Source organism: Alosa sapidissima, chromosome 18, assembly GCF_018492685.1.
Source record: "Alosa sapidissima isolate fAloSap1 chromosome 18, fAloSap1.pri, whole genome shotgun sequence".
NCBI lineage: Eukaryota > Metazoa > Chordata > Actinopteri > Clupeiformes > Clupeidae > Alosa > Alosa sapidissima.
The window spans coordinates 2,202,709-2,274,797 of record NC_055974.1 but is presented as its reverse complement, the minus strand read 5'-3'; the positions used below and the strand labels follow the sequence as shown (position 1 = coordinate 2,274,797).

General features: G+C 42.7%; 1 protein-coding gene across 2 annotated transcripts; it reads left to right on the top strand.

The window, feature by feature from the left end:
* The first annotated feature begins 27,548 nt into the window (after positions 1 to 27,548).
* sstr1b (somatostatin receptor 1b) lies at positions 27,549 to 52,602 on the top strand. Of its 2 annotated transcripts, none has more exons than XM_042069545.1 (2): positions 27,549 to 27,976; positions 49,511 to 52,602. In XM_042069545.1, the coding sequence occupies exon 2, from the start codon at positions 50,281 to 50,283 to the stop codon at positions 51,391 to 51,393; it is 1,113 nt and encodes a 370-aa protein (XP_041925479.1). In that variant the 5' UTR covers positions 27,549 to 27,976; positions 49,511 to 50,280; the 3' UTR covers positions 51,394 to 52,602. The 2 variants fall into 2 exon arrangements, with proteins under 2 accessions (XP_041925479.1, XP_041925478.1); XM_042069544.1 differs by having other exon boundaries at positions 49,375 to 52,602.
* Positions 52,603 to 72,089: the final 19,487 nt, after the last annotated feature.

Below are 72,089 nucleotides of genomic sequence, written 5' to 3'. Positions count from 1 at the left end.
CTCATGAATGGTTACAGTGTGGAGAGCAGTGATGTCTAATCTCTGTTGGATTACAGTAATATTGGGCTTCCTGTAACAAACCTAGCCAAAGTTAGGTTGTTTTGAGGACATGTTGTCCTCTATTGGGGTTGTTTGTGCTTCTTGTTGTTTGCCTTCTCTTGTCTTTTCTCTCTGGGATAGTTCTGAGGGAGAGCTGCTGACGCTTCCTTTTGACACGTTGTGACAGGGAGGAGGGGTGTGAATGGAACCAACAGGGTTTGGCAAGACAAAAATAAAACCAGGAATGTTATACAAAAAAAACAAGAAACAGAGAAACTAGAAATGTAAGAACATCACAGTATGTGTGGGGATTGTGTTATTCAAAAGTGTGTGTGTGTGTGTGTGTGTGTGTGTGTGTGTGCGTGTGTGAGTTTATGTGGGGGTGTGCTGTTTATGTGTGTGTGTGAGATTGTGGATGCCATCCTATTTATCTTGTCATTTCTTTCTTTCCAACCATTTCGACACTGACAGTGACACTGTTTTCTTTTGTTGCAACACAAAAATACAGTCTAAAAACTCATTAGCCCCATGTGAAAAACTATCCCACCTGCATTGCCTCTGTTAAATTACATGCTCTGCTCATAAATGCACAAGGCTCTCTGTGTGTGTGTGTGTGTGTGTGTGTGTGTGTGTGTGTGTGTGTGTGTGTGTGTGTGTGTGTGTGTGTGTGTGTGTGTGTGCGTGCGTGCGTGCGTGCGCGCGTGCGTGCGCGCATGTGTGACGTTTGCCACTGTCAAAGGGAAATGAATAGTAAAGGGTCTTGCGGACGATGCTTAATGTAGCTGTTATCGGGCCATGAATCACTTTTGTTTTGATATTTTTATAGCACACCAGGTGGTCTCCATCCATTGACATTTGTAGTTAAATGACAAGAAAGGCATCCTGGCATGCCTTTTTAATAATCTGTTAGCATGGAGTTGACTTCTGATTTTTTTTAGACTTGGTGACCCCTAAATGCAACTTGTATCTGCTTCTCTCCATTAGACTGTAGTAAACAGTAGTGGGTTTTTTTTTGTCTGTGCTGAGCCCTCTCCATTACTCCCTCTTCACCTACGACTGCACACCTGTACATGGCTCTAACACCATTGTCAAGTTTACAGATGACACTACGGTGATTGGTCTCATCAGCAACAACGATGAGACAGCCTACAGGGAGGAGGTCCAGCAGTCTAACATTGTGGTGCACCGAACACCAAGGACATCAAAGAGCTCATTGTGCTCATTGAGCTCATTGAAGTCTAAAGCTAGCACACACACCCCGATTCTCATCAACAAGACTGAGGTGAAGTGTGTCACCATCTTCAAGTTTCTAGGTGTCCACATCTCTGAGGACCTCTCTTGGACCCTCAACACCTCTACCCTGATCAAGAAGGCTCACCAACGTCTCTTCTTTCTGAGGAGACTAAAGAAGGTCCATCTGTCCCCTCAGATCCTGGTGAACTTCTACCGCTGCACCATTGAGAGCATCCTCACCAACTGTGTCACAGTATGTTGGTATGGCAACTGCTCTGCCTCCAACCGTAAAACACTTCAGAGGGTGGTGAAAACTGCCCAACGCATCACCAGTTTCTCACTCCCCTCCATCGAGGCCATCCAGGGCAAACTTGCGTAAGGCGTGCAGTATCATCAAAGACTGTTATCTTTGATGTTATTGCATGATATTTTGCCCCTTAACAGCCCCCTCCCCCCGGACAATTGCACTACTGTATCCCACCCATAGTGTTATATTTATATTTATATTTATATTTATAAATGTACATACTGTAATTGCACTTATACATATTCTACTGCTCTTTACACTGTTCATACTACATACACTTATTTGTACTACTCTTATAATGTTACTGCTACTGCAGTGCACATATCTGTACATGTTGTTCATACATTGTTCATACTGCATATCTATTCTGCTCTTTACATTGCACAATGTATAGTAAATTTATATTACTGTAAACCATTCCACCTTCTTAACTGTATACTATTGTCTACAATGCACTATATATCTTATACTGTTTATGCACCACCTGCCTTTACTTTGTATATCACATCACATCACATCACATGTACTTGTACTCTGCACTATGACAATAAAGTTGAATCTAATCTAATCTAATCTGTTTTACCATTGTCCTCAGATATGGGTCCTCAGGCAAGTTTGTAACAGTTCCATTTGTTTGGAACATTTTAGTCTATATCTGTTACCGCCAATTTCTACACTCACCACGGTTAACCACAGGCTTTGACTTTGACTTTGACTTTAATAAACGTCCCCCATATTTGGGTTGTATACTCTTGTCTTTCCCATTTTGAAAAATTACTGGAGAGTTTGACTTCTGTGTGACTGTTTTTACACCTTAATGAAACAGAAAATCATAAAATTACTGCTTGAAAGCTCTGTTGACCTTAAGGAAGTTGAGAAGTGAAAAGATAAGATTTTCTAGGGATGGCAATAATTGTGGCACGCGTGGTTTAGTGTGCTTTATGAGGAATCTTTTCTAGGTAGGATTCTTACTCAATGTTTCCATTGTGAAACTAAAGTAAAATGGCAAAAGATAATTTTTAGTATCCCTTGCTTTTATTAACCTTCAGCAAGGGTGCAATGAGAGGGCGCTGTATGTGGAAAAATCTGTGCTGCTTTTCTGCTCATAATCTATTTTTAGGATACATGCCTCATCCTATTTCAAAAAGTGTGCCACACGCACCATTAGAAAGACAGAAAACTAGTGTAGCAGGGCGAGGTTTTTGGAAGGACGGCACTAACAGCCAATCACTGTAGCCAGACTACGCCACCCTGGGCCTAGCACCCAGGGAATGAGTTAAGAGAACACATAATTGCACCATTGCACACAGGTTCGTATACACGAGGCAGAGACGTGAATTCCAGTGAAAACATGACCCAAGTTTATTTAACTGAAGCCAGGGAAAAGGAAGGGGGAATAGCTGCAAAAAGACATGAAGACTAGTCTGGGTTAGGAGAGTACAAAAATATTTATTATGTTTTCTTGTTGCACTTTTGTTTATTTAAAATGATCACAACTAAGACAGGATCCATAGGGGAGGCACGAATGGAGTGGAATGAGCAAGGCAGGGGCTTACCTGGGGGAGGCAGACTACTGATAATGTGCCCTAGAGCCCACACACATGCACACGCACAGCAAGAAAGATCAAATCGTAACACCGCAGACCACAGCAAACATTCTGATAATTCACACCAAAATGTGCATCTTCACTGCACCACCACTAGGTGACTGACTAGCCTCCCGCCAGCGAGAACCCTGCCTGCCAAATTAACAAACAGTTCAAAGTTGTTGCCCCCAGACTACTGTATGCAGTAGACAGACACTGTATAACTAAGATAATAAAGTAAAGTAAAACAAAAGGGTACAAGTACAATGCAGGCAGTTGCCAAGTGCAAGCAAAGCTAAACAGAAACAAAACAAAACCAAGACAAGACAAGACAGCAGCACGACCTACGCTGAGGGCAACGCGGATAAGTAAGTAAGTATAAGTATATATACTCTTTTGATCCCGTGAGGAAAATTTGGTCTCTGCATTTATCCCAATCCGTGAATTAGTGAAACACACAGCACACAGTGTACACACAGTGAGCTGAAGCACACACTAATCCCGGCGCAGTGAGCTGCCTGCATCAACAGCGGCGCTCGAGGAGCAGTGAGGGGTTAGGTGCCTTGCTCAAGGGCACTTCAGCCGTGCCTACTGGTCGGGGTTCAAACCAGCAACCCTCCGGTTACAGGTCCGAAGTGCTAACCAGTAGGCCACAGCTGCCCCCTAAGCGGATGGAAGAGGAGAGAGGCTACGTATAGCAGTCAACTACTTCTGCTGTAACTCAGCAGTGTGCTAGCAGGGTGGCACAAGCCTATGGTGTATGGAAGACACTTCCAAATACAACATGACGTCCTTCTGCAGCTCCCCTCTGGCATATTGCGCCGTAGGCAACACGCATGCCACGGGCCATGCCTGAGGTCATTACACAAGCGCTCCCAGAGAGGGTTGAAACGAAGGGTTAGTAATCAAGGATGTTATTGAAGCACTAAGAACATTGGCTGACCTTTACTGTTAACCTTCCATAATGAATCCATTTGATCAGCAAGGAAGACCATGCACACCCTTCTTCATGCAGAAAGAGTTACCTCAAGCTGTTTACATACCACCACATGCAACTGCTAAGAGAGCCTAGGAGGAATGGCAAAGTGCAATCAATCTATCTATCAATAACCGGCTGAATGTGTATGCAAAGGGAACTGTGATTGTGGCAGGACACTTAAATCAATACAGTGCTGCCCAAACTCCACAAAAATGTCCATTTCCCATCTGGAAGAAAAAAATATCCTTGAGCAGTTTTGCACATTGCAGGAGCTCACAATGTTGCATCCTCACACTAGGCTTATCAAACTAATTCACTTGAAATCATCTCTAAACATCTCTGGTCATTAAAGTAACACCGCGAGGCATAGAAAAAGCCATAGTGATACATACAGACTAGGGGAACAAAATCAAACTAAAAATACACAATGGATGCTGCCTCTTCAGGCCCTGTGGTCTCCAATGGCCACTGTTGCTGTGGCAACAACATTGTTTAACTGATGTTATGAGGCAGGTGAAAGCAAACGGGTCTGAGTGTAATAATGGCGAACACGACGCCACCGAGCCAACAAAGTGTGCCACTCCGCCCACTCGTTGGCACGGCGATTACAGGAAAATAGATTGCTGTGTGGGGTATTTAAATGCAACACACAAAACACAGTTAAACCCACCATTGAGGACTTAAATATAGTCTATTACATGGGTATTGTACAAAATAATCCAGACATTTTAAGTCAATGACATATGACAAAGTGATCATTTAATATTTCCATATATTTATATATAGGCTATAAATGCTATACTTTATACATTATTATAGCATAGTGCTATTTGAATTGTACATCCATATTAATACGGAGCTCTCACACTGAGATTAAACCAGATACATCTGTCCACTGGCAAAAGCATGGCACAATCACCTGCTGTACTGTGGCAAAAGCATGGCACAATCACCTACTGTGGCAAAAGCATGGCACAATCACCTGCTGTACTGTGGCAATATGCATATGTGCCCATGACACAAACGCAAACCACAAAAATGATAGATTGTACTCACTCTCGTCTATATAAAAGCAATTAAATCCCACTGAGTTCCTTGCTGTCACCGTGAGACTGCTTGTTTAGGCTAATGAAGATGGCACCCATCTATTTAAAGGATTGCAGTGAAATTGCCTGCCATAATGCAATCCAGATTGTGACAGCCAAGGCACGGTAAGGAACGTGTGAGAGGGGAATGAGAGACAGTGTTGTTTGTGCGTGTGTGTGTGTATGAGTGCTTGTGTGTGTGTTTGTGTGTGTGTTTGTGTGTCATGTAAGGTAAGTATTCCCGAAGGGAAAAACCTCAGCAGTGCCTTTCGAGGGACAAACACTGCATCTCTAGCATGCTGGAACTAACTTGATGTTAAAAGGCATCAATTCTGTTTGCTTTTTTTATATATTTACCAGAGACTCCAAAGATGTTGACATCAAACACAGTGGCCTAGCCATGGTGTATTTATGATAAGTTAATTATTGAGAGGTGCTACATGTCTTTTAAAATGTGTGCGGGACAATCTTAGCATAATGTACAGCATCTGTGTGTCCCTTTTGATTTAGAAAGATGAACTGAAGAAAAGATGAGAGGGTGTGAGAGTACCTGTCAGAGCAGGTACCAGAGGTGGAAAGTAACAAAATACATTTACTCACGTTACTGTATTGAGTAGTTTTTCTGTGTATTTTGTATTTTTTAAGTAGTTTATAAAATCGGTATTTTAAATTTTACTTGATTACATTTTGAGTGAAGTATTGTACTTCGCTACATCAAAAATCCCATCCATTACTTGAGTAACAAAAAAAGTTAAGACTAACAAAAACAGAAAGGGAGAGAGAAAAAAAAATCTCGCCCTAAACCACTAGCGTATGATAATGATCAGCATGTAGCCTACAACAGGACATGAATCAAGCTGGCGCCATTCAGTCTCTCCAAGTGATGGAGATGGAGCTGGATCACGAGATGCATCAGATTACATGTGTAGCCTAAGTTATGAAAGTGTAGGTTATTTTCCGCTATTTCAATGGGTTGTCTCAGTTTGTTTTAACACTAATGATTGCGAAGATATTCAAGCAAACACCATGGGATTTTGTGTTTTGACGTTTGTGCTCAACTTTCTTTGGTAAGAAGATTATTAGCAGTTGTTTCCCCTCATTTTGATGTCTCTCTTTTTCCTGTTTTGGCCTTTGTTTTTGGTAACCTGACTTGGCTTTCTTGGAGAAAGACATTGCACCAGCAGCACAACAATTAGCGGTCTACTACTAGCGATGCTCAACTAATAAACTAAAGATAGACTATCTTATGAATCGTGCAGGCGGACTAAACCATTTAGCTCTTTAGCAAGGGAGAGTGAGAGACAGTTTTCACTATGTTTTGTATACAAAATCCAGTCAGTTAAACTTCAAACAAGTCAAACAAAATTTCGTCTGACATTCATTTTGACATTTAATTTGGAAGTTAAAATATTCAGGTAAAATAAATATATGGTGGAAATAAGTATTGAACGCTTGATATTTTTTTCAGTAATTAGCCTAAACTTCCAGTGAGTCCAGGGTAGGAATTTCACGGCGGCTACGACGTTGGCCGTGATGCCCCTTTGAAAGTCAGAGGTTTACAGGTCACGGTGGCCTTGGTGCCCCCTTCTTTCAATATTCTGCTTTCCGTCCTACTAATAGCGATTTTTATTTAGCCTGTGGCCTGTCAAAATAATCTTAGCATTCACAGCGCAAATTAATTTAGTCTTTTAGCAGTGGAGAAAGTGACAGGCAAGAAAGAAAGTGCGTCCACTATTCTTCTCAGTTGAACTACTCGCGAAGTAGCCTAGCCTACTCATCATCACACAGACATCACAAGTATCACATAAGAGCTTTTTCTCAGCTTTTAAATGATGTTAGCCGATAATTGCTGTGTTGAACGGTTCGCGAGAAAAGTAAATAATATAATTCAATTTAATCATACATTCTACCGAAGGTTTTGCGTCCATGATCTCCCTACCCATTCATCTCGGTGGAATAGGCTACTTCACGAACCCTTCTTTTAACACGACAAACCATATATCAGAATAAACAGCAGACCTTAGGCCTACCGAACACAAAGGTGTAAAGCAGTCCCCTGTATAGTTAGCCGTTCCAGAGTAATCCAGTTTTGAATTTGCAGTAAATTTCGACATGCATGGATGTCTCCAAATTTGGGCTTGAAGTTTTACAATGTGTTTAAATTGTTCCACATGATTTCATAACAGGCCAAATACAAAATAAATGTTACAAATATCGCCTAGATATTGGTAAATCAGAGGACAGCTGACTAAGAGTTTGTGAAAGTAGCCTTAATGATCACAAAATGCTAAGCATGCATCTAGGCTATTTGAGTTTCTTAAAGCTGAGCTGTGCTTAAATTGTTCAATACATGATTTCATAGCAGGCCAAATATAAAATAAATGTTATATATAGCCTAGATATCTGTAATTATTAGATGATCAGATGATTTACAGTTCTATGTAATATGTCATGTTTCATGTTTTTGTAACGTTTCATACAGTGATGCAGGTCTACTGCAGTGAATAGGCTAAATACAACTTTGATCATTTTTATATGCTATTGTATAGGTAACTTTGGCCTTGGTGCCCTGACATGTGGCCTTTGTGCCCCCCACCAAATATGCCCAACTGAATGCCAAGTGGCCTTGCCCCCAGAATGGTGAAATTCCCAGCCTGAGTGAGTCTATTCGAAATGTTCACCACACATTATATTAACACACATATAAAAAATCCAAACATACACAGAGTTATGTGTAATAAAGTGGAATGAAAAAGTATTGAACGTGCCTACTGAAATTTGTTCAATACTTTGTGGGAAAGCCTTTGTTTGTAATGACAGCTTCAAGACATTTCCTGTATGACAAAACTTATTAGTCGCAGTATCAGGTATGATTTTGGCCCATTGTTCTAAACAGATTCCAGGGGTCCCTCTTGTGAATCCTGATCTTTAGTTACTTCCAGAACTGTTTAATTGAATTGGCTGCCTTCAATTCTTTCTGGAACTTTCTCCGAGTGGTCCCTAGCTCTTGGAATTGACTATCCTTCTGACTCCCTGGTCAGAAATTTTGCGAGGAGATCCTGTGCATGGCCGGTTGATGATGCAGTGATGTTCCTTCCACTTGCAGATAATGGCTCCCATGCTGCTTACTGGAAGATTCTGTTTTGAAATGCATCTGTAACCAGTTTCATTGATATGTTTTGCAACAATAAGGTTGCAAAGGTCTTGGGAGAGCTTTTTGCATATATCCATCATGAAATGTTTCTTGTGTGACACCTTGGTAATGAAAAACATTTTTATAGCCCATCAATATGTAGGCTACTAACCAAGCTTATATTCATTTGCACAGATAGAAAGGATAACTACTCTCTAACTACTTACAGATTCCAGCTCGTTCCTTCCCTTTCCTTGCCTTTATAGTGCTTTTTCTTAGCATGTTCAATACTTTTCCCCTGTGTTATTCCACTTCATTACACATGACTCTACATATGGACTTGTTTGGATTTTTTATGTGTGGATTACCTGAGTTATTACTAATGCCTGGTGAAAATGTTGTGCCCCCCGTATTTCACTTTTCAAGGGCCCTCTCCTCCATTGGGGCCCTATACTTCTCACCCACCCGCCCTCCAGTTCGACGCCCTTTTATCTGCTGAACCTTCTGCTCATTTCCAAATATAAAAAAAACTCTCTGCAACTCAACATTGGCCTGCCTGCCTCAGCTGCCTGTGTGCTGGATTACTGTTCACTGCAAAGCGACCAAGGATGAGTGCAACTAACTAAAAATCAACTACTGCTCAAACTTAAATGAGAAAATGTTCACATAGATCTCCATTTCTCAACGCCACTGAGTACTGTCGGTATGAACAAAACTGAAACAATCGGTTTTACCTAGCTCGAGTTGCTGCAGCTACAGCACTACACACTGGGAGCATGAACATGGCTGCCTTAGCTGCTGGCTGCAGCAACTCGAGCTAGGACCAAAGTCCTTTTAGGCAAGTACCTCCACTCGGTGGCCATATTGCAACGCTTTTTGGGCACTTATCGGGCATCTATTTCGGCAGAAATGCATGTGTGTAAGGCTTCACGACACCAATCTTGCTCCAGCGGCGAGATCACAACAGATGATTGGCACGATGTCTTCACAGCACACCATATGATTGGCTCAATGTATTCACAACACACCACATGATTGGCTCAATGTATTCACATGTCGACGTTTTGCCGCGGAAGGGTTGTGATATGTGTAGACAACTGCCATATTGGCGTTACAAACCCCATGCATTACTATGGAGGATTTTTTGAGTGCTGTATCTCCTCATTAGATCTCCTCATTTAGTCTCTGGTAAAACTGGTTGTTCTGGTACCACCCCCCCCCCCCCCCCCCCCCAAAAAAAAGTAACTAAGTAACTTTTACTTAAAAAGCCTTACGCACATGCATTTTAAATGAACTACTTTTTACTTTTACTTGAGTACATTTTTCAGATTGGTATTTTAACTTGTACTTGAGTAATATTTCATCAAAGTATTGGTATTTTTACTTGAGTACAATATTTTCGTACTTTTTCCACCTCTGGCAGGTACTAGCAGACAGCATCATTTATGACAGAAACACTTACAGTAAGAGTGCATAACATCGTAAAGTGTTGTGGGGACATTTTTTATCCTGATGTTTTCTTTTCTCTGTAGGAGCCAGTGTCTTCCTTTATATACATACCCTGTGCTGCGGCTGTCTCCAACATAGGGCTGGACTTGTGAACTCTGTGAATATCTGGCTTATATAATACATCTTCTGTAATATGTTAACATGTAGGTTACATAATACAAAGACCTGTCACAATGGCAAGACATAGTTCAAAGCTCTCACCTAAACTACAGATACATATATGCATGCAAATTCAGAACATTTCAAGTTATTTTTGTGGCTGAGACTGAGTTCTTAATGCATTTATTCACTTAGTCACTTATGATGTTGCACCTTACTATTGATAGTATATATAAGTATATAAGTATATATACTCTTTTGATCCTGTGAGGGAAATTTGGTCTCTGCATTTATCCCAATCCGTGAATTAGTGAAACACACTCAGCACACAGTGAGGTGAAGCACACACTAATCCCGGCGCAGTGAGCTGCCTGCAACAACAGCGGCGCTCGGGGAGCAGTGAGGGGTTAGGTGCCTTGCTCAAGGGCACTTCAGCCGTGCCTACTGGTCGGGGTTCGAACCGCCAATCCTCCGGTTACAAGTCTGAAGCGCTTACCAGTAGGCCATGGCTGCCCCATGGCTGATAGCACACTGGTGTTAATGATACAGCACTTTACTATTTTATTATAATGTAGAGATACTTGGTGTTGTGTATGGTTGTTGTGTGTGTGTGTGTGTGTGTGTGTGTGTGTGGGGGGGGGGGGGGTAGTCTATGGTGTCAAAATAGGGTCTTTAATATTGAGAGCTTGTGAAAAGATGTTCACATGTGTAATAAAGTTTTGCAGCTGTGCAAAAGGAGTTCTGCATGTGCAAAGACATTTCGTACCTGTAGAAATATTTTGTAGACCTACATGTGTGAAAAAAACATGTACCTGTAGAAATATTATGTACTTGTGTGAAAGAAATGTGTATCTGTAAAAATATTTTGTACACGTGGGGAAAAAATATGTACCTGCACAAATACTTTGTACGTGTGTGAATCTCCTACGCGACGCTACGCGATGCTTTCATGCGCAATGCGTACGGACTTTTGACCCTAATTTTACTGCCTTTCAAAAGAGCCAATCAGCACATTGCTTACTGCCAACCAATCAGCGTTTCCCACCGACCACCCAGATTTTGGTGCTAAACAGATTGGCTTCATATCAGGGCTCTCAAGTTTTGAAGTTTGCAAGGAGTGAGACTTTGTTTCTCACGGGGGAGGGGGCGTGGTATTGTCACAGTGCCACGCCCCCTCCCCCCTGATCGAAGTACATGAAAGTGCTACGTCTGCTTGAACTACTCGCTCCCCATAACCCATCGACCCAGCTTCATGAGAGAGCACAAATTCCATTATTTCAAACACACTGTTTTATTTATTCTAGAACCCTATAGTAAATAATAATAAATAATAATAACATAAATTATAATAATAATTTCACCCAAATGGGCCCTTTGAACAGCAGTGGCTCATTCTGCTCTAAACAAACAGAAAACAACCAAATGAGAAAAAGCACATTTAGCCCCAAAATGGTCTTTTGAACAGTGGTGATTCTGTCCATGTGTGTGTGTGTGTGCGCGTGTTTATGAGTGATGTTGTGTGTTGTAAGTGTTTGTGGCAGATTTTGATGCCTTGATGACTGATACTGGGGGCTCCCATTTAAAGCATTGTGGTTCAATGTCAGCCATTTTCACAGTCATGAGGCCATCCTTAAAAATATTCTTGTTTGCAGTAACAGCCAAAAATTTTTTTTAAAAAATGGGTCGGTAAGTAGGTCAATATTTTTATTTTCAAGATTCAAAGTAAAAAAAAAGTACAATTTTGGTCATGGTGATTACGTAGGTATGAATTTAAACAAATGTGCATATTGTGACGTAACTGACTGGGTCCTCAACCCGTGCCTTCAGGCGCATCACTGCAAACCTCAATCTGATGCAGGTTATGTAGACCAGCCTTTTTCAAACTGTTTTGACCTGAGGCCCAGTCCTGGCAGACTTTGGGGTCATAGGGCTCATCTACACGTACCCAACCCCACTCCCTCCAGATTAAATTGTCATTATCATTATCACAATAATTATTATGTCTATATTGTTATCTATGCACTTTCACTTAAATGTTTTGTGACATGCACATCAGAGGACTGCTTTACTAATGTAAGATATAATTAGTTTAATTGCTTTTGCATGGTTGCATGATGCTTGCATAAGAAAAGAAATACTTCTCAAAACAGCAACAATTATATGGGTGCTATTGTTTTGGGATGTTTCCCTCATGCAAGCATCATACATTGGTAGGAAATGGAGAAAAAAAAAACATGTTTTTTAATGAAGTTTAATTTGAATGCCTGAAGGATTCAGGAAACACAATACCAGCTTTTTTTGGCGAGCAGATAGGCGAAAATCACTGATCTGTTGATCTTTAACAGATAGAAAGAAGGCTACAATAGCTTTTGGCCACGTTATATTCAAATTTGACTATACAATACTCAGTGCTATAGAGTGTATTATACAGTCTCTGCTCTGTTTCTATGGAAGTTCCAAAAATCAACGTTGTTGTCAAGTGTCGTTAAACAATTAAATAGCATTCAACAGGTTGAAGCGGAGCTTTGATACCAAACGTTATCGATTAGTTTCAGTTTCTCTCGCGCAGGCGCCTGCATTGAATGAACGCTCATACCACCACTTTATTGTATGGCTCCATGTTTAATGATATCGATAGCAGAAACGTTTGTCTTTTTTTGTCGGTCCGCGGTATCTTGATCAACTGCGCAGCAAATTATCAGACGAAGCACCGGGCCTAATTTCACTCCACGACTCCGCGGACCAGCAGTCTCCACGTTGCAGACCATACCTCCATGTTGCAGACCCACATCAAAACAAAACTATTTCCTGATTGGTTGAGAAATTCTATTTTCTGATTGGCCGATAGGTTAGTAACTCAACAGCAGCTCTCTGAACTGAATGAGTGCACAGACAGCAACGTTGTATGACACGTTTGTAAAATATAGCCCTTAGAAATTTCTGTGCGGGCAAGTTAATAATTTCTCGGAGTGAGAAATGCCATGTGTGGCGTGTGAGCGTGTGAAGTCATTGAAATGCGTGTGTCTCACGCTCAATGCGTGAGACTTGAGAGGTCTGCTTCATATCAAAGAGTATACTCAAAGCCCGTCTAATGTCTCATTAGAAATTCTCTGGTATACTCTTTGATTGGGGTTGCAAGATTATAACTTAATTAAGAGTGATGTGGTAGCTCAATTTATACTGTGATCGCAAAAAGGGTTGAAGCGGAGCCGTAATGGTAACGTTAGCTATTCCCATCCGCTTTTTAGACTGTAACGTTATAGGTTAGCTTCTAGCTAGCAGTAATGTTGACGAAATAGTTTAATTATTCATTCCATTTCCGAAAGGGTGATTCAGTGGTGTCATTCATGATTATACTGTAAAACAGTAATACTGTACACACATGTTTATCTGCTATTATTATTTGATATGAGAATACCTTTATTTTATCACCCTTTGCAAGCCTATAATAATAGCCTAGTGGACGGCAAAAAGACGAATCAAATTAATGGGTTGTAATGGGACATCCACAGCTAGGAGATTATAGTGAGATTTAACCGTAGTATCCAATAATATATCCCATTTTCTTACATAGGTACATTTTGTTTTGTTTTCTTTGTGTTTCGGGAGTATTTCAACCACAATTGCACGGTTATCTCGTCAGTTTATGAAGCACAGCGGCGGTTGCTATAGCAACCATAGATTGAACAGGACGGTAGACTACCAAGCAAGCAAGCTTAGGCAAAGTCTATGGCAAGATCTGAATGTAAATGGATAAACCCGTTCAAGCGTTTTCTTTATTACCTATTTCTTTCAATTCTTTAACTTAAGACATGTAAGAATTAAGCCTACTTATTCGCTGGGCAACGTACAAACGGACGAGTTACATTAGTCCTAGCATTATGAGCTACGATAAATGTCAGCTAGGATAGCTAATATGGCAGCTACACTTATTATTTCATGTTCTGGTATGATATTCTTAACTTTTTGACTATGTTACAACTGATAAAAGCATGACAAATAAAGTAACCAAATCGCTTTGCAATATTTTAGTCCAGAAATACTTTTGTGTTCATTTACAGTAATGTTACGACCTATCTGCCCTTGCTGTTACCACCGGTTTTAATAACTAGATCTGTGGTTTAGCGGCAAAATCTGGGTGGTCTGTGGGGAAGGCTGATTGGTTGGCAGTAAGCAATGTGTTGATTGGCTCTTCAGAAAGGCAGTAAAATTAGGGTCAAAAGTCCGTACGCATTGTATATTAGTTTCACAAGCTCGTACTTTCAGCAGTGTTGCCAACTTAGCGACTTTGTCGCCATATTTAGCGAGATTTCAGACCCCCCAAGCGACTTTTTTTGTGAAAAGCGACTAGCAACAAATCTAGCTACTTTTTCTGGCGTTCTTGGAGACTTTTTGAGACTCTGATGTGATGGCATGTAACGTCCCTTTTTACTCTTCTGAGTGAGCAGTGAGTTCGGCTGTGCTGTGTAAGAGTCTCAGCGCTGTTTCGTTTGTGAATTAGGCCTATACCCTACTGTACATCGAGTTCGCCCAAAGCGTTGTCACGACCTGGTGACGTAATTGATATGCAAATTAGTGCGTGACATCATCTAGCGACATTTAGCGACTTTTGGAGCTGGCTTTAGCTACTTTCCATTTGAAATAGTTGGCAACACTGACTTTCAGTGTTGAGCAGGAAAGCTTAGCGTAGCGTCGCGTAGGAGATTCACACACATACAAAGTATTTGTGCAGGTACATATTTTTTCCACACGTGTACAAAATATTTTTACAGATCCGCATTTCCCCCCCACATATGTACAAAACATTTCTACAAATACACATTTATTTCACACAAGTACATAATATTTCTACAGGTACATATTTTTTTCACACATGTAGCCTACAAAATATTTCTACAGGTACGGAATTTGCATCTGTATTTGCACATACAGAACTCCTTTTGCACAGCTGCAAAACTTTATTACACATGTGAACATCTTTACACAAGCTCTCAATATTAAAGACCCTATTTTGACTCCATAGTAGTCCTGTTGTCTGTGGTCTGTTGTCTGTCTGTCTATCTGATAAGCTGTATGGTGCAAGAAGAATTTCCGAAAAGGATCAATAAATGTCTATCTATTGCTTGTATCGCTGACAATAAACTTGTATCTTATATACAGAATATGTTCGTCATGTCTTTGAAAAGCCATACAACACTCCCGTTTTTCCCCGTATTTCAAGGTCATCTCCCAGCACCCTCCCGTTTTGTTATTTCTCCCGGAAAACTCCCGTAATTTGCATGGCCATCAAACTTCATTTTAAAATCATTGATCCATTCAGGTTGCCAGATTATGTATGAAATACACCCTACACATACACGATCACTTAGTTTCAATTTCAACCGTTTTGTCATAGGCTAAAACCTGGCAACCCAAAACCCAAATAAGGAAGCGGGTGCCGACTGCGCAGCCTGAGTCTCGTCATAAGCAAGCGGGCTAGTTGAATGGCCTACTCCAGAACTAGCTGTTGTGAAATTGTTGGGAATTTAATTGATTAACACATCACATAAACTGTTATTGAGTGTTGTTGATACACTGAACTTGTGCCCTCGGAACCAAATCTGACAGCAAGCAGCTTTGGAGTTTTGGAAGTAGGCTGCAGGCAGGCAGCTGGTGGATACATACTGGCATGCGTAAGGTAATGGTAAGGTAAAAGCAACGACCGAATGCAAACACAAATCCGGTATAAACACTGACACCCCCCCCCCCAAAAAAAAAAAAAAGCTAAATGTTTTTGGAAAGCTGGCTAGATCACCTTAGAAAGCTAACATGCACATTAGCTAAAAACAAACCTTATTCAAACGAGAATAATACAAAAAAGGTCTTTATTTAAACCAGCAACAAGAATCTATATTACATCTAGTAGCCTATAACCTTTATGGAAATATAGCTAAGCCCTCGCTACTGAAGTATGAAACAGCAAGTGATGCACTCAGTGTGGAATGGTATAGGGGAACGCATCTGCTGCTCCGGTAGCTTATTTATACTATCCAACCAGCAAATCAGCATGCTAGCACCCTCGAAATTCAGACGGGACGAATTAGAAAAGTGTGATTGGCAGATTCAATAGCTGTCAATTAAAATTGACCAATTAGGTGGGGCAGAAGAAATATTTGGAGGGGCATTGCCCCTCCCAGCCCTATTCTAGATCCGGCCATGATTGTGCATCTAATGTAACACTCGGTGGAGAGATTTCCACTTTCCAAGTTTCACTTTCACTGTGGTTGTGAGCTAAAAGGCTACTATACTTTGAAGTTCCTTTTGAGTCCAAACATGAATAGTTTTTCTTTAACCTGTGCTACACTTTTCCACCAAGTTGTGCGAAAATTGTAGGCTACCCGGAGACAGACAAACCGCACTACAGTAGCCTACATGGTGCAGTAAATGGAAGCTCTTAGCGTGCAACTAACGTCTATAAAAACAATATATTTATGGAATAAAACTAGACACCTCTGATTGCTGTTTACGGTTAAACTGCGATGATGTGAACACCAGCCAGCGGAGGGCACTTACTGTATAGCCTAGGCTACCATGCATGGACTCGTAGGCTATATTTCCCCACAAACCAAGCGGCTGCTTGGACAAATCCACTTGAGGGGTGGGGCAGGGGGGCGCGATCGTAACACACACTGAACCCGTCATGAAGAGACCAAAATTATTTACCTGTCACCCCCCAATCCAAATGGATGCAACTGCATTTATAGGCTAGGCCTAGGTCTACATAACGGTCCGCAAATAGGCTAAATAACTTTAAAAAAAAAATCCCGGAGGTCACTGGCCCACATGTGGACCGGCCCACCGGTTGTACAGATTACCAATCCGAGCCTGAGTCCAGCTATGAGTGGTTCAACAACGATCTGTATTTTTCGTGCACCTAATGTCCTTCCCGGCACAAATAAAATATGTGGCTGCTTTTATCATAGGCCTACCTGTCAACATTTAACATTGGTCATTCCTTAACTGTTTTATAAGCAGGGTGGGAATTTTACGGCGGCCACGTCGTTGCCCCTTGCGTTGGCCGTGATGTCCCTTCCCTGTCCCATCGGAGGTTCATAGGCCACTGTGGCCTTGGTGCCCATTTCTTTCTATATTCTGCTTTGCATCCGACTAGCGATTTTTATTTAGCCTATGGCCTTATTAAGCTTAGCATTCACAACGCAAATTAATTTAGCCTATGTCTTTTACGCAGTAGAGAATGTGACAGCGCATGGCAAGAAAGGAAGTGCGTCCAAATTCACCCATTCTTTGCTGAAATAGCCTACTCCGATAGCCTACTCTTCACAAAGACATTACATGTATCACATCACACGAAAGAGCTTTTTCTCAGCTTTTAAACGATGTTGGCCGCAAGTTGTGGTAAATGGTATGCGAGAAAAGTAACTTTAATTTATCATGTTACATTCTGTGCCCATCTCCCTACCCATTCATCTTGTTGGAATACTTCACAAATTTTTCCCGAAAACATGACAAACCATATATTAGAAGAAACAGCAGACCTTACCGAATAAAAAGGTGTAAAGCATTCCCCTGTACAGTTAGCCATTCCAGAGTAATCCGGTTTTACATTTGCAGCAATGTCTGCATGTCTCCAACTTTGGGCTTCAGGTTTCAGAGTGTGTTTAAATTGTCCAATACATGATTTCATAACCAGGCCAAATACAAAATAAATGTTACAAATATCGCCTAGATATCTGTAAATATTAAAATCAGCTGACTAAGAGTTTGTCAAAGTAGCCTTAATGATGACAAAATGCTAAGCATGCATGTAGACTATTTGAGTTTCTTAAAGCTGAACTGTGCTTTAATTGTTCAATACATGATTTCATAACAGGCCACATAGAAAATAAATGTTAAATATAGCCTAGATATCTGTGAATATTAAAATCAGGTCTATGATTAACAGTTCTATGTAATATGTCATGTTTGCTATTAGATACGGGTTTTAAGGTGAAAAGTAAGGCATTTGTAGGTGAAACTGAGGAGGGGAGGGGGTATTCATTGTGCCCACCCCAAATTTCTATTTGCCCCCCCAATCTGAGCAGCCTAGATCCGGGCCTATGCACAATCAATCACGAGTCGATACATGTAAAAAGTATCTACTGGTAGATTAGTAGGCTAACGAAGGTAGCCTAATTTTGCAAAATGTGATGACGGCACACAAACTTGGGCAAAAACATTCAGTATACACTTTTGGTGATAGCCTACAGTTAATGTGAATCGCTGACTAACCAAAGTAAAGAGAAGATTTGCACCAAATAGGCCTAAAGGCTGTGGTTGTGTTTCTACAACCTGTTGGCACAAATCGTAATTTCTGTCAACTATGACGATCTCCATGCATGTTCAGTAGCCTATATTTTTCATTTAGTCAAGCAGTGACATGTGGTTTAATGCATGGGGTAACATGAAGTGAGACAGACAGAAGATGAGCCTGTCTTTAGTAGCCTATCCCTGAATCCTGTCCCTCTCAAATCACTTTAAAATGGTGTGATTAGCAACCAGAATTAAAAAAAAATAATCCCAGAGAGACCCCCCCGGACACCCGTGTTATTGTGATTTGTGATTATAATAACCTATAGGTCCAAATCTAAATGTTTGGCTTCAGTTTATGAAGTGTCGCTACAGCATGATACTGTGTGTTTGTTATTTATGGGGGGGAATCGGGGGGATTTTGGTATCAGTGGGCTTGTGTGTATGTGTGTGTGTGGGGGGGGGGAGGTGTCGTCGGTCCAGTAGTGGGCCGGTCCAGGAGAAATTTGCCAGGGCTGAATTTTGTTCCCAGTCCGACCCTGGCTGGACTTGACGCTTTTGCCTAGCCTTCACATCTCAAAAAAAAAAAAAAAACAGCGAATAGAAAGGTAGATTGAACCCAAGAGTTATGAAACATGGAACCCACAGGACATTGGCTCTCTTGGAGAAACACACTTATACTGAAATCATGCCACGTGAAACCACCTAACCAAAGGATAGAGGTTTTATAATGAAAGAGGGGTTGGCAAAGTAATTTTTTTCAGGTGCAGTGTGTGTGTAAAAGAGAGGGGGGGGGGGGGGTGGGTGAGAAAGACAGGGAAATGAGTAGGTGGCCAGACAGACAGTAAAAAATTCAGAAACAGAGAATCAATCAAAAGTTGGAGGTGAACAATGAAAGCCTCCACAAGTAATGAAAGAATGAGGAGACACATAGTTATAGAGAGTGGGTGAATTAATGAATGAATGAGAGAAAGATGAAAATGAATTTTATTTGATTTAAAGTCTCCCTTTGTCAGTCTTCAACAGGCTGCACAGTATAGACTCGCACATGTCTTCTCCCCCTGGACCTCAGTGGAGGATCAAATGGCCATCCGGGAGAAGTAACACCTGCAAGGACACAGAGGCACGCTGAGCTGAAGAGGCCGGAGCCTCAGGAAACATTATGGGATGCCCAATGGGTCTGTGGGCGCGTAAAAGGGAAATGGCATCCTCAAAGTGAACAACTGCAAGGGGATTGAACATTGTGCAGCTTTGTGTGTGTGTGTGTGTGTGTGTGTGTGTGGTACAATAGATATGTGAGAGGTTTTTACAGAAGTCCCATTCATTAAAGAAATAAAGAAAGGGGGAAAAACGTAAATAATACTAAATCCTATCAGAGAATCCACCCATTCCCGCTTTCTCTCATCACGACCCCAAAGTCTCTGAAGTCCATTCAGATGGATTTTTTTCTCCCCGGAGAAGTGATCCGTAATATCATTGACACTTTTCAGTCAGGTGGCATCGGGCCAGGCAAATAGTTCCGCTGGGCTGATCACATTTAAAGAGCCCTTGATCGGCTCGTGGCCTTTGTGGGATGATTCAAATGTGGCCCAACACTCAACAAAGAGTACTGACAAATATACTGGCCTGATCTGAGGGCTGGAATACAGTCATACACATGAATACACACACAGATATACAAACACATGCACACACCACACACACACACCACACACACACACACACACACACCACACACAATTACGCATACATAGACCAAGACCTAAACACAAAGACACCCACAGACACGCACATACATACATGCACACACGACTACACACCAAATGTATTTTAAATGGCCATCTTGTTGCTGGGGAAACCAGACTCAAGTAGTCTTCGGCAATGTGTTCTTTCAACAGCAACAGGAAGATGCATGGGGGGAGAAGAGGATGACATATAAAGGAAGAGTCCTGCATTACACTGGCCCTTTTAATTACCCCCGGAACGAGATGTGTATCCGCTCAAGCCCTGTGTCAGTGAACAAATAAAAGCACTTCACACAGCAAGTGCAAGACTATTTTGAGTTAAATACAGGTTAGGTAAGGTTTGCTGTCCTTCATCAAACTACTTATATGTATTCCTTTAGCAGAGGCTTTTGTGTGAGATGGGTTCCAACACAGAGTGGCTGCCCTTGGGCATAAGACATGTCCTGGGGGGCTGTGCACTAACTGAGCTATATTAACTGCATTTCCTCCTGTGCAACTTTATTAACGCTACGAAAGTAACATTAGCATTGAGGCATTTTGAGGGACTGAGGAGGCCGCCCCACGTTTTGGGAGCAGTGCCACTGGAAGAGGAGGTGATGAGGAGGAGGAGGTGGAGGGAGAAATGCAGATTTATTCAGTAGTCCAGATGCAGGCTAAATTTGTCCAGGCATAGAAGCCAGAAAACTAAGATCCAAAATCAGACATTATAACTAGGCAATAATTCAGAGTAAACAACAAAGTCCAAACATGACAACCCTGCATATCTTTGGAACAACACTTACAGCCATCCCAGTTGTGGTTAACAGGGAGTGTTGAAGAGTTGAAAAGGAGAGGTCTTATCCTAGGTGAATGAAGTACTAGGGTGCCTCATGCATAGCTACAGATTAGTGCACTTGAAAAGGCTCAATCCAAGCACAGGGACACCAAATTGTACCTTAGCTTCTTATAATGATGCACATTGAGTCTTGTTTTATATTGTCTTATCAAATATGCTATACAAACTTTACATTTTAACTTGACCTATTCATTTACTTATTGAAGTGGAGAGTGTTGTATAGTGTTTATAAGTATAAGTCATTATGACTGTGTGCCTGTAACTGCCTACTTTCAAGTGCACTGTGTTTGCACAGATAGAACAGAGGGATAATTTAAATACTTCAAGTGTTAAAGGTTGTATCAGCGATTTCAGGCCCAAAAAAGCTCAAACATAAATGATCACATTCATCTAATCTTTCCTAACAATCCGCGCGCTATCTGCTTGCCCCATAAGCAGGCTGTCTCTTTAGGATCTGTACACAAAAACAATTGCTACCAAGTGTTGGCAACCACTCAAAGGCAAAATAAAGTGTTCCAACCAATAACCGACAAGATGCGCGTTTAGGAGAGTTTGAATTGCACGGGAGGGAGGGGGAGGGAGTAGCGAACTAGCTCTCTGTTTTGTTTGAACATCAACAGAAGTGACGTTACCCCGCAATCGCTGATACAACCTTTAAAGGAGGGATGTTTGCTAACCGCCTCGACAGCAAACCTTTGAACAGGAAAGTGCTCATTTCAGACCTCTATCTTCACAGAAGTGCTTAAAGGGGGCTAATTTAAAGGCTACACACAAAAAATGTGGTCCAATATTAAATTACTGGACATAAATGAAAGCTGGTTACAGCTCACAGGTATGTATCACAGCCATACAAGCACACTGACGTGGACAGGAATACTTGTCACCCACTAGTAACAGACCTATGCCTGAACCCACTTTTCAAAATAGGAATTCAAATCAAAAATACTCTGAGACTGTAGCCTGCAGCACTTTAGGTTTGGGGCTGCCAGGCTGAAGACACCCAATGGGCAGACAGAGAGCGAGAGAGCGCTGATAGAAAAAACAGTGGCAGCTTATGTGCCTCAAGGTGTTTTGACTACTTGCACACACACCTCCATAATCCCTCACCTGCCCCCCCACCCCCCCCGCAGGTGGAACTGGACAGATACAGCCTTCACAATGTACCAAACCTTACTGATGCACACATCTAAGGCCTCCGTGAACACAATAACACACACACACACACATACATCTGCAATGCATCCCGTCCAGGTGCCAGTGGGCTCAGGGGCCGGCTCAGGCTGGCAGAGTGAGGAGGAGCGCCAGGCCCGGAGGGCTCGAGTGAGCCAGTGCCCATGTTCTAATGCCAACCGCATACTCATACTGTAGCTGCTGGAATATGCCAATAATCTGCTGGTTCCTCTAGAACAGCCAAGATTGTTGCCTGGTGAGGAGGTGTGGTTTGAGCTCCCTCTGGAGCAGTGTGTATGGGGAGTGAGGAGGTGATAGGAGCTCCAGGATCAACACTGAGATCTCAGATATTCTGCACAAACTAGGGAGAAATGACTAAAGCTGTGTTTTTTGTGTTTTTAGGTTTAGGAGACTAGTAGGAAAAGCAATGTTTTTCATTTGCTTCTGACCAGCCTCTTGATAAAGAAGTAGAAGTTATAGTCATTCAGTCATCTCTAACCTACTAAAAGTTTTGAGCAAACAGATCCACTAATTGGTATGTTGGCAGGTTTCTAAATTAAATTAGGTTTTGTTTTGGTATCGACAAACTAATCCCTTAAATTCATTTTGATTTGATTTACCTTCAAACATGATGGAAGAGCAATCAGTGCGGTGCTGTCTGCCAAACATTTATTAGGTTGATGTTAATTACTGTTGATTTCAAACAAATAAGATTTCCGACAAATAAGAGACTTATCAGTGAAAGACAATAAAATATAAAATAATATAATATAAAACGTGGGAAAATGTCATAATTTCTCCACTTAATTGTTCATGCGTTTGTGCATAAACAATCAAGCCCCATCTTCCCATTGGTTTAAGCATGCCTTGATAGTCCCAACATATTATTTTGCTGCTAACCCACTCCATTCTTCTGCTCTGAAACAGTTGTCACTGTGACCCTGTGCTTGTGCTGGATTCACATATTTCTTTGTGTGCTCACAGCCTGATTCCCAGAAGCCCCAGCTTAGAGCTCTGACACTGTAGTCTGCCTCTGTCGTTACTCGGTGCTCCTTTGAGTTTGTCTCCCTTCTCGCTTACCTCGTTTCACCTTGGCGTCTGTCTCACCCACCTGGCAGCCTGCCTCTCTGTCTCACCGCCACCCTCCTCTCCTGGGCACAACTTTATCAGTGCAGGCGGCACAGTGCAGCCGAATCACATTACTGGGCTGAGGCGGAGAAGTGCCCACATGTATTGCTCCCGAGAAAAAACACCATTCAGCATTAATTCAAAGTAACCATGATAAACGCATAAAAAAGAAAGACCATGGCATTATTGCAAAAGTTGCCTGCCCATGATGATAATGATATTTGATGTGCAGTAATTGTGGATAATCAAAATTCAGCATTCATTCAACATTCACTTTTTGTTACACTTCTTTAAAGGGGTATAAGGAGGAGTTTAAAAATGTTATGTTTCGGCTACTCTTGCAACCATATTTGCATTAAATGGTATTAAATAGTGCTAATGTTATGTTGTGCTGATAGTTGTAGCAGTGTATGTGTGTGTGTGTGTGTGTGTGTGTGTGTGTGTGAGTGTGGTGGGGAGGGGATGCGATACCTTTTGCTAGACGGTAGCAGACTGTTGTCCTCTGTCCTGTAGACCATCCTGCCATCAGGCTGGGGTTTCGTCCACAAACGTGATAACGTGAATCTCACCATCTGCACGACGTTGTCTTTACAGCAAGTCTAGGCTCCAGCTGTACAGGCTGGGGTTGAGACCACGGGTTGGTGTTGAGTCTGGAGGGGACTATGGTGTCACATGCAGAACTGTATTCAACAAACTGTATTCTGACATTCTTCTCCAGGTGGGTGAGAGCTGTGTGCAGTGCTGTGGAGATGGTATCTTCTGTGTATCTGCATGGATTAATTTTAATTCATCTCAAAATCTAATCTGCTACCATCGACAACATTCAACAACAAGACAGCAACAAGAGAACAACAAGACAACATCACTGATAAGATGACACAGGTGTCCAAAATGATGAGCAATATGCAATATCCAATACTAACTATGCCCCCTCCAGCAAAGTGTCATATTGCTACAGCAATCAGCCAATACAGCAATAAAATACAATAATACAATGTCAAACCAATAAGAATCATAACAATGCTGGCTGTTGAGTCAGATACTATTAGTCAGCAGTTGTTGTTAGCAAATCTGATTGCAAGGAACAATGGATCACCTACATCTGTCTGTGGAGCATCTGAGTAAAAGGAGCCGTTGACTCCTGCCACTTTTTACAATCATGTTATGCAGATGATGGTCCTCTGGTGACAGAACAATCTTAAACTTCCTTGTGGCTCTTTTCTCTGAAATAACTTCCAGAGAACTAGGGCTTAGACCAGGGGTGGGGCAGAATTGGGGCAAATTGGCCAATACTCAATAAAAAAAAAACTAGCTCAAAAAACACAAAACAACAAAAAATCAACAAGCACACTCACTCTCACACACATACTTCACAACACTACCATTGGCTGTGCACAAATGTTTGTGGTTTTGTCTCTGCAACTGTGTTTTCTCCAGTTTGACTTGACACAGAGGGCCAGATGTACTAACGTTTTTGCACCCACTGCAGGCGTATTTGATTTGCAACGTGCACGTAAAAACATGGCAAAACAGGCCGCACACTGCCTGTTGCGGGAGCTGAGAATGGCTATTTGCGCTTTTCCGTGTCATGCATATGCATTCATAGGAGGGTCAGGGGAAAGTTTGAGTATCGCGCAAACACAGACACGTCTGTTTTGCGGTAAAAAATTTGCGCCTGTTAAAAGCAGGTGTAATCCAAATCACAGTTAAATGCAGCAATTAGAGAAACTGAAGATTAGGTTAAATGTGTCAATTTGAGAAACTTTTAGAGACAGCTGAATCAGTATTCAGAGTATCGGTTTTATTCATTGTGCTATGTCAAAAGTAACCTTAACTTTTGTTTTCCTTTCTAATAATATATTTTCACTTTCACGACATACACTTCCCAATCGCCGATCAGCAATATTTTTGCCCGAAACTAAAGAAACTGACTCAAAAGATATTCAATAAGCATGTTCACTTCCTACTATGTTTCACACAGAACAAGCTGCTTTTCACACATGCAAGGGTGTCATCGCTGACAGGTAGCTAGCATGGTGACTGTAAAGAAAAGAAAGGTGGCTGTGGAGTGTTGAGTGTTTGAAGAGAAATGGACAGAGGGCTCCATTTTTGGTTGAAGTGAGGGGCAAGCCAGTGTGCCTTGTGTGTGGAAAAGCTGTAATGAAAAAGGTTAACATAAAAACATGCTAAACTCAACGAGTTGCAAGGGCAGCTAGGCACAGATAGCATAACATTGAAACTGCTGCACCGGTTAATTTCCTAAAAATGTTGGCGTGTTCCTTTAAGACGGTAACTGATAAAATCCTAGGAACATGTCATGGATGAAGTTACAGTTGAAATAGTGGGAAGAGTTGGGTACAAGCTCTTCAGAATTGATAATGATGCTTCCAGAGTTCACCCTTTATGAGATGATCACAAGCCTTGCTATGCAGGTTTATGTTCTCTCTCCCTCTCTATCTCTCTCATACATTAACTTACTTCCTCCTCCCTGGTACTGAATGCTCTCTGACTTTCTCTCAGTCTCTTTTCTTCTCTCTTTCCTTCCATCTCTTGTTATCTCTCTCACACACACCCTCCATCTTTGTATCTTTTCCCATCTCTCTCACACACCCACAAATGCAAGAACAGTCTTTGATGAGCTTTCGACCGAACCAAAGTCCTGGAACCTCCTGTTCCTGTCCGTCAGAGGAAGAGAGAGAACGAGAGAGAGAGAGGGTGGAACTGATAATCTCTCTTCTCTGGATTCTTATCAACACAAAAGCCCCCTACATCACGCACCCCAGCTGTGAGAACTGCTTTCCAGTGGAGCTCACTCAACGCAAAAGTCGTCCACATAGTGTCTCTCTCACACATATCAACACATACACCTCCACACATACACACACACACAGACACACACAGACACACACACACACAAACACACACACACACATACACGTGCGCACACACTTGCACGCACACACACACACACACACGTGTGCAGTGCATGTGGAAGGGTCCAAGGTTCCTGTCCATGTCCTGCATCATAAAGTTGTGAAAAATAGATGTGACCAGTGGGGACTTGGGCTTCTGGTACACCTGGTCCTACTCAAATGGCTCTGGCAGAACTCCATTAACACTTCACATGTGTGCTTCAGTCGTCAGATTGAAGTGTTTGAAAGGAGCACAGATGATTCACACTGATTTCAAATTCCTCTTGAGTTTCTTAGTATGCGATTTTACACACAACATTCCAACTTGAACCACTTCAACCAATACTTACATATGAATACAACTTTTTAAAGGCCTACTGAAGTCTTGCCTTAAGAAGATATTAAAAGTGACAGCAGCTAATCTTGACAGCACACAGAATGCTTTTTAATCTTATGTAAGAGAGAAATGATTTCAATATCCCTGGCTTTCATTTGCAATTTTAGATAAACATATTAATATATCTATCAACTTTTATCAACACAACACCTTTTGAATACTTTAGAAACTTCTGAAGACAGATTAAATGCAGTCAAATTTGACAGTGTAAATAGAGGCTTTTCTCTGATCCAATCAGATGGCAAATAAAATCGTTATGCCTTGCGTGTGAAATGAATAATTCATGGCACATGTGTGAAAGCAACTCAAGGAGGAAGGACGGAGGAAGGGGATTTTCATTTCAATCAGGATCACATGTGCATCATAAACATGTTCTCACTGTGGCGCTTCATCTTGTAATGAGCTATAATTTATTGCCATCACACAGAGAAACTGAGTGAATTTGTTTGATTACCCAGGAGGCAAACTATGGGATAGAAGGGTTGGCACAGCATTTAAAAACACCCGTCCAGGAGGCAGAGTAGTTGGACTTCCACGAGTTGGACAGCAGGTGCAGCACGGATGGGGAGAAAGAAAGACAGAGACAGACAGAGAGAGAGAGAGAGAGAGTGTGTGTTAAGAGAAAGATAGAGAAAGAAGGAGCAAAGAGAGAGGGGGGATAGAGGCAGTGTGTTGTAGAACGAGTATTGTACAGAGGGTTTAAGAGGACAAGAGAAAAAGAAGAACAAGGCAGAGAGCAAGATTGGAAAAGGGGAGAGATCAAACATTCTTTGTGTGACAATCTCAGAGAGAGGGGGGGGTACAGAGGTAATCAGAGAGTGAGTAGAGAGGGACAGAGAAAAGACAGGGGGGCAGAGAGAGAGAGGGAGAGAATGAGAGAGAGGGAGAGAGAGAGAGAGAGAGCCTTTGTGATGTGCTGCACCTCACACAGTAGGGGGTAATCTATCATTCCTCAGGAGGGGGATGCTCAGATGCAAAGTAATCAAGATCAAAATCAATTAAGAGGAGAAAAGACAGGCAGAGACACCAGAGGAGGATGAGAGAAGGAGACAGGGAGAGGAGGGAGAGAGACTTTGAGAGAGAGAGGGAGAGAGAGAGAGAGAGAGGAAGAGAGAGAGCTGCATCCATGAGTGGTTGAGCGAGGGAGTGAGACGCAGCGCACGACAGCAGCGCTTCTGAGATAAAGAGTGTTGCAAGTCACAAACAGAGAAAGAGAGCGGCAGAGTCAGATAGACCACAGAGAAAGAGAGAGAGGGACAGAGAGAGAGAGAGAGAAAGCAGTGAAGGAGGGGAAACAGAGAAACGGAGGGAGAGGGAGAGCGCATGCAGCACAGCAGAGGAGTCCGCCGCACGTCTGCTGAGGATGGGAGGATCACAGGGAGAGAGAAGAGGAGAGAGAGAACATAAAAGGATGCCATCGCTCCTCTCCTCCTTCTCATCCTCCATCCACTCTCACTGAAGGCAAACCTGTTCCTTCTCATCACTTCCTCAATACAACTGGACTTGTCCTTCTGGAACTACTGATAACATATGGTAAGGATTTTTTTGTTATTATTTTACCCCAGAGATAGTTTTTGATCCTACCTCGGGCTTTTTCATGTTGTTTAGATTAAGTTGAAATGTCTCATTCAAAATAAATTCTATGGCAGTCTATGGCAATACCAGGCAATACCAGAAAAACAGATGACTAATAAAATTATTCAAATGCCATTTGTGCGTAGTTTTCAGGGAAAGCTGTATTCAGTGTGTTAAAACATATGGTTGTGTAAAGTAATACGTACTAAATCATATTCATTTCAGAGAGGGAATTGCACTTTTTCTGTCGGTTTTGTAACTGCATATATAGCAGTCACTCACTTTGTCCCTGGCTGAATGTCAGGCAGGAGTCCCGGTAACCGATACAAGGTTATTTCATACATGCATGATCATATGCTGTTGTGACTGTGCTTCACACACATGCACACACGGATTTGCAGAGACACACACGTGCATGCGTGCGTGCATGCGTAGACACACATACACACACACATACACACGCACGCACGCACGCACGCATGCACACACACACACACACACACACACACACACACACAGAGAGAGAGGATCGCCACAACACTACCAGTGCACAGTATTTGCATTCAATATCTGTCTCACCCAGAAAGTCAAGGGCTTTGTGCATTGCATTCTCCCTGTCCAGAGAAAGCTGTGTGAATCATCCTGGCTGTTCATTACTGTCACAACCCTAATGCCACATTACGACTCATTACCTAGAGTTAACAAAACACCCACAGCCAAAACCACTCACCATTTGTCTGCTTTTCTATGTCCTCCTCCCCTGTTCACTGTAGAGACTCTCCTGTGAGAGCCTAACTTAGGGAATAAACAAATTCAATCATTTGACAGTAACACGCTATCAACAAACATGGTGGGGTGTTGAGTGTTGATGTTGTATTTCAATACCCATGATAAAAACTCCATGTCGGTAAACGTCTCAATGACACAACTGGGGTTTATCAAAAGTCAATACCTTGACAGTAACACACTATTAACAAGCACTCCAAAGCACATGGTGATCTCTCCGTTTGACTGGCAGATAACAGAGTATATCTGACACCGTGCAGCCATTGCAATCCTCATCTGGCTTGCAAATTGTAACTTCTCACAGTGAGATGAGAGACAGAAAAATCAGTTAAAACTCCACTAATTAACTTTTAATTCTGAATTAATGAGCTAATTAAGGTCTTCATGACAGCATCGTAAACCACACTGGCAGAGAGACAGAGAGGGGTGGGGGGGGGGATCACCAGCTGACATTATGATGAGAAACAGATCAGGGAGGGAGAGCCAGAGGTTTGCCGTGTATCAGACCAAATGGAGCCGAATCACATTGAACTGAATGGAAATTAATTAAATAAACACCTCAAAGACAAACTCGAGCAATCGGATCCGCGTCCAGTGCAGAGGGTGGATCCTTGCAGCAATTCACGGATGACTGCTGCTGAATTGTATTCCTAACGGCAGGCAGGTGGAGGTGATCTGCTGCCTTGGTGGTTTTCATCCAGCAGGAAAAGACTGTGCTGTGTTGTTTTCATGGGCTGAGTTATTGTACATGACACAACAAACAGGGGAAGATGGTGTTTGTTTCTATGCTTGACTTGCTTAGCGGTTAGCAGATTTGCTCATGTAATGTGTACATCATCTCCGCTTGCTACAGTACGTGCCTCGCTGTTCGATCTGTTCATTTCAACTCATTCCTTCTGACTCATCTCACAGATGATACTTATGCAGCGCGGCCTTTTTTTTTCTTTGAGAATATGTACAAGATGTGAGTTCATTTGTGATGTGTCTGTTGAGAGAGTAGCCGTAGGCAGGATCTGTGTGCTGATATCTGTACATGCCTATGCTCAAACATACACATGGACCATGCCTGGACAAACACATGGTCATCTCCCTCACATGTTAACATAGCCAATATATTCCCATACATGTATCTCTCTCTCTCTCTCTCTCTCTCTCTCTCTCTCTCTCTCTCTCTCTCTCTCTCTCTCTCTCACACACACACACACACACACACACACACAGTGCCTCAAGGAACGTCAGAGTGCTACCTCCTTCCCTATTCTCCGCTACAAGCCCGCTGTGCCAACAGTAGGCACAGGTGCCAAGCGCTTGGTCAGAGCCTCCGCCTCGGTTGGCCAAGCTGGCGCACGCGGACGTGCACGCAGCCCGCTCTGGCTCAGGGTCCGTGGCAGACGCCAAGAGATGGAGGTGTGACCTCAGCAGTCACAGAGCCTCCGTTCCTCTCAATGGCAACGATCAGAGCGGCAAACATTCTTTCAAGGATGCGGAGGAGACTGGAGTGGGTGGAGTGAGTGGTGTGTGTGGGTGTGTGTGTCTGTGTCTGTGTGTGTTTGTGTGTGTGTGTGTGTCTGTATGTGTGTGTGTGTGTGTGTGAGTGGGTGGTGTGTGTGTGGGTGGTGTGTGTGTGTGTGTGTGTGTGTGTGTGTGTGTGTTGGTGTGTGTCTGAGTGTGAGTGGGTGGTGTGTGTGTGTGTGTGTGTGTGTGTGTGTGTGTGTGTGTTGGCAAGGCACAGGGAATAAATGTTACATCACCAGTATTTCGGTTCTCACTTCAATAGGTTTGAGGTCTTTGCTGCCTCCCTGGATTATTTTTGTTCTGCGGTCTGTATGTTCTACCCTTTAGCATTCTTTGTACATTTTAAATAGTTTTTCAATATCAGTTATACATTTCATTATGGTATGTTTCTAATGCTTTGTTTCATAATGTGTTTTTATTGATTTATCAGTTTTTAGTAATAATAGAATAATGATGATCATGGTGATGATCTAACCTCCTCTGCTCTGCAGTTTCAACAAACGTAAAACAGCGATGAGCTTATAACTCAACAATGCAAAACATTTTTCATCTCAATATATGGCATCATTATTGCAACTGTTATGTTATTACAGTGTAATTAATGTAGTAATAAGTTAATACCACATAGTCGTCATGAATGTTCATGTTAATACATGATTTCTAGTTACATATGCACCTTCATGAATTGATCATATGCACCTATCAGTTCATTATTTCATACATACCAATGGACACTCCTATGGAGAGGACAGTTAGATTTTAACGTTTTAATGACCGTATGGTCCCCCTCTCCCTGATCTCCTTCGCGTGTGAGATATGACCAGAGAGCTCCTCCTGACTGCATTGACATGCGTCTCACAGAGCGGGCATATTAAACAGTGTGTAATGATCTGCTGTGGCGGGCAGTGGCAAGGGCAGCTGGGCAGTGGTGGGCAGTGGTGGGGGCAGTGGTGTCGGGAATGGGATTTCACGACAGAATGTCATGGTTTCAGTTTTTCCATTTAGTTGCGGTGGATCCCTTGTGTACCGCTTGAAACAATTGGAGTTGACTTCCAGCCATATTTGTGAGGAGACAAGGAGAAAGATAAGGAGAGCGTGGTGACACGAGCTAGAGAGAAGCCAAACAAATAAAAGACGGAAAATCTGAAGAGACACAAAACAGAAAAATTCATGAAAAAGGCGGATCACAGGAGCTTTCTGGATTTATTTCTTGGGATTTCCTCTTTGTGGTTCTATAACACAACCTGCTCAAATTTTTGACATTTCCTGGGGACACACATTTCAGGCCTCATATTCATGCCAGGCGTCTCCAGGCAGGTCAATGACTCATCTTCCGACGTTATAAAAAATGACTGCTCATGGTCTGTTCCATAAAACCAATCAATTGACCTTTTCATCAGTAGGCTCCCAGAAGTGCTGTATGCGCGCACACACACACACACACACACACACACACACACATACACACACACACACACACACACTTGCCCCAAGAGTAGAGACACCAAGGATAGAAAGTAGCAGAGCAGCAAATTCGCTTCAGCTTATCCTCTCGAAGCAGCCAGTGAAAAAAAACAGACAGACAGCACTACTCAGACAGCACTACTCAGGCCGATAAAGTCATGGCTGAACAGACCCAACAGACTCTTTGCCACTTTTAAAATGCCACAAAAGTAGCAAACTTAAAAAGGAAGTTCTGAGTTCTGAGAGGAAACATGTAAATCGGTGTGTGAGAGAAACAGAGAGAAAGCGCGCGAGAGAGAGAGAGAGAGAGAGAGAGGAGCAGACCTCCTCAAAGGCACTGGCAGGATTAGGAAGGAAGCCTTTTTGTCTTGATGAATTATTTATTATAAATATCGGTAACACTTTATTTTAATGTGTCGCTGTTACAGTGTACCTACCTAATTAGGTACAGTGGTACAACCTGTGTAACAACATGTACTATCAGGTACTATCATTGTACTTGCATTATGTATTTGTGGGTACATGTACCTACATATAGTTGTTACATTGTAATACTGAGTGCTTTTACAAAACTTTGCCAATTTTCATCAGAGGCAAAGAGCTGACCTGAGACCTGCTGGATGGGGTAAATCGGCCCATGATAGATTTGATATACAAACCATTCTTAGCTCCAGTCAAGGCCTCATTGTCTTCAGTGTACATGTAACAGCTGTGCTGCTACAAACTTGTTACTCTTTGATACAGTGAATAAACCTATTAAGTGTACCAGTTAATACTATCTGAATACTATCTGATTTGGATGTGACCACAGATAAGGAATGCTTTTTTTTTATTATTATTATTAGGTTTACTGTAAAGACAGGTCTCCAATTTGTATGACTTACATTGTGGCAGGCAATGCTAAATCATGAAGTTAATGCACATGAACTTAAGCTGATTTGATTTCTAGTCAAAATCATTTTGGTAATTTTTGGGTGTGTTTGCACACACAGGAAGAAGTTCTCTATGAATGAATTCCTTTAATTTCTAAAACACATTGAGCAGATCTCATTTATTAATCCGCCCCATGTTCCTCTTCTAGAAGATGTTAAAAAGCTCATGAGTACTCACCCCATTTTTGCTTCATTGCATCCTGCGCTCTGCCAGTATATTAGCAAATATTGGTTTATTGGTATTACAGCCTGTTCTCACTGTGTGACTGCCATTGCTAAAGACTGTTCACTATTTGAATTTTCCAGTTAGAGGCCAGAGAGTCACAGAGTCACAGCTCATCTTCCTGTGCCAAGACATAAGGCATAAATCTTATGTCTAGCTCCGTGATGGCTAGTGTCCCATGTGTGACTGGGTGGCCCTGCGGAGGAGAGATCTGCCGAGGCTCTAATGGGCGAGGTGTACCACTGCTCACTCCAGTGTGCTGTGAAGCCCTGATGACTTCCATCCCCCACTGGAGCAGAGACACAGCAGTGATTTTAGTAAATGACTGTAGCGAAGAGGAGAGAGAGAGAGAGAGAGAGAGAGAGAGAGAGAACACATAGAGTGGGGGTAGAGAGGGAGTGATGGAGAGAGAGAGGCAGAGAGAGAAAGTGGGCCCTTGGTAATCTCTGAAGTAATGATGGAGAAAAGGATAGATTCCCAAAAGCATAATGGGTGAGAATATCACACATTCTCTCTTTCCTCCCCCACTCTCTCTCTCTCTCTCTCTCTCACACACACACACACACACACACATTCTGTGTTGGTGTTTTGTAGCGCGCACACACAAACACACACACACACACACACAAATGGTTTCACATCTTTTCTGCCTAGCTGAAAACCTACACACACATACACACAACCCTTGAGTCCTTTTCTGGTTGAAAACCTTTACACACACACACACACAGCACACACAATGACCGTCAAGTGATAACTGGCTGAAAGGGGACCATGTCTCACTCTCACTCTGAGCTCAGGCCACTGAGGAGACCGATAGAAAATGCCTGTGCATTTATTTAACCCCCAGAAAAAACACTACCGTAATTGAACTGCTTCAGGATGCTCATTACACAAACCCTCAGCCTCATTGAAAGTCTGTCCTGGTTGATTACATTCCATCTCTCTCTCTCTCTCTCTCTTTCCCTCTCTCACTCAGAACCTCTCAGCCTCTCTCTTTTTCTCTGATCTGATTCTTGCCCATATTCCCCTCTTTTTAACTAAAATGCTCATTTTTTACAGCTTTGTACACCAAGATCAAGACCAAATCATGAAGGACACCACAATATTGAAATATTGGAAGGGGTTTCGGGCTTGGGGCTCGTGTGCCTTGGGACAATTTAAATTGTTATTGGTGCTTTGTGAATAAATAAAGTTCAATTGAATTGGATTTTTTAAATGCTTGTGCTCAGGTTTGGTATTTCACTGAAATGCCCTCAAAAGCATATGACCACAACAAACATATATTAATCACTATCTGTGACATTTAAACAGGCTATTAAAAGGGTCTGGTAACCTTTGCTGGACAACACATGTTAGAAAACGTGGGTGTGTCGGGGAGGGGGGGGGGATGGCATTCCATATCAGACCACCAGGAGGCTCACACACACACACAGACACACACACACACACAACCTTCTCTCTCTTCTCTCCTCCCAAAGCCACAGGGATTAGCTTTGCTCACTGTCATTGATTTGTCATTTCGCAATGAGTTGAATCAACAAGTGTTTGTTTTCTATCTCTGGTCTCCGTAAATTGTATCTCTCTCTCTCTCTCTTTCTTTCAATTCAATTTCAAATGGTGCTTTATTGGCATGACAAATATGACATAAATGTACAGTGTCAGGATCTAAGCAATTATACAGGTATATACAAGAAGTAGGAGTACATGTACAAATAACAGTTTTTTTTTTTTTTGGGGGGGGGGGTATCTGTGTCTGTGTGTTCAAAACAGGCAACAAACTTACAGACATACAATAAATCAGGGCATATATACCAAATGGATTGCGCAGAAACTTCAGGTATGGTACATACAACATGAGGAAACTGTAGTGTATTTGTGTGTGGCTGTGAGAGAGGGGTGCGTGCATGTTTGTGTGTGTGGTGGTGGTGGTGGTGGTGGTGGTGGGGGGGGGGGGGGGGGGGGGGTTGTGTGTGTGTGTCACATGTACATGCATACAGAAATCACTGTGTCTCTCAGCTGGTGACAGGCAAGGACATATTGGGCAGCAGTAATACAACTGTCTGTGTCTTCTGCCAATACAGTATTTTATTCGGGTAAGGTAGGTCATAGAAATCAGACATTTTTTCTTCAATTTTGGGAAGTATTTATTGCGAATTGATTCGAATTTTGGCCATTTTGTTAAAAAGTGTAATTCAGTTTCGACAACATCATCTCTGCACTGCTGGCATAGACGCTCATCTTTTGGAAGCCATCTCTTTTTGTGTCTTCCTGTTTTTATGGCTAAGCGGTGTTCACTGAGTCTGTAGTATGCTTCTCAAATTTGTTTCTTTTATTTTTGTTAGGTAATGTGCAAGTGCATATTTTCTGTTTAGGGTCAAATAGCATTGCATTTTGCTTTGGGATTGTGTTTTAGATTGCCAATATTCATCATAAATGTCTTTGGTTTTGGGGGTTTGGTTAATCCCAACATTTTGTGTGGATGTGGCCAGGTCTTGGGCTTTTAAAGTGCTGGATGTTTCTAGAGGATGCCTGAAGACCAGGTTGGTAGGGGAGTTATCTTTGCTCAACTCTTGGTGTTTCAGGGCTTTATAATGGAATGAGTTTGGAAAGACAACCCAGTATTGCAAGGATTGGTTGTACTGTCACGTTTGGTTAATCTATTATTCGTGCTGGGATTGGAGGAGCTGGTAGGGAGGGCAGTTGGTATTTTGCCTGAAATTGCACTGTGCCTATACGAGGGCATTGTTCCCACCTCTTTTGGGGCCTACTATCAAATGTTTGACCTCTATAGAAAGCTGAGAACCTGTAGTTTTCATTAACCTGACTCCGCCAGATGGATGCTTCGCATTTGCTCTGCATGTCCATCTGGGAACTTTCCGTTGGAAAACTTTTGGGAAGGGGCGGAAATACTGGTTAGCTGATTGGATAAACCATCTGTCTATCACCACATATGTTGGTTATCGACGGGCCAAATCAACCAATTAGATGAACGAAGTGTTCTTCTAATGCCTTCGTTTAACATACAATTAAGTTACATTTTTTAACTAAACATTTGCATGTGACATGAACCTAATCAACAACAATTCCCATCAAGTTTTCACGGTAGGCCCTATACGTCTGAAGAAAGTATATTCCTCCATTATGAACTGGAATCAGCCGTGGAGGATGTCTGTGTCGTTCATTCCTCCCAGCTGCATGGCTGAGACTCATAGCTTCACAGCTTCCCCAAGAATACTTTCTAATTTGAATAAAACTTGCGCGATATGCTCATCTCATCTGTGGATGCCGTCATGTTGTTCGTTGCGTCACACCTAAACCCACCTCAAAACCAATGCTGATTGGCCGTTCGTTTGGTGAACTGCTCCAAATTTTCTCTATCGAAAAGATGCCAGACTGATCTGCGAGTGGAAACCTGAGGCTCGCAAGATTAGGATGGTCTCACGAGGCTAAGTTTTCGTAGGAAACAGTCAAAATAACTGTGTGATGTACTGACACAGAGTTACAGAGGCTAGAATATAGTTTTTTCTTTCTGCCGGATTACAAGCATCTCTGAACTGACCACATTTCAGCCCTCTAGGTCACTTGATATCACTTAGGGACCGTTCGGTATTTATGGAATGGACCACCAGAGGAAAATTGAGGAGGGTCATGTCATTTTATTCTTTGTTGAGGGGAGGGTCACCCATTTTTATATTCTAGGATGGGGGGTCACCCAACTTTTGTATTCATGAAAACAGCAAAATTTGGGCTGTCGCCCAGGGCCTCGTGTCTGATGGGCCTTGTACCTGGCCAAAGATGACATAAGCGTTTATTCTTCATTAACCCCTATTGTAGCCTAAGCAAAAAGCTTAACGTGGCTTAGGCCTAATGTCCTAAAACAACGATCAGTGATCACCAAATTTCTCTTATATTATTCCTCATAATCACTAAGAACATTTACAAAATTTAGAATGAAGTCATATAAGGCCTATGAACTTTGAACTATGGATTAGGCTACCTGACGTTTCTTCTATCTCCTTCACTGACACATATGGAAAAGGCTTAACGTCCCAAAACAACAATCAATGATCATCCAATTTCTTTCTCATATTGCTCCTCATAACCATCTATAAAAATCTATCCCAAAGTTTTTTTTCTTTTGGAGCACGTCCGAATCCCAGGACATAACGCACTGTAGGCTACCTCATAATAGGCTCAAGATATAATTCAAAAGGGGACAGATAGGCCTAGGCTACAGCACTTAAAACTTAAAAAGATTGAACGAACCTTCCCGAACTTTTAAATTGCGATCAGTGACTGGCATCAGGTGAACGAAGCTTTTTGAAGTCGAATAGGCAATTAAAAACTATTTGCGCACCTCCATGTCACAGACTAGTGGGCTCGCCCGAAATGAAAACAATGTCTATCTGCAAGTTGACCTATGATTTCATGGCTGAGTTTGCGCAAAGTAAGCAAGAAAATGTTTTTTCTGAGTCAGGATATGGCGAATCATTGTCATTTTTGTCCAACGTTAGCCTACAGACCAGTTTCCATAGTGCACATTTTATCAATAGTTTGAATGTCGAGTGTGTCTCTGCTCATTGACAAATAGAGTTCAGCACAATGATTCATGCCCAATTAATTCCCCCTGTTAAGGTGCTTTGTTACACTAGTTTGGTTTCGTGATGTAGGCCTACATGTAGATGATAAACGGCTTATGGCCAAATAGTGTGTGACTCAGCTAATGTTATAGGCTACAATTCCCCCTCTTAAAGACAAGCTGGTGTAGCCTATTAGCCTACTAAATGCACCGACAGTAGGCTACGTGTAAAGTAGGCTATCGCGTGATTTCATGTACGTAAATAAAAAGGGCCTCGCACCTGTCAAGTTCGCACAGGACCTCACACACCCTTGCGACAGCCCTGCAGCTCCTCCTAAGACAACGGGAAAAAAAGTTAAAATATGTGATAAACCCGGAAAAGGTTGACAGGTATGTTTCGGTCCCGGTGATTATTTGTGAAATTGTGCCTTTTCAGGGCATTTCATGGAAGTAGTGGTAGCATGCAAGCTCCTAAATTGACCCAGTACAGAAGGCATCAATAAATTGTTGGGGAGAGTCATGCGTTTTTTTTTCCAATCACTTTGGAGGGTCATAGAAAAATTTCTTGATGGCGAGCTAGGGTAACGTCTTTTTTGACTAACACTCCCAAAACTCCTCCGGTGGCCACATAAATAAATAACAGTCCCTTAGAAACACAACTGAGCCCTAGCACCAGGTCTTGTGAAGCTGTGTGCAAAAGTAGATCAATATGAAAATATGAGTGCTTTAGACCATTATTTGCCAAGGTATGCTCATGCCTTTTGTAAAATGCCTATGGAAACGCTCCTTTGGTTATCCAAAATGCATACTGACAATCAAATGCTTACTGCACATGCACCCCTTTGTGTAGAATCAGGGCTGCCAACTTTTCAAAAAACCTTGGAGTGAGATTTGGTGGGGCCAACCCAAATTTTGCTGCGGAAATTTTTGTTTGGCTCATTCAGCATTATACCATACAGTAAAAAAAACATACATCATTGGTTCTCAGGTGTAGGGACCAGGCATGGACGGATTATAAACTTTTGGGCCCTTGGGCCCACATGTATTAAGGGCTCCCCACTAATTGTCGCATATGTGGAAGGGGGGGTTGGGGGTCCTCCCCCAGAATTTTTTTAATTTGTTTGATGTGATTTCCTGTATTCTGGTGCATTTTGGGGATGGCCAATACTAAATTCAATCAGATTCATAGCCTACATCCTGATGTGTTGATATTGAGGCAATGATTCCATGCAAAGGCTTGGGCTTCAGGGCCCCCTGACACCTTGGGCCCATGGGTCTGGGCCCGGAAGGCCCGTGCAGTAATCCATCCCTGGGACCAGGGTCCCAGAGTTAAATTAACATTGGGTTAACACTATCTAAGGGATCTAGCCATTTTGATTTGATTACATTTTGAGTGAAGTATTGTACTTCGCTACATCAAAAATCCCATCCGTTACTTGAGTAAAAAAAAGACTAACGAAAACGGAAAGGGAGAGAAAAAAATCGCGCCCTAAACCACTAGCCTAGTGATAATGATCAGCATGTAGCCTACAACAGGACATGAATCAAGCTGGCGCCATGCAGTCTTTCTGAAAGTGATGGAGACTGGAACACGAAATGCATCAGATTAGTCTAACCTATGAAAGTGTATTTTCCGCTATTCCAATCGGTTGTCTCAGTTCGTTTTAGCACTAATGATTGCGGAGATATTTAAGCAAACACCATGGGATTTCGTGTTTTGACGTTTGTGCTCACCTTTCTTTGGAAAGAAGTTTATTAGCAGTTGTTTCCCCTCATTTTGATGTCTCTCTTTTTCCTGTTTTGGCCTTTGTTTTTAGTAACCTGACTTGGCTTTCTTGGAGAAAGACATTGCACCAGCAGCAAAACAATTAGCGGTCCACTACTAGCGATGCTCAACTAAATAAACAAAAGATAGACTACCTTATGAATCGTGACGGCGGACTAAACCATTTAGCTCTTTAGCAAGGGATAGTGAGGGTGACCTTACACAGTTTTCACTATGTTTTGTATACAAAATCCAGTCAGACTTTCATTTTGACATTTAATTTGGAAGTTAAAATATTCAGGTAAAATAAATATATGGTGGAAATAAGTATTGAACACTTATTTATTTATTTTTTTCAGTAATTAGCCTAAACTTCCAGTGAGTCTATTCAAAATTTTCACCACACATTATATTAACACACATTTATTATACGGCTCTTCACAATGCAAGTAGAATGCTCCATTGACTTGAATGGGATTTCCGAAAGTTCTAGCGGTCATTATTTCTTGGGAAAGGACCTCTGAAAACAAGAATGACCGCTGTCAATGGCAACGGAGTTTGCGCTTGGAATTTTATTCAAAAGTGAAAGCAGACGGTTGATCAGCTGTGTTCTAAAGAATGTTTGATTCAAGTTCAGCGTGTGTTGCGAACTATTTGTTTCTCAGCAAAAGCCACGACGAAACGGTAACAAATAAGTGTAAAGAGACATATCATGGAGTTTATTTTTTCGTTTTGGCAAGTAGCCGTATAATAAGCGGGATAATGTATAGAACGGCGGTCATTATGGGAAAATAAGTCCCTTCAGGGCGAAACAAGACCCCTCCACTGTCTAGCTAAGTAGCATGGTTAGCATAGTTAACATGGCTAGCACTGCTATAAAACATTAGCTAAGTAGCATGGTTAGCATAGTTAAAAATCTTAGCATAACTGCTAGCAAACATTAGAGCCATTCCAACTTTCAGTTATCATCAAATATCTACTTATACACAGCCATTAAACAATTTGAATATCAACATTCATTAAACTGCTAGAAAACGTTAGCTAAGTTAGCTAAGTAGCATGGTTAGCATGTTAGCATTGCTAGCACTGCTATAAAACATTAGCTAAGTAGCATGGTTAGCATAGTTAAAAATCTTAGCATAACTGCTAGCAAACTATAGAGCCATTCCAACTTTCAATTATCGTCAAATATCTACCTATACACAGCCATTAAACTATTTGAATATCAACATTCATTAAACTTCCAGTCTGTCAACAACTTTTAAACTATTTACCTTCAACTTTTAAACGGTCTACTTTTAAACTATCAACTTTTATTAAGCTATGCAGCCACCATGTCTATCCTAGCATCACCGTAGTAACCATCTCTGTATTATCTATTTTAACTATACATGATATTTTACATCACAACTTTAGCATTTTCATGCACTGGTAATTCCTTGGAATTGCATTTCTAGTTATTATTATTCCGCTTACCACTTTTTCCGTACGCAATTTCTCTTGAACAGTTTAACTTAGAAACTTCGTTCAAACTTTGTAACGTAGGTCTTCAAACGGACCAAGCTGCTATGTCTTTTCAACTTTGAAACTTTTATACTTTTTAAACTATTATTATTACCATTAACATTGTGATTGTGACATCATAATACGGCCATTAAGCAATTAGAATCCTATGCCAGGTGTTCAGGCCACCTGCAGGCCACTTTGAAACTTTCTCAGGCTTTAAGTCAAGTCAAATCAAATCAGATTTATTTGTATAGCGCATTTAACATGCACAGAGTGCAACCCAAAGCGCTCCACATATAAGACATTGTCATTGACACAGACTAACAAAGACAATAGATGCCGGACGGAGCGGCGTAGTCGCCAGCGTACCCGTGACACCAAGACATACATTTAAGAAATAACAAACACAAAAGATGCCGGACGGAGCTTCGTAGTCGCCAGCGTACCCATGACACCAAGACATACAACAAACAAATTAATAAATAAAGATTAAAAATAAAATAAGTCCACGATCGAAAATAACATAAATGAAGACTAGAAAAATAAATACAAAAAATTAACAGAACATTACATAAAATTACGAACATTACATAAATACAAACAAAAACATGATGCCAGACAATCTTTAAGCATACAATCTGGCTAGCTAGTTAGCATTGTTAGCATAGTTAGCATGTTAGCACAGTTAACATTACTAGCATTTTTTAGCAAAACTGCTAGAAAACATTAGCTAAGTTAGCTAAGTAGCATGGTTAGCATAGTTAGCATGTTAACATTATTAGCACAGTTAGCATTTTTAACAAAACTACTAGAAAACATTAGCTAAGTTAGCAAAGTAGCATGGTTAGCATAGTTAACATTTTAGCATACATAACAACATAGTTAGCATGTTTAGCAAAACTACTAGAAAACATTAGCTAAATAGTATGGTTAGCATAGTTAGCATGTTAGCATTGTTAGCAAAACTGTTAGAAAACATTAGTTAAGTTAGCTAAGTAGCATAGTTAGCATTGTAAGCATAGTTAAAATTGTTAGCATAACTGCTAGCAAACATTATAGCAGAGAGGGTTAAAGCGGAGCGAGAGGCGCAAACGTTCAACAATTTCCGCGTTCGATTATTGCAAGGGGGAGGGGGGGAAATCCCTCGCTGCACTAATGTCAATGGAGACTTGTGGAATTTTACCAGTAAATTGGTCATTATGTCTTTCTGGATTTGTTGAGGTTTTTTTGGAAAATTTTGTCATAATCTGTAAGTGTTTGGGATCATTTCAAGCCTAAAAGTGTAATTTTTTAGTGTTCGGATTTGTAATAAAATAACTTAATATCAGACCATGCTGCTGCCAGTTACTGTCCGGTTGTTAGCATGCTAGCTAGCCTCTTAGCTAAGGTAACATTTTAAACGGAGAAGTGTAATTTCGTTGAAATGACAACTAGCTGAATAACATTACTGACATTAGTTAAAGTGGATAGTTTATACTCAAGTGAATTTGCAACAGTATATTAAGTTTAAGCGAAGTCCTTCAACTACTAGTCACTTGTTAGCGCATAGCTGTATTGCCATAGCTACTCCCATCCACTTGTATAGCATTTTAAGCTAGCGTTAGCTAGCTAGCTAGCTCGGTTCACATGACTAATTAAATTATTCATATCATGTCCTAAAGAATGATTCATTGGTATCATACATGATTATAGACAATAATACTGTGAACACAATTATGTTTATCTGTTCTTATTGCTTATTAAGAGAGAAAGTTTATTTAGTGACGTAAGGTGACACTCCCACTTATGCAGACCGGAACTGTCCCGTTTTGTTCCCATAGTAACGAATTACATTGCTCTATCTTGCTAGTAATCAAGGATCTTTGATTATAGCCATTCAAACATTTAATTATCGTCAAATATCTACCGATACACAGCCAATAAACTATTTGAATATCAACATTCATTAACCCTTAGAACCCTAAGCTGTTTTTATGGCATTTTCACTACCACTACTTATTCTGGTCATTGTAAGTGCCACACACACATATTATATATTGTTTTTTTCAGCAGAGTCTAGGCTATCCAGATCTGCCATCATTTCATGTATTAGTACTACCATTTTGACCTGTATCTCACCACAGCAAGCTCATAGCTCTACATGCATTTCATGTGTGTGTAGGGCAGACTGTCCTGAAACGGGCAATATAATTGCCATGTTGGAGGGATACTCTGGGGCTGAGCAATTTACAGAAATATGTGGTGTGTGATTTACGGAAATAAATGCCATTTTTTATTTAGCGATGAAAAATGACCATTCTGCGCTCCATATCTGTGACACGAACTGATCTGACCTGACTTGACCCAAGTTTGCCTGTTAGCATGTGTGACTATGGTGTATGCACTCATGATGATTCTCAACTTTTTACTGCATTGCCATGAACAAAGTAAAGGCAAAAAAGGTGTTTCTTTGTTGAACAAATTGGGATGCAATGTGAGCCTTGAATTGGATGCCATGCAGGAATTTGCTAGGATCTCAAAACCGGATTATGAACATGTTTTGCCATAGAGAAACACACAATAGCGTTGGATTATAAACATGCTTTGCCACAAAAACAGACAAAAACGTGGGGTAAGTCCAGCTATATGAAGTTATTATTTTGCTGTCACTTCGTCTGTTTTATAACCCAGAAGGATGTATTTGGTATCAAATGATAGCTCTGTGTCTCCTCTTTCCTCTAACATACGTGGCATATATATCCGATCACGGGTCCGCGAGTAATTACTCCGAGAGTAATTGGTGTGCAGCGTTGGTTTGTGTACATGACGTTAATATTTTGCAGTCACTTCGTCTGTTTTTATAAGCCAGAAAGATCGACATGGTACCAATGGATAGCCCTGTTTCTCCTCTTTCATCTGATATGCTTGCCATATCTATGCGATCACGGGTTCGCGAGTAATTCAAACGAGAGTAATGGGTGCGCAGGTGAACGCAGAGAAGTATAGACTTTAAATATGATGCAATTTTATTTAATTTCATGATTTTTTTAAATTTTCATACTTGATCGTACAGACAAGTGCGTAGTCTCTTTGGAAAGCCCCACTTCTTCTCTGTCATAAAATAAAGGTTTTATCTCGTTGTGATGAACAGTCGCGGAGCAATGTAACAGAGAAGAAAGGGTGTGTTTTTTGACGCACTTTGCGTCAATCTGGGTTCTAAGGGTTAAACTTTCAGTCAACAACATTAAACTATTTACATTCAACTTTTAAACAGTCTACTCTTAAACTATCATTAAACTATCTATCTATTAAACTAGCTGTCTATCAACAACTTTTAAACTATCTACATTCAACTTTTAAACGGTCTACTTTTAAACTATTAACTTTTATTAAGCTATGCAACCACCATGTCTATCCTAGCATTATCACAACTTTTGCATTTTCATGAACTGGTAATTCCTTGGAATTGCATTTCTAGTTATTATTATTATTCTTTTTACCTTTTGTGGATACCTGTGAGGTGTCACCTGTGAGGAAACCAACTGTCTCAGCTTCTAAGCATACAATCTAGCTCTACCTGAACTATACATCCTGTTAAAGTGTTTCCTGTGTGTCAAAATAAAAGTCCCAGCCATATCTCATGCATTCAGCATTATATCTCCAGAACGGCTTGACGTACAGTACATGCTTCAAATTTGGTACGAGTTTCATGGACTCAAAGATGAAGTGAGTTGATGTTGGAGGTTGAAGGTCAAATGTCAAGGTCAAAAACACCTTGAGTGTGATATCTCATAAATGCCATGTCACACAAGATTCAAATTTGGTTACTCCAAAAGCACCTTTGCCGGTATCACAATTACCCTACCAACCAGCTAGCAGCAAGCTCAATAGCCCCACCAACACCCTAACCAGCAGATTGCATCCCCTCGTGTAATTCCTCGGAATTGCATTTCTAGTTATGATATTGTGATTTGGCTATGATCTGAGAGGGGGGTTAGTGGTTTGAAAGTGAATGCTCTAATTGATAAAGGATCTATTAGTTATTACATGGTCTACTGTACTATTTCCAAGAGGTGAGCAGAATGTGTGTCTCCAAAGGGTGTCTCCCCTTATCCTACCATTAATGATATACAGACCCAGATTGCGACAGAGATGCAAGAGTTCTTTTCCCTGTTTGTTTGTAACTGGATCACAGTTATTTCTCTGAGAGTACATAGGATGATTAGTTTTATCAAGGGAATGACCAATGTAGTTATTGCCATCTGTGTTTACAAAGTCATTTTGTGTACCTGTTCGGGCTTTTAGGTCTCCACAAACGAGAACATTGCCCTTTCTGTTTCTAATGAAGTGCTGTGCATGTGTCTTCAGAGTAGTGTGGGGATTCATGAGGGGGGTATACATTGCACAAAGGAAGAGATCTTTTTGTGAGATGATTAGTTCTTTCTTGACTTTTAGCCAAATGTGGTATTTACCAGATTTTATTACACTGAGGTACCTGTCCAGTTTTGATTTATACCACATTACTAGACCCCCCAAGTTTCTCCCCTGTTTTACAGTACTGAGTTTTTGTGAGGATACTATTATTTCCTTGTAGTCTGGGGGACAAAACTACAAGGAAATAATAACTCTCTCTCTCTCCTCAGTGTTATAAATGGGATTCACAGGGAAAAAACAATGTTTATTCATGATCCACACTTTGCCTATCCTCATAGGGGGCAGCCGTGGCCTACTGGTTAGCGCTTCGGACTTGTTACCGTAGGGTTGCCGGTTTGAACCCCGACCAGTAAGCACGGCTGAAGTGCCCTTGAGCAAGGCACCTAATCCCTCACTGCTCCCCTGTTGTTGCAGGCAGCTCACTGCGCCGGGATTAGTGTGTGCTTCACTTCACTGTGTGCTGAGTGTGTTTCACTAATTCACGGATTGGGATAAATGCAGAGACCAAATTTCCCTCACGGGATCAAAAGAGTATATATACTTATACTTACTTACTTATATAGCGTAGTGGTGCATAATGTAGTTCTACTGTAGATCATTCCTCTCTCCTTCTGGTGCTAAAGCTAGAACGTATGTGAATATGGGGTCGCTACTGTATGTCACAGTGTTAGAATCTCAATGCATGAGCTCCATGGTGTTCCACTTCATTGTGCTTCCACGGTATGATTGTGTGGGTCAGAATGCATTATTATCATCCACACGCCAGACGGGAGGATGGAGGCCAACGCTCTGAACTGGATCTTTGTGATGAATGCCTCTCCCTCCCTCCTTCCCCCCTTTCTTTATCCTTCCTCCCTCTCTCTCTCTCTCCCTCCTCTAGTCTGACTAGCTGTCCTGGCAGGCCCAGATTTTGCCCACCTCTGTAATTCACTTTAGCCTTGATGTGCAAGATTGTCCAGCTGAGACTTGCTTCTCCCCTCTGCCTCTCTCTCTCTCTCATTCTTTCTCTCTCTGCTTCTCTCCCTCTCCATCTCTTCGCTCCTCTCCACCTCTCTCTCTCTCTCTGTCTAATTCAGTCATCCTCTTTGTTTCCATCTGTCTGTTTCTGTTTTTCATCGTTGTGCCATTTCTCCATTCCCTGTCTCTCCTAAAAAATCCAAAGTATGCACACTTTTTTTTTCTTATGATTTCTCTCTGACGTACTCTATCACTCATTTTCGGGAGCCTCTCCAGGGAAGTGCTCTTGTTTGCGTTCGACTCGTTCACTTCAGCTAGTGTAATAGCAGTGTGCATCACTCCACCCTCTCCTCTCTCTCCTTCACTGAAGTTTTCTGTTTACCCCTTCAGCTATAGATCAAGGTGTCATCAAGTTTTCAGTTGCAAGCAATAAATGTTGAGCAAAGTTTCTAATTCACTCTCACTGAATATGCCTAAACTAACTTTTTAGTATATGCAAACCATTATAATACATTGTAAAGTAGTCTATGTCATGGCTTAATATATTTTTAATCAGTGATATGCATTTATGTATGTACATCTCAGGTAATTGATGTCATTATCTTCAAAGTGAAGCTGTTAAGTCAAGCTAAATATGTAATGAGCTCTACTGAAATGGCTGACTTCAGTCTTTCAACATACACATTTTGATCTGTAAATCACATAGTATTATAGTGTGTGTGTATGTGTGTGTGCGTGCGTGCGTGTGTGTGTCATAATGCAGGTAAGAGAGCCTGGAGCCTGAGTGCACATGAATAGATGACAAGCATAAAAGACCCAAAGACTTGAGTGTGTCACAAAATGGAGGCAGCAATTGACGGGGAGAGGAAAATGTGTTTTTCTTTGAAAAGAAGCTTCGGCTGCTCTGCCTCTTGTCGCCCTTGTGAGCGTCTCTTCATGGGGGGTATGTCAGTCAGAGTCTAGCAGGCATGTCTCTTCCCAGACGTAATGATGGGCATTTGTGAATGGCTGGCGATGAGTAGACAAGACACATGGGAGAATTTTGACAGAAAACGGCAGACACGTGGATATGACATTTCATAGATGGATTCTGCCTCTCTTTGCCTCTGCAGGCTACCCATCAGTTCAGACACAATCTGATACAGACGCAGGGGCAATATCGGAGCATGTAGCCGCCTCCTCTCTCCACAAAACAGAAAACAATAACCCATGCCGAGCGCAGATGATATTGATCAGCAATAAGAAAAGAATAGCCTGCTGCGCGTGCTGCACTGCTCGTCTTATCGTGGCAAGGGTCATCTCGTTCCGGCAGAGCCCCCTCCTTTTACCCCTTTGATTTTCTCCGCTCATCCTTGACCACAGTGGGGGATCTGTAGATGAGGTCTTGCCATGGCTGTCATGGCTATGTTTGGATTTCATTCCCTCGCTAAGTTGTCTGTTTACGCTCTTCTCTCACACACACACACACACACACACACGCACACACACTCTCCCTCAAAACAAGACAGTTGATTCCCCCCGACAGTCTTTTTCACTCCCACTCCACGACTCGAGACGATGTCTGTCCGACATCCTTGGGCCTTGTTTTCCCAAAAGTACTGCGGCGCGGACTTGGATCACGGTTAAATGAAAGATGAGCTATCAGCTCACACACTCGGCGCTGAGTTTCTTCTGTCCGTCTCTCACTGTCTCACTGTCAAAATAATCTATTACGCATTTTTGGACGCCAAGGCCCAAATAGCATTGCGTGTGCCAGCGCCCAGATCAGGCATGATTACACTTCCATCCTTCCACGGGCGTATCCTTGGCACCCATAATGGCATGTTTTACATGCCAGCCACGGCACCGGCGAGCAGCCTCTGGACGAGGCGACTGGCTACCGGGATTTTTGTTGAGTTAATGGTGCCCACATTACAGGTGAGAGGGGCGGTAAGGGAAGGGCAGCGAGGCCGAGCAGCCGAGGGAGAGGATTAGCGCTCCTCTCTCCGTCTTTTCATCACAGGTCTGGATGGAGACACACTCGTTTTTTTATGTTTGTTTTTTTCCCCACCCTTTCTTTTTCCTTTTCCTTTCATTCCAGGTGGTTTATGACTCACCAGCCAAACACAGAAGTGGTAAAGGTGCCGCTCTGCATTGCGTACCAGAGCTAATGGGATGGCGAGAAATGTGGAGGTGGAGATGGATGGGGGGGGGGGGGGGGGGTGGAGAGAGGGGGGGGTGCATGAGAGGGGATATGGAGGGCACAGACATCGTGGCTGGGTGGGTTGATGTCTAGTTGACAGCCTGGCATGTCCCTAATTGCTTCAGCCTGGCATTGTTGTGTGTGTGTGTGTGTGTGTGTGCGTGTGCATGTGCATGTGTATGTGTATGTGTGGATGCCTTCATATGCATGCATTCTCTCACTTTGTTTATCACATCATCTTAGTCGTGGCTTTCTGACCTCTTGGCTCCTCTGCACTCTGAGTCACTGTCAGGAGGAGAACAGAAACACGTCTCGAACAATGTCTGCTTTAGTTCCGCTGTCTTTCCCCAGACGACTCGCAGTCACTTACACTACCGCTCAAAAGTTTGGGATCACTTAGAAATTTCCATTCCACTCCATTATTGACAGAATACCAGCTGAGATCAGTTGCATTGTTTTTTAATCAGGGCAGCAGTTTTCAGATTACATTATGTGCTTACATATAATTCTCAATTGTTGTAGAAAGAAATGGCTGATCTTTAATGCAATATCTACATGGCCGATTATCAGCAACCATTTATCCAATGTTTCAAAGGCACATTCTGTTTACTAAATCTGATATAATTTTAAAAGGCTAACTGAGAAAACATTGGAGAACCCTTTTGCAATTATGTAAGTGTAGTAGTCTATCTCTTCCATTTACCCCTCACTCCAGAGCCCATAACTCCATAATTATCATAATCCACATCTACCCATGAACCCCATATCTTAATTTAAATCTTAAATCTATCATAGAGTTTGAAGTTTTTATGTCAGATTCATCCCATCTTCGCACATGACTCTGAAATTGCAAATTGCTTTTTGAAGGGAGGAATAAGCATTTATTCATGCAAATTAGTATGTAAATGACACTTTTTCAGTGAAAACTCAATCTAAGCTCGGGGCTATTTACCTGAGTCATGGCGACGCACATCTCTCATTTCTAACTCCTCTGCACGGCTTTTCTCTGTTTTATTCTCTCGTTTCCATAGGTCTCTTTCATGGGAAAATTAGATCGCGGCTTTGAAAACCTACAAGCTGAACCAAAGAGGTGGAGAGCGAACCAATCCTCCATGGCAACCAAATGACCATCTCTCACAGAGCACCTTTTTTTTTTTCAAACGGCAGGTACTGCGTACCACAATCTTTTCCAGTGCGGAGCCATTAAGGAGGGAAGTTTTGAGGCCGGGCTGTAGACGAAGGCTAGCAGCAAAGCCGTGATTCCCGCAGACACGGAGCAAACCCCCCTGGCGGAGGGGGAAAGGAATGTTCTTTAGCTGCCAAGGAACGTGTGTTTTCCCCCGACCCTTCGCGAGCCAAGCCCTTGTTTCAAACACAAAAGAAGGCTGTGGAGCAGTCGCACCTGCAGCTCACACACACACACACACACACACACACACACACACGGGGCTAAAAAATCTCAAGGTTTATTATTGAATGGAAACGAGGTGCTGCGAGGACTGCTCAACAGATGATGTGGGTTTACAGCACACGGTCTGCGACTGATTAGCCGCTCTGTTTAAGTCCAAGGTTGCGCTTTTTTTTTTTGATCCTGCAAATAGGAGTCAATGGGACTGCGTAGATTGGAGAAATCCAAGAATTTCAAGGACTCCTGTTAATACAGTTGCTTAGCCCTCACTGGAGTCCATCTGGGGCATGTAGAGGTGAAGAAATAATCAAATAAAACGTTTTTAGTGTTAGTTCACCCTATCCTAGTGTCTGTCAGTTTGGAAAATAAAAGGACTGACATGGACCCTCTGAGGCATATAGGCCTGTACTTTCCCACAGTAAATAAAAAGCTGTTTATAAGATTGATTTCTCCGTGGACAGTTTGGGTCAGGTGAGCCCATATTTCTATTTGCTTTCATCCCGATAAAGAGCGGGCCCGTAAAAACACGATGGACGTGCTGGGCTTTAACGGCAGCGGGTACGACGCCTACCCGACGGGCTTCCCGTTCAATGCCACCGGCGACTACGAGGACTACGAGCCGGAGCCCGACGCCAGCAAGATCATCATCCCGTCCATCTACGCCCTGGTGTGCTGCGTAGGCGTGACGGGCAACGCCATGGTCATCTACGTCATCCTCAAGTACGCCAAGATGAAGACGGCCACCAACATCTACATCCTGAACCTGGCCATCGCCGACGAGCTCTTCATGCTCAGCGTGCCCTTCCTGGCCACGTCGGCCGCCGTCCACCACTGGCCGTTCGGCTCGCTCATGTGCCGCCTGGTGCTGAGCGTGGACGGCATCAACATGTTCACCAGCATCTTCTGCCTGACCGTGCTGAGCGTTGACCGCTACATCGCTGTGGTGCACCCCATCAAGGCGGCGCGCTACCGCCGGCCCACCGTGGCCAAGGTGGTCAACGTGTGCGTGTGGGGGCTGTCGCTGCTGGTCATCATGCCCATCATCGTGTTCGCCGACACGGTCCCCGCCGCCGACGGCGGCATGGACTGCAACTTCCTGTGGCCGGAGTCCTCGTGGTCAGAGGTGTTTGTGGTCTACACGTTCCTGCTGGGCTTCCTGCTGCCCGTGGGGGCCATCTGCCTGTGCTACTGCCTGATCGTGGCACGCATGCGTGCCGTGGGCCTCAAGGCCGGCTGGCTGCAGCGCCGACGCTCGGAGAAGAAGATCACGCGCATGGTGCTGCTGGTGGTGGCCGTCTTCGTCGTCTGCTGGATGCCCTTCTACATCGTGCAGCTGGTCACCGTCTTCCGCCGGCCGCCCGACCCAGTGGTCACGCAGCTGTTCGTCATCCTCAGCTACGCCAACAGCGGCGCCAACCCCATCCTCTACGGCTTCGTCTCGGACAACTTCCGGCGCTCGTTCCAGCGCATCGTCTGCTTCCGCTGGCTGGAGACCGGGCTGGACGCCGAGCAGGTGGACTACTGCGCCGTGGCCCTCAAGCGCCAGGCAACGCTGGGGCCCAAGGACTTCCCCAAGGACTGCCTGGCCTCAGACATGGTGTTCCGCAACGGAACCTGCACCTCACGGACTACCGTGCTATGACTGGACAAGACGCCTCACACGTCTCCCCGACAAGGACATCAGAACATTACGTGAACATTATGTGAACATTACATGAATCAACATTATGGTTGACTCTGCCATCTTCATCAACTGAGCAAAGTGAAAACACTAAACATAGCTGTGAATAATGATACTTGGAGAAAATGTCCTCTCAAATGATTAAGAACAGAATGAACAATTACACTGTGAATTTAATTATAGGATGTTCTAGAATCACACAAAAGGCAAGTTGATAGTTGATGAGTTTTGTGGGAAAAAAAAGAAAAAAATATGGCAAAGGGGAAAGTTCATCAGACAGTGATTTTGATTAAAATGGCAGAGGTGATTACCTACTTCCTATTCTGAACGTTGTCTTTGGATCACCCGATAAGAAATGGAAAATGTGGGATTACAAGAATCCCACAGCAGGATGAGCAGAAGGGCGTAGTCGTGTTGTAAAAACGGCCAACTAATCCCTACAAAGACTATGTTTCACCTCTCTTCTCTTTACGGCCGCCAAGGGAATCGTCTGCGATTTTGACTTGAGAGAAAGGGGCCAGAATTATCCTGTCTGGAAATAAAGAAGACGAAGAGCGAGCGTTTCAGAATGTTGCAGCAGACAGCGATGGGAGGTGGTAAAAAGCACAAAGCAGACAGACTCCACATATGCCAGAGCTCTACTCAGCCCAGTGTGAGTTCAGGCCATTTACCATGTGTGATTCTCACAGAGGTGGTCCAGTTACAGGTTGTATGTTACGTCTGTGGCTTTAACACTGTCATGCTGATTTTCTGATGGGTTTGTTGTCTTTGTATCAGTGTTTTACATGTCCTTTTGAATTCTGGTTTTAGAATCTTGACAGTGCAGTGCGTTTCAGACCCAAATCTGTTTTGTTTCACAGTTTTGTAGCTCTTTGTGTTTGTTCTCTGTTCTGTGAATCTGTTTTGTTTTCATGCTATGGTGAGTCAAAATTGCATTGGACTACCGTGCCGCTTAAGCTTGTGCAATGATGCGCCACTGACACGGCTCTCTGATCGTCTGCCAAAGGAGTTGGGCATTCTCAGACACAAGTGCTTGTTCATATTGTACGCTGTTCTGCTTTTGTTAAAAGTTATTACGCCTTAAAAAGCTGACCTTTCTGTGTTAAATATAATTAGAATGTATGTGTTCTTGTATTGATGTAAACTGAATTGCAATATTAAAAAAAATTGTTTGCAGTGTACTCTCTCTCTCTCTCTCTCTCTCTGTGTGTGTGTGTGTGTATGAGAATGTCAGAGTGTGTGTGTTGACTTTTAAGTCAAAACTTGTGCTAATCAACTCATGAATAAACTATTTAGCTAATTTGAAAAGCCCCACATTCAGATGGTCATTTTTGTTTTCCTCATGGTGGATATTTAATATCATGGGATTCATGCATTAAAGGCATACCTGTCAACATTTAGCTTTCCAAAAACGGGAGATTTTTTCGGGGGGGGGGTGTGCAGTGTTTATACCGGATCTGTGTTTGCATATTTAATACGTTTCATACACGTGTTTCAACACTGCATTTCGGTCGTTGCTTTTACCTTACCATTACCTTACGCATGCCAGTTATGTATCCACCAGCTGCCTGCCTGCAGCCTACTTCTAAAACTCCAAAGCTGCTTGCTGTCAGATTTGTTCAGTTCAGTGTATCAACAACACTCAATAACAGTTTATGTGATGTGTTAATCAATTAAATTCTCAACAATTTCACAACAGCTAGTTCTGGAGTAGGCCATTCAACTAGCCCGCTTGATTACGACGAGACTCAGGCTGTGCAGTCGGCACCCGCTTCCTTATTTGGGTTTTGGGTTGCCAGGTTTTAGCCTATGACAAAACAGTTGAAATTGAAACTAAGTGACCGTGTATGTGTAGGGTGTATTTCATACACAACCTGGCAACCTGAATGGATCAATGATTTTAAAATGAAGTTTGATGGCCATGCAAATTACGGGAGTTTTCCGGGAGAAATAACAAAACGGGAGGGTGCTGGGAGATGACCTTGAAATACGGGAGAAACCCGGGAAAAACGGAAGTGTTGACAGGTATGATTAAAGGTGGTCACCAGTGTATACAAATCGTGTGCCACGCTGCTGCCTCGTGCAGCGCGCTGCTCCAGCAGGCTGTGTTGTGTACTCTGGACATGTCTCTGAACACAGGTCAAGATCAGCGTAACTGGGGCCAACATTCTAATATCCCGACTCTGTGGCTGTGTGTTGTCAACTGTGGAATGAAGCTAGCGTAACATTGACCTCACCTTGAAGTGAGCGCCTGAGCGAGAATAACATTCTATTAGCTCTTCCCAGATGTATCTGCTTGGCCTTAAGTCAGATCTGACACCCATCAAAGGAAAGATACATTGAACACTGCCTCGAAACATGTGATTGCCACCCCACATGGCAAATATTCTCCTCTTCCGACTGCCAGGGAAATTCATTTTCAGTGAAACACTTTACGCTCTCTATGTCATATCCCGTCCACATCCGTCTAATGAATCCTTCTCCTCTTCCAAGCTCGAGCAGCGCTGCATTCCGCTGACAGCGGAGAGTGACACGTCGACTTCAAACAGGAAGCCAGAAAGGCCAAAAAGTGCAAAAGGGGTCTCCCTTGGAAAAAAATGCACCATGCCTCAAATCTGTACGGCGGCGCCCCTAAGACCATCTCCTGTTTCGGCTCAAGGGATGACATCAGCGTATCTAATCGTGTTGCGCCGTGACAGAGCGCTCCAGTCACTTCGCCACCCTGGCCAGCTGTTTCCATTTAGCACCCTGATTAGCTCAGGCTGCTGATTAAATGAAACCGTCTTTATTTGGAGACACTCAGATGAGAAGAGATGCGCAGAGTTTCTAAGGCTCCATAGCCCGGAGCTTATCAGCCCAATGAAAACTATACTAACTATTTTTTTCTGTGAAACTCGCTCCGAGGAAAGGTTTCATCTGCAGCTTTCGGAGGTGACTGCTAGTACTTTGAATTTTATTGGGCTTTGCCATATGTTTGGCAGGATGTGATAAATTCAGCAGAACAACACAACTCTTAGGCTACAAATTGCTTCTCGTTGGTGGATTGTAATCAGGTACATGTGTCAAACACTGACATAAAACTGTTCTGCATGAGCAAGCCAGGAGACATGATGGGAGGCAGCTATCCATAAGAAAAGTGGATGTGTTTCCACGCTGGAAAAAAAACACAAAGCACTTCCCACAGTCAGGTCCCAGTCAGTTTTTTGGCTGCCAAATAATGCATAATAAATCAGTCTAGTGTTTCCCTCATATGCAGAGGACTTAAGCATGCATTACATGCAATTCAGTGTATGACGAGTGATCTGTCTTCATTTAGACGGCAATCACGCTCTGGAGCAGGGTCAGAACGTGCTGAGAATGTCCAAGCACCGTCCTCAGTATGAATCATGTGTTTCGCAAACACTTCTGTCACGTTTAGTGCATTCAACCCACACATTCCCATCACTCGTACACTGCACATGGTCTGTTATGAGTGTCAAAGCCACCATATGAAGGATGATTCAGTATAGATTTTCATATTCAAAGCATGCTCAAAACACAGATATATGAATATTACTCTAACACTGATGCAACTGCACAGATCCAGCAGTAAGTTTATAAATAAGTAAGTAAGCAGTATATTTATAAGGGCTGGGGTTAAACAGCTTTCTCACAGATCACAGAATCCAACTGCCCTATTCAGCCATGGAGAACAAAATTTATTACTCAGGCCTTCACTGAAATTGCGACACAAATTGTATTACTTTGTCTAAATTAATCATTTAGCATTGAATAAGTACCAACCAAAATATTAAACAAACATGAACAGTTACAAACTGATTAAATAACATGTACTTTCTGCAGAGGGTCAAATCATGACTGAATGCTGAATAATTGTTCATTAGGTTCATCTTAATTATTAATCTAGTAGCAGTGATTAAAGCAAGGCACAGATAGCCTTGGTAGCTTTGTGATTGGGTTCTCACAAGTATATTTATCAGTAATGGCTTCATTTGCCTGCATAAATATTTTTAGTGTGGTCCATAAAAGTGATGTTCTAGCAGTTAGGTATTCCCACTGCAAAAAACCCTCAAGGGTTTGATGGCAGGGGTTGCTATCACTGTGGCCCTGAGCAAAGCACTTAAGCTGAGTTGCTCCTGGGGGGACTGGGCCTGTAGTTAGTCCTCTTCCACTTGCTCTGGGTAAGAGCGTCAGCTAAGTGCCTAAATAATACACAAAAGGTAGTAGATTCACAAGGATGTCTTCACACCTGAACTTACTGTATAAGTCCAGTAATGCTGGCCTTACTATAAACCATTTTCAAGGAATTTCACTGTCGCAGACAGATTGCCAAAGTCTGAAATGAAATTATGAGAGTTTTCCTGGAATTCTGGTGCACCCCTGTCATCTTAATCGTTTAGTGTAAGGTGCAAATCTGAGCTGCTTTAAGACCCTGTGTTTTTCCCTGTGTTGACATTACCATAATATCAAACATGTCCTCATATATTACCGTATTGGCTCATGCAAGTAACACTAACATGGACATTAGCAAGCTCCAGCACCAAACAGAAAGAGGGAACTAGTGGGTCCAGTGAGTCGTACAGGATTATTGTGATTTAGTTCCTTGCAGATGGTTATTCCATCTGACAGAACAATTTCATAGCCTGACGACCAGCCAGAAAATATTTATATACATCTAAACTCTTATTAACTTACCCTTACCTGCTTGTGCCTGTATTTAAACCTGGTGATGATATGTGCATAACGCTGCAGAATGGGGATGTCACACATGCAACTACGCTGCAGAAGCACCAAAAGATGACTTTGGAAGGAGTAGGATATGGATCACATGTACAAGCTTTCTTGAGTTCCTGTTCATAATTGGTGCACATTCTTTTCAGTCATCAGGTGTATGGGCTGCATTAATTCACTTAGGTATGCTGAGTAATTTGGACAGTCATTTGAACACAGTAATCACCCTCAAAACCAAAACAACCGCATGGAGACCCTTGAGAAGAGGTGGTCTCTTTATGGTTTCAGATGAAATCTGGAGCTGTTTGTGTGATCTGATCTGATCCATGTATCTCTCCAGAAGGTTGAGCTCAATGACCTGAGCATGAAGCTAGGCCTGAGGACTGCACATCATCTTCTTTTCAATGTGAAGCGGTATAGTAATTTGTATCATTTCTAAAATTTCCCTTGGCATTCTGCTGGCATAGTTTTACCATGATAATAGGTAAATCCTAACACTGACTTTAAATTGCAAAACAATGTTTCTTTCACAGAAATATGCACTGTTCACACAGAGAGCACAGGACCTTCCACCTGAGTCAATTTTGACCAATTAACAAATCCAACGTTCCCGTTTGTTGTGATGAATTTTGTTATGTTCAGTGCATTGCATAATCCCCCCGGCCCCTTGGGTGAATTAGTTTCTTGAGTCACAACAGTTTATGTAAATGTCACAAGGAAGTAAAACCAACCCAACTGACCTAGAAAACATATTTTATAAGTGTACAATTTCAAAAGCAAAGTTGTTCTAAAAACTTGTACAATTTAGTTATAGTAGTTATATCATCCTCCACAGAGGAAACTCATAGAGGATAGTAGGCCAATTCACACATTGGCCATGTCTTGCTTAAAGGTGCGATTTGTAGGATTGTTACCGAACGTTCTGTAGGCCAAAATCAAAACACTGGTGAACGTTGACTACCAGACGCGAGCCTCTTCTGGGTTGCCAGATGCAATGAAGACTTAGCTAACATTAGTTGACCTGCAGCTGCTTTAACATTTCTCCAACCATGACCCAGCTACACATTACGGAAACAGTGAAAACAAAAAATACCTCTCTAACCAACGTAACATATGTAGCTGAAGTTAGCAATGCAGATGAAGTTTAGCCGGGCTACCTGTTGTGGAGAAATATGGCCAGCTCTGCATCAGACTTGATATTCTTTGTTTGACGAAGACGTCACCATCTCAGGAAGCTCCCGATGTCCACTTAATTTGTTTCTTGTTTTAATTTTGGAAATTTGCCTGCCTCTCGTAGGCGTTCATGACTAGGCTACAACTGACAGCTGTTGACAGTTGGCCTTTGCTAATTTGGCAACCCAAATAGGAGGACGCGCTAGCCCATTATTAATACGCTATTCTAGAATTAATCGTTCAAAACATAAACGAAAATTCCAAGAGATTCCGCCCCGTAACTCATTTTTTTTAATGGGTTTTACAGGGTTTTACGGGTTAGAGTAATGTTGTCAAATAAGCCATTTCTTCAATTCATCGTGTTTCCTTACTCTCTGACAACATATGGTGATCATTTTTGGAATGGTTACAGTTTATTTTCCATTATTTCCTACATACTGGACCTTTAAGGAATAAATACTGATAATAAATAATTATGACTACTTCTGCATGTCATTTTAATTATCACTTATGTTCTGACTCTCTATTGCTTTGCCATTGCAGCATGGGTCACTGAAAAATTGCTGACAGCTAAAAGTCTGGACCTGGAGCATCAGCTGACTTATTGAGTTAGCCAAGACTTGGACTGACGGGGGCCCCCGTCTCAAGCAGCCGGTCCAAATCAGCACACATTGACAAAGAACACACTGTGCAAACAGTCACATCAGGACAGTCTGCAGAGCTTATGGTAACTAGCTTCAGTCAGCTGAAACAACAGTGATAAAGGCAGAGTGATGAGGTGTATTCTAAAACTGATAGTTCCGGTCCTTGCTTGTGATTGGCTGAATCACGTTTGATGCTGTTGTAAAATCCAGCACATACATACAGTACACCTTGACCGCATTCCGTTCTATATTACTGCGCTGCCACAACTTGATACAAAAGTTAAAGTAGCTGCGCCTCGAGGTTGCTTGGCAACCATTCAGATAGAGGAAATATATTTCTTGGCGGAAGAATGATTATCTAGGAATAACTCGTTATATTTCTAGTTGCTGTGCCTTTACTTTATGAAACTTTGCCAGGTATTTAAAGTAACAATTTTAAAAAAGCAATAAGCCACTCGAGTCCGTAGGTTACGCTGATTCTACAACAGCTAAGGGGGGTTTTAGGCACTCCGCTAGCGCGTTGTGCCTAACGCCACTTAACCTACGGCCTCTCGGGGCTTATTGCTTAATTAAATACATACTACAGGAAGTGAAATATAAGAGGGAATTATGATGCGTTAACATACAAACATTTATTGAGGAGACTTAAGACTTGATTAGATTAGATTAGATTAGATTAGATTAGATTCAACTTTGTCATTGTGCAGAGTACAAGTTCAAAGACAACAAAATGCAGTTTGTGTCTAACCAGAAGTGCAAAAAAGCGCAAAAGATGTCGGGATTGCAGGAACCTATGTCCAAAAGTTCCTGTCGGGTATACGATATGTACGCTAAACTGTTTTTACAGAAAATACAAGCATATTACCACAAGGGCGTCACGATGTGTCCTCGCCGCCATCTTGGTCGAGTAAGTTCAATTATGAACCTTGTAACCTTCACACAGAATGCTGATGAACTGGAGTTGACAAAAGAGCCATTTAGAGCCATTTTCTCATATTTATTCATTTGCACAAAGTTTGCTTATCTTTGTGGTTTCAGGATACACAGACCGAATAACGGTGAATGAAAAATAAACAGAAAGTATTCCCTCATCTGGGGTAAGGGAGGAAAAAAACTGTAGAACCATCTGACCTGAATCTCAAGTCAGGCTTGCTCAGGTTTAAAGTCAGTAGAGGCAGAACTATCGATTGGCCTTTGACTCGTTTTTTGAGAAGCAAGTTTTCCTTTCCGAAGCACATGAGAAGTTTTGGGGGATCCAACACAAGAAGACCCTTAAATACAGCACAGCTTACTGAACAAGAACATGAAACCTATGGCAAGCTGTAGTCCAATGTGTTATGAAACAATAGCTTATGCAAGTTCTACCAGAAAGATTCACTGTCTAGATCATTACGGCTAGACCAATTGGAACATGTTTAATAGCATTATCATGATGTCGCTAGGAAATATGATACCCTAGTAAAGATGATACCCTAGTAAAGATGATACCCTAGTAAAGATGATACCCTAGCTTCTAGCCAATAGCTGCCTTGCATCTGTCTCATAAAGAAACATCTGCCACACCTCTCTGCTGCTGGCTTCAGTAACGTTTAGCCCACTGCCATGAGTTGAGCCTGTCCCTGATGCTCAAATGGGCTCCTCAGCATTCTCTAGTTGGCTGGGGCTGACTCATCCTTTGGACTTTGGATGGAGGCCTTAACCAAAACCATAACGCTATATTTCCATTATTGCACATCTTTCTTGCAGTAACATCCTATATTAGATTCAATTTTGAATCAAATTTGATTCAATTCTGCCTCCCAAGTTTTCATGGTAGAACTGACATAGCCTAAAAGATTCTATAATTCTGTAAATGTTTACTTTTTCACGAAAATATATTTTTCTAAAACTCTGGTCCCAAATCCATGTCTATAATCATATTGCTATAGCCCCCCTGTCATGTGTAATCCACATTGTGTGGCAAGGCATCACTAACAGGATTTCCTACAGTATATGGCCTGTAACTCACTAGAGTCTTTGAGATTGATTAACGTTGTGTGTGTCACAAACATACAGTACACAGACACAGACACACACACACACACACACACACACACACACACACACACATAAACGTGTGTGTGTGTGAGCACACAGTTAATGGAGCACTCAGTCATGATAGATTTAATGTAACTAGAGATATGACTAATAATAAATAAAAATGAAAATGGCCTTTTCTGCTCCAACTTACTTTCCTCACTTAATAATGAAAACCCTTGGTAAACATGCACACACACAAACACACACACACACACACACACACACACACACACACACACACACTCCATCACTTTCCTCTTTAAAACCATCAGCCATTAACAGTCAATAAGGCAGTATGCAAAATCAGCAGTTCGGGGGCAATTTTGTTGGAGCAAAATACACAATGCTACATTGCATCCGACTACCGTCTTAGTGGTTCAGACTGAGCTCGCTGCAAGGTTTGATTATGCAGATTTCATGTGCCCTTAAAAAGAATTTCCTAAAAAAGACTTGCCTTTTGTGTACCCACAACAAAGAGAAGCTATCGACACAGAGAGACCAGGAACAAAAGAGCTATATTTAGTTCTCTTTTGTCATTTTTGCACACGTTGCACATGTCCATGTCTAAAAGTCGTGAGAAAAAATAGATAGATCAGATCATCTTTTAAACATGATATTAAAAGTGAATCATACATACAGTACAAAAGTACAACGCTGTAATCATTACATACTTTGAGGGGGACATATACCAGCTAATATTCAAAACTGCTCAAAATGTCCAAAATAATCCCTTGTTACCAACTGGAAAATGGTTAATGGTGAAATAACTGACAGAGAAAAGAGAGTGCAGAGATGAGATGATCTGAGTGAAGTGAAGAAACCTGATTACAGAGAATTGCCGGGAAAACACTGACTTGCCTTGCTCAATAATAATCTCTTGAGCCATTGTTTACTCTATGTGTAAGTTGTAGAATACCATGAAATTATGAAATAATGGTTGAAAACACAGATGTAAAGATTGGTCATTATTTCTGAGAAATGACACACTGCCCTCTCTCGTCACCTTTGTCTCCTGTAGCATTTGATCAGTGCTCTTCGTCAAGACCAATCAATCAGATCAGTTCTTTCAAATCAATGAATGAATCAATCAATCAGGTCAATGGCCTAGATCACTTCGCCAGTTTTTTCTACGCCTGGATGAGCACAGCGAAAAGCTCTTTCTAGGGCTGATTCAAGCCAATCAAAGAAAAGCGTGAAAACGAAATTCGGCTCATTTTCTTTACACACGTTACATTAGTTGTGGTGTGAGTTGAGGAAATTGCATGTGTTATTTTTGTAAAAAGGAAAAAGCACAGACGTCTTGCACCTATTTGCCACCCCTCTCAGATCATCAGTTACAGGGACGGTCTGATTTTTCTCTGACGATGCCGCTGGATACCTGAATATGTCTGCTGTCCTCAGTTCTCTCTCTTTGTCATTTGAATCACCATCCAAGCAGAGTGAGCATGACGAGACGAGAGTGGACAGCACGCTTGTGTACCTGTGTTTATGTGACGGACAGTATTTTTAATGTCTGTATTCAAAATCACAGCATTCATATGTTAAACACGAACATTGTGCTCTTTTATTCTGTGGTTGACAGACCACCTTCCTTCTACAATTTAATGAAGACCAATCATTTATATTCATCATTTCCTACTCTCCATCTCCGTGTTTATTTGAACTATAATGGATAGCCGCTCAGCGAGCAACATTCAGGGGACCTGGGGGACAGGCTGCATTCAACTCTTAATGTAGATTATTTTTGTCCTCGAGCTCTGAACAAAAACCCTATCCTTACTCAATGACATCATGCAAACTAGACCTACTGTATGTAATGAGTGCGTTCAAAAATAAACATGCCATCGGTACGTCATGGTGTAGCCACAGGCTAACAATAACATTATGTGAAGGTGAAATATGTCACGCAGATGATACACAACTCTATCTGTCCTTTCCACCAGATGACCACTCAGGCTCAGCTCAGATCTCTGAATGTCTGAAATTCTGACATCTTCAAGGTGAAGGAACACCACCTTCAGCTGAACCTCTCAAAAAAGTTATTGCTCCCCTCCCCCGTTTATGGAAATTAATAAAAAGTTGATCACAAAAAAGACTTTACTGCTGCTCCTCCCAGCCAAACAAACTATGCATCACAACATCAACATCAAAAATGACTCCCTATCTCTGCTCCTACCAAGGTGTCATGATTAATGACCAACTGACCTCCGCTGACCACAATGCCTTCGTCCAGTCCAGTCATGGTGCTTTCCCCCATTCAACATAAGACAAATCAGGCCTTACCTAAGTGGACATGTTGCCCAACTCCTGGTACAGGCCATGCTTATCTCATGCTTTGACCACTCTAACGCCCTGCTAACGGGCCTCCCGGCCTGTACAGTGAAACCCCTGCAGATGATCCAGAATGCAGCAGCACATCTGGCCTTCAAACAACCCAAAAGGGCACATGTTATCCCACTGGTCACCCACCGCTGGCTACCTTCAGCTGCCTACATCAATTTTGAATCACTAATGCTGGCCTACAAAGCAATCTCCGGTTTCTGCACCCACTTTATTGAATGCTCTCAACTGTTGCGCTCCTCTAAAGAATGCCGCCTGGCACTGCCACCAGCATGCTCACAGCAATCCAAACTATTCTCATCTGTAGCTCCCGATGGTGGAGCACGCTACCTGTTACTGCCAGACCAGGGGCGTCCATATCTTCAAAACACTCTTTTAACACCACTAACAACCTAACACACTTAACAATGGCCTTACACTTACAATGGCCTTGTTCTCTATCCTGTCCATTCCTCCTCCTGCATCCCTGCACTTTACTTCCCTGGTGAACTGAACTGGTATTCTACTCTCACACAAGGTAGTACTTATTGCTCTATTATTGTCTCCCATTCACACTGCACTTTGACAGCTACCTATGTTGTCAGTGGCTTTGGACAAAAGTGTCAGCAAAATGAATAAATGTAAGTGTAAAAAGGCCAACTGCACTGCCGTATATTCAAAGCAAGAAGGCACCTTTAAAGTACTATCCTAATGAAGAAAGATTACTTGTTAGAACTTACACAAAAGCTGACTGGTGCAAACAATGTGATTTAAGCTTCAGGGAAATAAGAGTGGTTTTCAATTTCATTTTCTTCACAGGTAAGGGTTGCAGGCAGCCTGCTGCATTGTTTTAAGTCATATTGCTTCCTAATGTTATTCTTTCCTTGTTATTGTGCACAATACAAAACAGTATTTGTTTTCTTTCTCTCTGTCACTACAGTTTAAAGCAGAAAATACTATGAAAATATATGAGCCTTGGGCTGTGAACCATGGAGGTTTAACAGCCATGGAAAAAACAAAAACAACCTACTCAAATCAGCCCTGAAGACCAGCAGGCCACTTCCACTAACCTTCGGTTCTGTACACAACCACCCGAACACACAGCTGACCAATGAGAAGCTTATTCTGGACAATGACCAAATATCAGTCCAATGGAGCGCAACCATAAACCGGGTATTGCAAAGGAGTATTAATAGCATGCAGGTCAAGTAGGAGATTGGCAGGAACTTTCCCACAGCACCGTGAGGGTCATGTGGGTCACAACACATCATTAGCACTCTTTGGCGCAGGACCAGAGGGGGAAAAACATTATCATTATCATTAGAGGTATGCGTGCCTGATGTGCCACCCACTTGAAAAGAGCTAGCATTTGCAAGGCTAACCAGGCTGCCTTTTTAGGGACTTCCAGAGGACGTTTCTTCTACTCGAGCTGATGGCAAAACTACAATTCTAGGCAGGCCAGGCCACTGGCTCTATCTCTCTCTATCTAAGACCTCCCAAAGCTAGGAGTCTGGACCCCAGTCCCATGCAGCTTGGGGTCCACTATCTACCTCGCATATTCACAGCTTTTCGCTTCAATGTCTTAGGAGAGACAGGACGATTTGGAGGAAGGCCTCTCTCTCTCTATCTCTCTATCTCTCTCTCTCTAACTCTCTCCACATCTGGTTCCACCTAGGGCTCTAATAATGAGCCCTTGTGTTTTGGGCCGGTGTTTTTCAGGGGAGTAATTTAGGGGGAATTAGCAGCACAAACTGTGGACCCCTGCCTTTGGGGCTGAGGCCAGACAACTGCCTGCCTGTAGTCAACGCAACACTGGGAGGGAGCCCAGGCTCCATAAAGGCCTGACCTGACTCATTGCTTTCGCCTTTCAGCTTCAATAGAGTAAATCAAGCCAGTACCCCCTGGCTCTGTGCAGCAGGAACGCGACTCAGAAGAGCCGGGGCGAGATGACTAGAGGATATGCTCGCTGTCTTCTTTTGATTACAATCTTTTGAGTTTTATGACTGAGGGAGCGCCTGCTTTGCCAAAAGTGCCGAAAAACACTCCGCTAACTGGATCCAAATGGCACAGAGCTCTCCCCTCCTCCCCATTGTTGTGTATATACTGCAGTGCATTAGTAATAAATCCGCTGATTGCAATGCCAACAAAATGGAGACCCGAACGGAGTAGCGACGTCTAAGTAACGCCTTGGCTCGCACAGGAGCGGCTCTAGAGGCGCCTGTTTAGTCTAACACTCCGAATGGTGCAGAGGAGCGAAAGATGAAGAGAGGACAGAGGAAAGATGAAGAGAGGACAGAGGAAAGATGAAGAGAGGACAGAGGAAAGATGAAGAGAGGAGCGAAAGATGAAGAGAGGACAGAGGAAAGATGAAGAGAGGAGCGAAAGATGAAGAGAGGACGGAGGAAAGATGAAGAGAGGAGCGAAAGATGAAGAGAGGACGGAGGAAAGATGAAGAGAGGACGGAGGAAAGATGAAGAGAGGACAGAGGAAAAGTACACAAGCACAACCCCACTGGTCCACATTTGACATGTTTCAATAAATATGTGGCTACTAAAAGGTCACAAGCCAAATCCATGGGTAGCATACTGTAGAAACACCGGAGCGCTATTGATCAGGGGCTTGACAAGACAAGCTGCAGCGCAGAACACAAACAGCGGTGAGGAGGCAGAGAGCACAGACCTCTTCAAGTATGCTCAGCTGCCATGAATAATTCAGAACCAACCAGTCGCACACATGGACATACAGCGGGTTTAATGCGAACAGCGGGCAATGTATTGACAAAGCGCCATGACGTGCCACCAGGCCAACTGTGTGTGTGTATGTGTCTGTCTCCAAATCATAAACTACCTGGTTCTGTTCCAGGACATGAACCTTAGAAAGTCAATTCTGGATCTTATTCACAGATTTCACATTTTATGAAATTTGACGGCAATATAATGTGATTGTTTTCTTCTGTACTGGCGAATACGAGCTGTTTGTATGTTAGATTTCCTATGGGTTGTATTTAACAGATTGGAATCAGAAGATTGGAAGAAGTCTTAATCCTCTGCAAATGAGTGGAAACCCTCGGGGGGACACAGAGCTAGCTTTATATTAGCGTTATTTATTGGCCCTGGCTGTAGCGGCCACAATAGGCAGCAAAAAGGACAACAATATGGCCCCATTTGTTTTGTTAAAAGTTAAAAGTCTTATCAAAAGATATTCAAATAAATGAGTTGCCTATGAAGGTAAAAACATACATTTGGATTTGACAAATAACCAGTTCCCCTCACGACTTGTGAAGGCTGTGGATAAAAGAGTCCTGTGATAGTCTACGAGAGATTGTGAAAGTAGCACTATCTTCTGCTTAACTTTGCCAGGTCAGATTAATGAGGGGGAACCTGATAACTGATAACAGCCATACCCCCTACACATGGCTGTAAACACACACACACACACACACACACACACACACACACACACACACCACACTCTTTTGCCACACTACCACACCTCCACCCCAGTGACCCCAGGAAGGAATTTGTGCTCATTTGGCTGGAGTGATGTGTTGGATGCGACAGCACTGCTCTTCTGAGGGGGCCATATTAAGAGAAATGACTCATGACCTATGCATCAGAGATGATAAAGTTAATCATCCCTCCCATGCATGCACGCACATACACACGCACACACACACACACACACCCACACACACACACACACACAGACACACACGCGCACACACACAGGCGCGCACACACACACGCACACACACACTTCTTTAGACAGCTGTTCCTCTCAATATAGTAAGCTTTCAAAGTGATGGCAAAGGACCAAAGGAACATGGCCAGGCTACTATGGAAAAAGAAACGACAAAAGATCATGAATTACAGCTTTTCAGCAGTCACTGTAAAATGTATAATCACACGTGTCAAGGTCAGCACACACGTACTGTTGATTTACAGTGTTTTACTACTGCTTTAATCTTGCTTGAGGAGCCAGGCAAAAGTCCCTTTTGCCTGCTATATGATTTTATATTCGCTCTCTTGTAGTGGGTGGAAATGTTTTCCATGTCGAGGGTCAGGAGACTGAACTGAGAGCACACATGTTTATGTGATTCCCCCCGAAATCAAGGAGGAGCTGGACGAGATGCTCCTCTTGAAGACGACACAAAAGCACAACTACTGTGTTGAGAACGTCTAGACAGGAAACGGACGGAATGAGACCGAGAACCAAAAAAAAAAAAGGACGACAGAAAACGAATACGTATTCTCCTACTCTTCCCTGTTCACGTCATTTCACCTCGCTTGTCTTTCAGCAAGTCGTTAAGGCTCATCAGCGCCATGTAAACGGGATCGTTTTCGCATACGCGCATCAGCTGACACGGCCCGGGCCTGGACGCACCTCTCAGGCGCGGCACGTAGCGGCCGCTTGTCCCTCAGCAATGCTGTAGAGCTGCGCAGTGCAGAATAGGAGCCTCATAGGAAAAGACAGAGCGCTGCTCCAGGCTGCCCCCAGGGCTCTTCCCCTGCACACAGGCTCCCTAATGGAACTCATTGTGCTCTTTTGGCTCGTGGGCAGAAGGGTAAGGCACTGATGCCTTAGCAGCCTATTTCTGTTTGCAAAAAAAAAAAAAAAAAAAAAACACTTAGTGCCCCGGAGGGAAGGGATAGCAATAATGCAAATATTAAATATGCATCACGGACGAGCCGGCAATGATTTTTGTTCTCCTCTTTAATGTGGAGACGAGCAACAGAGCTCTCTGCCAAAGGGTGTGTGTGTCTGTGTATCTGTGTCTGTGTGTCTGTGTGTGTGTGTCTGTGTGTGTGTGTGTGTGTGTGTGTGTGTGAGGTGGGGGGGGGGGGGGGGGGGGGGGGGGGCAAAACAAGAATGAAAGAAAGGAAGATAAACAGCCGAGCTGGCTCCTGTCGTCTGTGCTCCGGCTGCGTTGCGCTGCGCTGCGCTGCGCTGTGAGAGGGGTTCATCTGGCCGCGACTCCTCCGCCCGGGCAGCACAGAGCCCATGGATGGATGGCTAGAGAGCAGGAGCCTCCTGGCCAGTGCTGCTCAGCGCTGCGGACATCTGGTTCTAATATCTCCAATCTCGCTCTTTGCACACACCCCCACCCCACCCTACACCTCTTTCTCTCTCTCTCTCTCTCTCTCTCTCTCTCTCTCTCTCCCTCCCTGTCTCTCTCTTTTCTTGCCTCCATTAACTGCTCTCTGCCTGCCTCAGGCTGCAGGCGGCTCCATCCCATCTCCTCACCAGTGCCCTGAGAGTGGCTATTTGGCTGGGGGACCTGGGGCCAGAGGATCTGGAGACGTGCTCTGGCTCCTTCTCTCTCTCCCTCTCTCTTGCTCTTGCTCCATCTCTCTCTCTCTCGCTCTCTCTCTCCACTGCAGGCCAGAGCCAGGATCAGCCGAGTCATCCTGTGTTTACTCAATCTCTGAGCTGGGAAGAGACGTGCGCCGAATGTCAACCCCTTGTGTATGGAGGCGGGGGAGGGGGGGGTGGGTTGTTCCAATGTTTAAAAATTTTGATTCCTAAATCCATAAGTCCTGCTGAATGAGAAGTAGTTGCTCCTGGAAACTTTAAACCACATTTACAGTAATTTTACATACCCAAATCTGTGAAGTTTTGTTTCCAACTTCAATTTAATTTTATTCAATACTGCATGCAGATGGTGCAGCTAATGTTTAATACATTCAATGCACATGTCGTTTAAAGGAATTATGTTTTTAATACAATCTAGAATGGTGAAAAGCAAAAATGATTGTGGTGCAATAGTAGAATATGTCTAAGCATACTGAGTTTCTCATTACAGGTTTCCTACATAGAGACACATTTCTTGAATGATTGATGTGGCGCCTGGTGTATGTCTAATTCAACAGTGTTATTTCTGAATGTGATATGAAGACAGGGCATTCGCATGGAGATGGATGAGTCATGGAGGACAGAGTCCAGAAAAAACAACTACATTATCTCCAACTGGGGCAAACTCCCCAAACCTACTTTCCCAACTCTCAACCAAGAGTGATTCACCTCGATGGGAGAAACGTAGAGTGAAATATCTTCACAGAACACACTCTCTTGTATATAGGCATATTCGATCTACGTAATAATCAGGCAATAACGTTCGCAGCAGCCATTTTGTTGATATAGAAAATGCATAGGTAGGTCTATTTAATGCAGCTGTCAATTGACAAGTGCGAGAGCACCGGCATTATCGCTGTAGGCTATTTATTTGTACAAAATTTAACGTGATGGTAGGCCTATGTTGTGCAATAGTCTACAGGCCGTTCTAACAACAGCAATACAAGCCGTTCTAACAACAGCAATACAGGCCGTTCTAACAACAGCAGAGCCCTAGAGTCACCCACTGTCCGAAACATACCTGTCAACATTTTTCCAGTTGTCTTCTTGTTTTAATATTTTCCCGTAAAATATCCCGTATTTTATTAGGCCTACTCTCATAACATTAGCCCCATCGGACTTGTCCGTCTCTCGTCCTATTGTTACCCCCTGCCCTTCCAGCGAGCTTCACATCTCGTTTAGTTAATGCAGCAGTTTTGTAGTATGACTTCTTGCTCTCTGCAGAGAGATAGCAACAGAAAGACTGTATTTTGGGTCAACCCAGAAAATCTCCCTTAGTTTGATCAACCCGGAAAATCTCCCTTATTTTCGATGCTCAATGTTGACAGCTATGGTCAGAAAACAAGAAGAGAATGAGGCTGAGGAGTTGAGTCAGCGCAGGAGAGACTAGTGGCCAAATAGGATAAATAGGCTAAACTTACAGCCAACTCCTCACATCCATCGCCATTATTATATTTGTATTATTAATACTATATTATATTGTCCTCTGTGGGCTTAAGTTAAATACGTTTGACAGTACAGACAGCAGACAGCTGCCCCTATGCAATATGCAGACATCAGTAGCCTGATGTACAGTAGTCGCCTATCGTAGATTACCTTTGGACATGCATAGGCATGCTAGGTAGCATTGCTAGGTAGGCAATGTTAGCCAACGTTTTACAGTGGCCTAGGCTAATATATTTATTGATGGTGCGCCCTTCTCAGCTCATCTTAGGCTATGCACGGCAAGTGGCAAATAGGCCTAGTAGGCCTAGGAACAAACTCAGCAGAGAACGATATCAGTAGATAATTTTGATTTGTTGAGTGTTTTGTTCACTTGGATTTTGGAAATGTTACAGAGAAATATGTTAGCCTTTTCTGCCTCCAGACCATATGCATCATAGATCCTCCTGTAGAAATTATTAGACAAGAACGATCATTGGCTAACCCACTTTAGACTACTTTAGCAAAGTCCTTGGCTGCAGGTTGTGAGCAACAGGCAAACGCAAGATACAATTGCAGTCCAATGAGATGCAGCTTTATTCTGTGCAGTCATGGCAATGTTAGACGATGTCGTTGGTGGAAGAAATATAAGTTCGCCAACCTTGACTCAAGCGACTTGAACGCCTTCAGCTGCGACGTGTGCCGATGTATGAACAAGATCTAGGCTATAAATATCGGGGTAAGTTACAGCTGACAATAATGACGGATCTTTACTTAATGCTATTGAGTCTATTAGATATGGGTCCACAACAATTAAGTTTATCTACTCTTGATATTGACGAGATGAAGCCGTTAGGCTACTGTGCTCTGCTCAGCTCAAATCTACGTGCTGCAGGTGATTGTTAGCATAGACTAGCCTATAGAACTGGAATGTCATATCAACAATATGGCCGCAGCGGTGTTTGCAAATAAGCCCAATACACATGCCCAATACACACACACACACACACACACACACACAGAAGGTGTTCTGGCCAAATGGATCGTCCAGTTTCAGACAGTCAGTCCTTCCTTCCTCTGTTGTCATCCATGCGCACACAGAGCCAGCCGAGCTCCTCCGTCTGTTCAACTCCAGACGGAGCTAAGTGTCAAACGCTGCAGGATGTGTCAAACTGTTTGGGAGCATATGTCATTTCTCAGTGTCTAGACTATCCTTCCTTTTTCTGACCATCGCTGAAGATCGTACAACTTACAGTCACTAAACCACAGCCCAGAACCCCAATCCTACCCCTGTCCAAATATCCCCAATCCTTTAGGGCTGTGTGTCGATCGACAGACTCATGAGCTGATGAAGAGGCTTAGGTGCGGGTGGTTATATCAGTGTGTCCCTACAGACTTGACAAGTCGCGCACCACCACCCTTCGTTGCCTTCACCGATCGCTTCTCTTGTGGAGGAAAAATCAAAGCAGCAAGCTCCATGGAAGAGACGATACTAACTCAAACAAGTGGGGTTTTTATAAAGAAAAAAAACTATTGCTATACTGACACTACAGAGACACATAATTACTCAAACATAAAAAGGAAAAGAGAAATAGGAAATTACACAGGCCTTTGAAATTACATAGTAGAGCGAGAGAGAGAGAGGGAGAGAGATAGAGAGAGAGAGAGGGGAAGAAACCCTTTTCCATCAGCCCTCTGTGTTTGGCCATTTGGTTATTTCCTCTCTTCAAGCCTGCATTCATTATCTTTATGTCAGCCGTGGTTCCCAGGACATGAAAGTGCGTCTCCATCACAGACAGGGTCCATACAGACGGAGGGGATAGAGAGGACATGGCCAGGAGACCAGGAGACAGGTCACACCACTTCTATTCCAGGTGGACCACTCGGCTCTCCAACTTCCACAGATAGATGGAGAGTGGTCTGTGTGTGTGTGCTTAGTGCCTGTGTGTGTGTGTGTGTGTGTGTGTGTGTGTGTGTGTGTGTCTGTCTGCCTGTCTTACTGCCTGTGTGTGTGTGTGTGTTTGTGTGTGTGTGTGTGTGTATACGTGTGTATACGTGTGTGTCTGTCCGGTCCAGGCAGATCAAAGCCTGGGAGTCCGGCCTGGGAAAAAGCGCTGTGTGTGCACATGTGCTGTGAGAGCTTGTGCAAACAGATGAGCTGGCCATCATACGTGATGTCTTAGACACGGCTCATTGACATAACATGCCGAGGTGAAAATTGTTAACATTTTGCTCTCTATCTACAAACACCGGCTATTACTTCAAAGATGAGGAAGGAGATGTTGTAAAGTGGCAATATGCCATACTTAGAGCGTGTGTGTGTGTGTGTGTGAGTGAGAGAGAGAGAGAGAGAGAGAGAGAGAGAGAGAGAGAGAGCATGTCTGTTTATACTGTAGGAGGAAAGCCACTACATCAGTAAGAAAATAAAAATCACAGACCTGATCAGTGACACAGTAAGAACTCCCCATTTCCAATTCCCAATGCTGTGTGTGTGTGTGTGTGTGTGTGTGTGAGAGTGTGTGTGTGTGTGTGTGTGTGTGAGAGTGTGTGTGTGGGACGTTTGAAAGACTGTAGCTACATCGATGATGAGATAAAACAGCACACCCACCCTCACCCCCTCCTTTTCATCCATTACAGTAAAAGCAGACACGCACGAGAGCTGAAGGAAGATCAAAGTCAACTTCAACACAAATCAACTCAGCGAATCCAGGAAGCTTGCAAAAAGGGGGGGGGGGGGGGGGGGGGGAGGAAAAAAAACCCAAAGGCAACACACATGACAAAACTAGATGCCTTGACAACGACGCCTTTGCCTTTGCCAAGCAACAGCTCCAGAGCATGCTTAGTGATGTCCCTGAGGTATGCCTGGCGTGTCTGGCATACATTAGAGCCTCACAGGGCTTGTGTTGTATAGGAGTCCTGTACGTACACGCGGCCGGA

Coding starts and splice junctions, on each gene's coding strand:
- sstr1b (XM_042069545.1), top strand. CDS start 50,281: ATGGACGTGCTGGGCTTTAACGGCAGCGGGTACGACGCCTACCCGACG.